General features: G+C 42.5%; 1 protein-coding gene across 1 annotated transcript; it reads left to right on the top strand.

Annotated features, from left to right (window-relative positions):
- The first annotated feature begins 41844 nt into the window (after positions 1-41844).
- On the top strand, positions 41845-71848 carry Rrp15 (ribosomal RNA processing 15 homolog). Its single transcript, XM_041635433.1, has 5 exons — positions 41845-42015; positions 48172-48443; positions 50690-50787; positions 51862-52060; positions 71404-71848. The coding sequence occupies exons 1-5, from the start codon at positions 41871-41873 to the stop codon at positions 71533-71535; spliced, it is 846 nt and encodes a 281-aa protein (XP_041491367.1). The 5' UTR covers positions 41845-41870; the 3' UTR covers positions 71536-71848.
- Positions 71849-72089: the final 241 nt, after the last annotated feature.

Below are 72089 nucleotides of genomic sequence, written 5' to 3'. Positions count from 1 at the left end.
GACATGTGTTTTCCTTTGCTGAGAGAGATGTTATATTTTCAGTTCAAAAGATGTTTTCCAGCTAAGTGTAGGAGTCCCCCGGTGTGATCCTTGCACTTGGGAGATAGGAGGTAGGTGGATCGGAGCTTAAGGCCGTACTGAGCTATGTAGGAAGTGTGGGTCTGCTCTAATTCTCTTTACTAATAGAGCTTCTGTTTGGGGACAAGTTGAATATTCACGCCATTGAGGAACTACAAAACAGTCTCATAGGTCAGCGTCACTTTTTTGTATGAATCAGTCAGTGCCAGTTTTAGTCAAGCTTGAGATTGCTGTCGTCCATGCTCAGTAAGCAGCTGCACAGCAGAGTTCACATATACAAGGTGTGTCCAAACTTTCGATGCTATAACACAACTCCTGTCAGACGTTCACATATACAAGGTGTGTCCAAACTTTCGATGCTATAACACAACTCCTGTCAGACATTCACATATACAAGGTGTGTCCAAACTTTCAATGCTATAACACAACTCCTGTCAGACGTTCACATATACAAGGTGGGTGTGTCCAAACTTTCGATGCTATAACACAACTCCTGTCAGACATTCACATATACAAGGTGTGTCCAAACTTTCGATGCTATAACACAACTCCTGTCAGACATTCACATATACAAGGTGTGTCCAAACTTTCAATGCTATAACACAACTCCTGTCAGACGTTCACATATACAAGGTGTGTCCAAACTTTCGATGCTATAACACAACTCCTGTCAGACATTCACATATACAAGGTGTGTCCAAACTTTCGATGCTATAACACAACTCCTGTCAGACATTCACATATACAAGGTGTGTCCAAACTTTCGATGCTATAACACAACTCCTGTCAGATGTTCACATATACAAGGTGTGTCCAAACTTTCGATGCTATAACACAACTCTTGTCAGACATTCACATATACAAGGTGTGTCCAAACTTTCGATGCTATAACACAACTCCTGTCAGACATTCACATATACAAGGTGGGTGTGTCCAAACTTTCGATGCTATAACACAACTCTTGTCAGACATTCACATATACAAGGTGTGTCCAAACTTTCGATGCTATAACACAACTCCTGTCAGACGTTCACATATACAAGGTGGGTCCAAACTTTCAATGCTATAACACAACTCCTGTCAGACGTTCACATATACAAGGTGGGTGTGTCCAAACTTTTGATGCTATAACACAACTCCTGTCAGATGTTCACATATACAAGGTGGGTGTGTCCAAACTTTCGATGCTATAACACAACTCATGTCATCTCCAAAGTATACATTAAAAAAAACATGTAAATGGTTTACAAAGTAACTGCAAAACACATCATAATACCTTATGTAGCTTATGAATTTTCTCCACTGAGAACATGCATAGATATCCTATGACACACGTGTATCATTTAATAGCCTTCTCAGCTTCTCATTTAAGGAGCAAAACATGATAGATAGCATTCTTAAATTAAGGAAAAATACTAGGTAAGCCACATTGAATCACAAAAATGAATAGAATTTCTTTGAGACCCATAAGTCATCTTATTTCATTAATTCAACACTTTCAAATTTTTGTAATAAACTATCCACTTGACTTTATTTTAAAAACTATATGCACCAGAGGACTTTAATTGTGTTTTAAAGCAATAATCCATAAACAGCTAAAATCATTACTTCACTTCCTTCTTAATAAGTTAAAAATACAAAATCTAACTGATAGATATATCCCACCCCAAAATGATAATATGAAAAAAATATTTATGTAAATCAGCATATTTAAAAGATTATAAAATTAGCTTTATAGAAGAACATATATCAAAAAAGTAAAAATTATTCTATTTGCATGTGCAACAGATGCATACAACAAAATTGAAATTAAATACAATACAAAAGACAAAATTAAATAAAACTTTTAGAAATTTAAGGATGCAAATCTCTGTGAAGGAAATTAAAAAGACCCCCCAGGGGGTATAGATGAGAGTGTGCAATCTCCAGGGGTTAAAATGAGGGTATGACATCCCCTGGGGTATAATGGGGGTGTGCAATAATAATAATGGGAGTTTATATAACAGCATTTCTACCTATCTATAAATTGATCTATAATTTATCTTATAATTGATCTATTATCTATCATCCATCTACCTATACACACACACACACACACACACACACACACACACACACCTATCTATTTACAAAAGTCAGCAGAGGAAAAGTAGAAAATGATGGAAGAATTTTTGTACATTAAAAATTATGTCTTTATGAAACTAAAATAATAAAAACATTGGATTAAGTGGTTAGTCCAGGACAATGGAGCAATGACTGTATTAGAATGCTCTCAATGATACCTGTTTCATGTAGGAATTTAACATATTACAGGTGTTTTTAAATCATGTTTATGTGCATGAGTCTCTTGACTGCTTGTATTTATATGCACTGCACACACGCCTGGTTCCCACGGAGACTAGAGAGGATGCTGTATCCCCTGGATCTGGAGTGGATTAGAAGTGTTATGTATTATTTCACCTAATCTTTGCAGTAACTCTTTATCCCAGCTAGTGACATCCCACTTTTTCAAGGTAAAGAAACAGATGAGGGGAGGAAAAGTGGGTTGTCCAGCTCTCACTGCTGGAAAGTAAGTTTAAAAGTAGGCAGATAAATATATTGGCTTATAACCCCAGCACCGGGGAAGCTGAGACACACAGATCCCTGGGGCTTACTAACCAGCCTGGCTAGCCTGCTTAGGAAGCTCTAGGCCAATGAGAGGAAAATACATGGTGGGTTGCTCCTGAGAAATAATAGCTGAGGGTGACATCCATATGCATGTGTACATATGTGCACTCAGAACTGCACAGAAGTGGGGGACACAAAGCAAAAAACTGGAATTCCACCTCAGAAGTGCCTGGTTAGTCTCTGCTGTCAGCTACTGTTCATATTTTTCTTATACAACAGTGTAGCTGTGTGTACTTCATTGTGCCCTAAGAAAGCTTGAAGACATAAATGCTAAATATATAAAGATTTAGAGGAAACATAAGCATAAAGATTTCTGTAGCAGTCCCACATCATTCAGTCCCAAATACACACATAGAGACATATATTAATTATAAACTGTTTGGCCTATTAGCACATGCTTATTATTAACTAGCTCTTACTACTTAAATTAACCCATAATTTTTGTCTATGTTTAGCCGCATGCTTTGGTATCTTTTCTCAGTAAGGCATTCTCATCTTGCTTCCTCTGCGTATGGCTGGTGGCTGCCTTTCCTCTTCCCAGAATTCTCCTAGTCTGTACACCCCGCCTTTACTTCCTGCCTAGCTACTGGCCAATCAACATTTTATTAAACCAATAACAGTGACAAATCTTTACACGGTACAAGACCATTGTTCCACAGCACTCCTAGATGACATCGGCTCCACAAAGCATTGTGAATGAAGCAAGCAAGTGATGGAAGAAAGGGATAAGGAGAGGCCAGTACTTCTGAGTTCTATCTTCTAATCTTTGCAAACAATATAGGAATAGTCCACCTGGGAATCTCAAGACTTCTCACAAGTAATAGGTACAACTTTAAATCCATAAATCCACCTTTCTTCTAAGGTGACTTTTCTTCTATTTCCTCTCTCTCTCTCTCTCTCTTTCTCTCTCTCTCTCTCTCTCTCTCTCTCTCTCTGTGTGTGTGTGTGTGTGTGTGCTACTAGTACATATAGACTACAATGCCACTCCCTCCCTACAGTCTAAGTCAAAAATCCTGAGCTGCTTCTGTTCTTTCTCCCTGCTACATTGTATTTCTAATGGTTTCTGGGGGCTGGGGAGGACAGTTTGGTGTGTAAGCATTGTACAATCACAAGGATCTGAGTTGGAACCCCCACTCCAGCACAAGAAAAGCTGGGCACTGAGGCATCTGAGACCCCAGTGATGGGGAGGCAGAAATCAGTAGGTTAGCCAATCAGAGAGGCCTAAATTCCATTGAGAGTCCTTGTCTCTGGAAAGGAGGAGAGTGTTAGAGGAAGACACATGGTGCCCGATATTGACCTCTGACCTACAAACACACTGGTATGTGCATCCCCCAATCCACAAATGCACGCATAAATATGTCACACATGCACACACACACTGATAAATTAAATACTCAGTCTATAGTACAGTAATACCTGTTTTATTGGTCATTCAGCATCTTCCTTTCAGATGGAAGTATTTTATAGGACACAAAATTACTTTATCCTAATCGATTGTAATATTGAAAAATAACATCTCCATGACTAGATGTCTGTACCACGTAGGTAAATTTTAATCAAACATGACAGAGTTGGGGGAGAAAGCAATGTCAGACTCATAAAAGCCAGCTGATTGGTGGAAGCAAATGGGAAAGCTGACTGAGTTCAATCATCTTAGCTGTTTGGGGTTTGCCGCGACGCTAATGTCACCGAGTTATTTTCAATGACTTCAAGGCGCACATTTATGGTTTTGTTACCGATTAGGAAAATCAGAGTTTACTGACCTCATCACCGACCTTCCCAGTACCTGAGTGGAAACCCCCCTTTGCACAGATCGTGTGAGTGTGAACGTGGATCACATTCTCGGCCCCTGATGGAGGAGAGATGAAAGGCACCTGTGCAGAAAACAATCCATCTGCGCCATTTGGTTGAAATGGCACTGCCTTTCATAAGCAGCTTGCACTGCTCCTCCACGGAGTTGAGCGCTGGAGTGTTTAACACATAAACCTCATCAAACCTCATCAGCAAGAAGCACCTTAGTCTTAAGGGGGACACCCCTCCTCCAAGGGCCTCTGGAGTCCATTTGCCTATCAATTTGTAGGTAAATACAGGACAACTGTGTGCTTCAGGCTCAGCCGCCCTTGGTAGGAGAAAATAACAGTCCAGGGTATGCAAACCGGGCGTGGAAACCTAAGAGATAAGAAAGTGCAGCCTTGGGAAGATGTGACTGTTAGATTCACTGGAAATGAGATTTCTGTCGTGTTCAAAAATCATGGTGGAATTATGTCCATTTCCCTTGTGGTTCCTAGAAAATCCACAAGGAGGAATTCTTGTTTGTACTATTGTTTCTAAATGCTAAAGATGTGTTCAATGACATATTTCATTCGATGTCAAAATGGGTTAAAATTCACTTTATGGGGAACCAAGGTACAAATGAGTACCCATTAAAGAACACAGGACATAGCAGGATATCCTCTTTTCCTCCTTGTCAATCATGTGACAGACAGCCGGGGAGGGAACCTTCAGCAGCTATTGCTGCCTGAGTTTTGTTTATTTCCTTTGATCCCACACTTAGAATTGTTCTGGGTAAGTGTGCTTTATTCCTTGACTTCTAAAAAGCAGATTCAACTTAACCATGATCTTATAGAAATTAAATTGCTAAATTAGAATTAAAAAGTTGGTTAACCATGCACCTACATGATTCATTTTCTAATAGAACATGGGTTTTTTTTGTTGTTGTTGTTCTTGTTGTTTGGTTGTTTTTTTTTTTTCTTGACAAGGAGTAGATGAATCTCACATGGGAGACCTGTCAGTTTCCAGGATCTTGCCATGGCTTCACTTGGGCCTGTTAGCATGGGTTCAGGGTTAACCTGAGTCCACACACACACACACACACACACACACACACACACACACAGCTCTCGTCCAGTGTCCTAAAGAATTGAGGAAGTCATTGAGGGGTCATAGATTGGTGTCCAGTGACAGCAAAGTGACCCTGGGTAGGCTTATAGAAGCCCTTGACAGTGAATACCGTCCTGATTTCCCCTACACCTTTCTCGGAGAACTTTCCATATGAACCTAAAGCTGAAAGTTAAGGCTCTTTTTCGGCTTTACAGGTTACCCTGCTTCTCTTTCTTAGATGTTGGCCAAATCCCTTCATGGTTTCCGAATCTGTTTTGATTGTAACGTTCCTACATTAAACTTACTTCAGTGTGTGATAAAAAATAGCCCACTCAACCCAACAGAGAGGTTAATCTGTGATTAATCCCAGAACTTTGGAGGCTGAAGTAAGAAGATTGTGTGTTTTAGATACTGTGATACATACCAAAACCCTGTATCAAACACACAAACAATAACATAATCAACTTGTGGATTTTTCATAAAAACAACAATATTCAATTATGGCAAGAATCATAGTAAAACTCATTTGTACCAGAAACAAATGACAGTGTTAAGTCATTTCATTCACAGAATCCCCAACACAGTTTTAATTTGAATCAAAATAAACAGCCAAGTGATTGAGTTATCTATAAAAACAGACCCCCACAAATAAGAACTATGACATATTATAAAATTCGTGGGACGCTACTCATGACCAAGGGAGCATTACAAAGGATGTGTCTGCTAAAAGACATATTCTAAATAAAAGCAAATCATAAAGCATATTTCTTTTGATTTTAATGACTATTACGTCTGTGTGTGTGTGTGTGTATGTGTGTGTGTATGTGTATGTGTGTAAATACATGAGAATAGTATATACTGCCTTTTCTGTTTCATTTGTTCCAATTGTCCAACCACTGGTAAGAGAAAACAATATTAAGAATCACTTTATTCCCAATCATCGTAACATACATAATATGGAAAGATGCAAATAATTTTCTGATCGTTTTCTTGAGGAGCTTTGTGCATGATAAACAAGACAACATCTATTAAATGAAATATTGAAGATAAGCAATTAAAGCTAAATTCTCTGCCTTGACCAGTAGTTTGAGTATTCCTATTTATAAATATACAAATAAATCATATCAATAAGGATGGAAAATTAATTTGATACTTACAAATGTTTCTATGTGTGTTTATATAAATATGTGTGTGTTTATCTATCTCTAGTCCATCCAGTCCAATCAATAACTAATGTTCAAGCAGAAAACTCATAAAAGCCCATTTCTCTATGATGGTTCTTAGTATCAGCAAAATAATGATGGGAATGCTCAGCCATGCCTGACTAGGTCTGCTCGGGAACTCACTTTTTCTTCTCATTTTTGCTTATGTGGAATATTGATCTAAAGTACTTCCTTCCCCCTGGCCTGTTAGTGCACATATATGCATTCATATATATTCTCAGCCACTCAGGAGGCTGAGGCAGACAGACTGTAAAGTAAATTCAAGGACTGTCTAGGCCTACATAACTGATTAAAAGTCAACCTAGGAAACTTAGTGGGACCCTGTCCTCAAAATACAAAATTAAAATATTTTTTCAAAAGTGTTCTGGCTGGTGAGATGACTGCATAAGTCAAGACGTTGGTATCACAAGTTTAAAGATCTGACCTTGGTCCCAGAGTGATACAAAGATACCAGGAGAGATTCAAATTTACAAAGCTTTCCTCTGGTCTCTACACACAGGCTGTGGCATGTATACCCTCCCTTCCATGTGAAAAGAAATGTACACAAACACACACAAACACACGTGTGTGAGTGCGTATAAATATAACACAGATTAAGTCTGGCGTAGTTCAGCGGTAGAGTGTCTGCTTAGTATATTTTAGTACTGGAAGAGAAAACTTCCCATTACATGTAATTTTTGTAAAATCCTTGTCATAAATCTTAACAATTAAGTATAAAATAATGCTTTCGTTCTCCATATTTCTTTGGAGAAACAAAACCACAATTTGAAAAATCACAAATGAAAATGGGGCGTTTGAAAATACGCTAAGAACTCGTTGGTGTGAAATTCCACAGTCTAGTCAGAGGAGGAAAGGGTTAAAAAGAAAACGCCCTAAAGCTTAGATGACTTTGGAAACACAGATCAAAAACAAAGAGATGGAAAGTATAATTAACTCCATTACTGCTCAGTCAAATGAAAACAGCCATGACATCCTTCCTTATTTATGACCCCGGCAAGTAGCTCAATTCCACTCCTGGCTATTGCTGGAGAAAACACGGAGTCCCCCAGCCGGAGACACGAAAACAAGCCTTGGAAATTCATGCTACTCGATCATGTTATAGGTGTAAGATTTATGTACAAGTCGCTTTTATGTCTTCTTATAATAATCCTGGTTCCCTAGAAAACCACAGTATCTGCATAGAAAGCCAGAGTGTCCCAACGTGCATTTAAAATAATAAAATGCAAATTTACTTAAATGCATATTTTGTCTCAGATATGGAATGGTATCAATAATGGTAAAAAAAAACTCCATACAATAAACCATTTATATCTATAAAATATGTGTTTCAGAGTTGTCTTCCCTAGTAATTGGAAAATTCATCCATGTGTATATATTTGCTACTGATAACAAAAAACGGAGAGACGGGATGGGGGGCGGGGAGCAAAGATCCACTCACAATCTTTCCTCTTTTTGCTGCTCGTTACCTCTTCCCTCTCCTTCCAGGTCACGCCTTGCCTTACCCCATCCCTCACCTAGGGAAGGTGGAGAATAACCTTCCCTTTCTCTGAGGACTGAGAGAGTTTCTTCACCTGGTCTGTCACTCACCTTACCATTCCTTCAGCCTGAGACAGTACCCAGATTGTATAAAATAGCAAAAGTAGGTGCCTGCAAAGAACGTCACTGTGCACCCAAATCCCATTACCCAGAGATATTAGAGACTTCCTTTTAGTTCTCTCTACCTATCTCCAAACCACAGCACAGTCCCTTTATTTAGGTTTGAGGCAGCTGTCTGCTTTCCCTAGTTCATTATTTTTTCCCACGGCTGGTGGGTGTGTCCGCTGGAGCCATCACAGGAATGGCAGTTTGTTTCGACACTTGTCATCAATACAGTTCATGACGCATTGTGAGCAGGAATGTAAACTGCTGTAGCCACTATAGAAATCAATGGAAGGTTCCCCAGAAATCCTATCACATGGTGGAAGCTATCTTCATTGTGGTAAGATCAAGTCGTCAGTCTCTGCAGCGAACAGAGGTGGTACTGATGAGGCTACATCCCTACCTGATTTGGGTCTGTAAGACTTAGTTCAACGCCAGCCTTGAAAATGCCACTCTCACATTCTTTTCTTTCTGTTTCATTTTCATTTTCTCCTCTCCTTGCCCTTTCCTTCCCTTCTCATCCCTTCTGTTACTTTTCATTCCTCCTTTCATTGTTCAGTTTTAAAGCAAAGAACTGTCCCCACTGAGTAATCAGTTCCACTATGTGTTTGCAGAGCAGAAGTATTTGCTTGCAGGACCTTGAGGAACCTTCTACTCCTTGTGACCCTGATAAGATTGAGAAGCATCAAATGGAGGAGACCATGAGGACATCACACTTTGCTTTTATTTTGCTTATGCTTGCTTTGCGCAGTGGTGGTTTGAGTGAGAAAGCCCCCATAGGCTCAAATGTCTGACTATTGGGTCAATAGTTGGTGGAACTGTTTGGGAAGGATTAGGAGGCGTGACCTTGCTAGATGAGATGTGTCACTGAGGGAAGGCTTTGAGGTTGACCTCTTCTCAGTGTTTTCTCTACCTCTTCTTATGGCTCAAGATGTGAGCTCTCAGCTGTTCCTGCTATCAAGCCTTCACTTGACCATCATGGACTCTAACCCTTTAGAGCCACAAACACAACTAAATGCTTTCTTTTATAAGTTGCCTTGGTAACTCTTTTATGATAGCAATAGAAAGGTATCTAATACAGGGGAGGTATCAGAAAATGGAGATTATAACTCTTAAAGCCTTAGTTCCTCTCATTCTTCTCAAGTAGAATACACTGACCTAGCTGCCACAGTCCACTGTCAGCCAATAAATATTTATCATAGAAAATGAATAAAGCAGTCTGTGAGACAGACAACTGCTCACTGATGTTGGGCACCAAAAGCCATAAGAGCCATATCTCAAAAAGTGTAAAATTTGATAAAAGAGTTCAGAGTATAAAAAAGGTATTTGCAAACTAATTTGTTTTCAGTATAAGACCTTGTATGTAAGGTTCCAACACAGTGAATTTTTACAGCAAAGCTATAAACACTAAAATGGAGATTATGAATGTGGACAATATAATTTATAACACTTGCATAGTTTTTAATTATTCAGGTGCTCAAAGTCCAACAAATTGAATAATGAACATGGAGTAATGAATTGAGCCCTATGAACTACATAGAAAACCCAGGAAAACCCCCAGCAAGGAATTTACATACAAGAGAATAGGCCTGCAATGAAAGATACATTTTCTCTTTTAAGCCAAAACATAGATAGAGCAGCCATGCAATTGAAATGCCTTCAAAGAAACTCCCACTAAGGCATAAAACTGATGCTCTGTAGTGTATCTCAAATGAACAAAACCAAGGATGAGACTCATCAATGGTCTGTTGCATTTTTCTGAGAGTGTGGGTTCTCTAGTTATTTTTAACAACATTGAAGGGGAAATTTGGGCATAAATTATTAAGGACCATTGATTTAGATGTAGCTTAGAGATTTGCTGGCATTTCACAGAAACGAAAGCAGAGTTCTCAACAGTGTTTCATACAAGGTTAAGGGTCAGGCGGTTAAGCAATGAAATGGCTTCTGTTTAGATCCCAGCCCAATAATGCCCACAACATATTTGTAGGGATGGTGTGCACCCAGCCTCACACCCACTTCTCTGCCTCAGTGATGTTGCTAACATGATGCACACCTCTCAAAGCTCCTAGTAAGACTTAAATCGAGTCCTGTGGCCATTCATCTGGCCTACTGGATGGAGTTTAGAATCTCTGTGGACACAAATCCCTCAGAGATTAGGCTAATAAGGTGGGAAGATCCACCTTAAACGTAGGCCACCCCATTCAATGGGCTTAGGCACTGGCCTGACTAAACAGGAGAAAGTAATCTGGGCACAGGGTTCATTAACTCTCTGCTTCCTGACTGTGGATGTGAGTGACAAGCTGACTCTTGCTCCCACCACTATGTCTTACCAACTCTCACCATGTCTTCCCCAGTATGACGAAAGGATTCCCTTGAACTGTAAGTCAGCCTTGACCCTTGCTCCCTTGACTTGTTTCTGTCAGGTTGTTTATGATAGCAACACAGCTAACATTATGAAAACTTTAGCAGTTCCCTCATCTCCAACCTCCACCCCATCCTCCTTCTCGCCTACCACAGGAAGTAATTTTATTCAAAGCAACTTGAAAAAAATCTGTTTTCTAGAAAGAAAACATGACATCGTGTGGTGGGAGTACACACGTGCCGAAGGGTGAATACTGGTTTACAGTTTCTGATTTATGGTCACAGGGCAGAGAACAAGCGCCAGCAGCGTGTCCAGCCTGTAATGGGCTGTCTACTTCACACTCCCTCCACATAGAGCTCAGGGCCTTGTGAGAAAGAGAAGCAGGAAGGAATGCAATCACTAGGTGTCAAGAACTAGAATGAAACAGTTTTTTGGGGGGCATGACAGGACAGCTGCACAGATGACCTCATGGCAGCTACATTGGCCTGCACAAAATCAGAACAAGATCAAGCCAAGGGACATTTGTCCATGGAATAGGCCCTGATCCCCCACTGAAGAGCTATGGACAGCTGATGGCTTCTGGGAGAGAGAGACTGAGTTTTCTTTAAGGGCATGCTCCTGTAGGTCAATCACACTCCAGCGGATGGGCCTAAACCAGGGAGTGTATGGGTCTTCCTGATTGGAGTCAATGAGCTATTTTCATACGGGTGCATATAGCTATGGGAGTAGGAAGATGGAGTAAATTAGAGGGAAGTTGGAAAGGAGTTGGAGATTAATATGACCAAAATATACTGTATGAAAATCTCAAAGAATTGATAAAATATTTTAGAAGATTGAAAAAAAATCTCAGCTTTACTATTTTCATGATGAAGCTTAGGCAAACGATTTAATCCTTTGATATCCATATTCTCTGTCTTGATATTGAGAATGACAATACTACTTGGCTTATAATGTTAAATGAAGTAGTCAGCACGCACAAACACACACACATACACACACAACTATAATAATAATTTTAAAAATTAAGTTTTATAATGTTCTGTCATGTAGACTTCTCTGTGCCAAGCTGCCATGCTGTAGCATAAGTCAAAATAAAACTCAATGGCTGATCTATTGAGAGCTCACCAAGGCCAGCTGGACTGTGACTGAAAAAGCACGGGATAAAACCGGACTCTCTGAATATGGCGGACAATGAGGGCTGCTGAGAAGCCAAAGACAATGGCACTGGGTTTTGATCCTACTTCATGTTCTGGCTTTGTGGGAGCCTAGCCAGTTTGGATGTTCACCTTCCTAGACCAGGATGGAGGGGAGAGGACTTTGGACTTTCCACAGGGCAGGGAACCCTGACTGCTCTTCAGACTGGAGAGGGAGGGGGAGAGGAGTGGGGGGAGAGGGAGAGGAGTGTGAGGAGGGGGAGGGAAATGGGAGGCTGGGAGGAGGCGGAAATTTTCTTTTTTTTTCAATAAAAAAAAGATAAAACACACACAAAAAAATAAAACTCAATGGTACTCTATTACTTAAAGTAAGATAAACAATAAAACCTCACAGGGCTAAAGAAATGGAGCAGTCTGTAAAATGCTTGCCATACAAGCACGGGAACCTGAGTTTAGATCCCTATCATCCACATGAATTAAAAAAAGAAAAAGACCAGGGGCAGTGTGGGTGCACTTGTCATCCCAGCTCTGGGGAGACAGAGGGAACAGAATTCCTGTGACTCTTTGGTAAGTCAGGCAAGACAAATTGGCTAGCTTCAGGTCAGTAAGATATCCTATTTCAAAAAATAAGGTGGGGTCAATTGCAGAAGACACCTGACATCAACCTCTGGCCTCCACATGCGTAGATGCACTTGTGCACACACGCACACACACACGCACACACACACACGCACGCACACGCGCACACACGTAAACATACACGCAGTGTTTCTTAATTTATTGAGGTGCACCAAGGCTTTGCGTAGACCTAACCATAAATCTTCTGGAACATTCGCTGTGTTTCATCATTTGCTTTTGACTGCCCGTTCACAAAGACTCATAAAAGGGAGAATGAGTAGGTACTGGAGGATCACGTGGCATGAGCACTATATGCCAGGGATGAGCCCACCAGAATCAGGAGAAGACGGCTGGGCTGCAAAGAGCCAGGACTCAAAGCGAAGCTCTCCTGGATAACAAGCACACACTCACAGAGCTGCAGAAAACCCCATACAAATGTGCTGCTAGTCATGCTATTCGTGTTAGAAAGGGCAACTTGGAATTTCTTCCCAGCGCCTTTGGATTACCATCTCTTACAAATGAAGGGTGGCACGCATGTCATTGCAAATCCGTGGCGAGTGGTCTCCTTGAAGGAAAGCTGGAAACAGTAAACTGTTTGACACAGTAGCACTTACATATGCACATCTAGTGTTTAATCTGTCTACTTGCTATTTAGAATTCTGAAATTCTCAGTTAAATCAAAAGCTATTTCAATGCTGAGACCTCTTTCCTTTTTGGATATTGCCCTGTAATGATTTAAAATGTCTCATTTAGTCTCCCAGAATCAGTGAGTTCTACACAGAAGCATTCAAACAATTGTAGATTTTTAATAGACTCTGAACTCTTGTTTTTAGATTTATTTCATTTATTTACTTTGTGTGTGTGTGTGTGTGTGTGTGTGTGTGTGTGTGTGAATGTACAAGCGTATGGGTGCCTGCCGAAGCCAGAAAAACAGGGCTGATTCTCTGGAGTCAGAGGTATAGGCAGCTGCTGCTTAACTTGGGTGCTGGGAACTAAACTCCAGCCCTCTACAAGAGCAGTAAGTGTTCTTAACTGCCTCACTGTCTCTCCATCTCCTGAACTATTTTAAATAAAAGCATTTTAAATGATCCGGCACTGTGTGTTCCTAATGCACAGTGGAGCCTTCCGTGGTGGGAAGAGATGAGCATTGATGTCTCTGGTGTAGCCACAGCTGGGAAGAGATGAGCAGCGATGTCTCTGGTGTAGCCACAGCTGGGAAGAGATGAGCAGCGATGTCTCTGGTGTAGCCACAGCTGGGAAGAGATGAGCAGCGATGTCTCTGGTGTAGCCACAGCTGGGAAGAGATCAGCAGCGATGTCTCTGGTGTAGCCACAGCTGGGAAGGAATTTCAGCCTTCCTATCTTGGAGGACTTTGCTCAGGTTTGAAGATACTTGAGATAACACCAAGGAAAGTGACGGCAGTTACCAGCTCAGTCTTCCATTTGGAGTGTCTTTCTCCAACACGCTATTTTCCTGTAGTATTTGGTCTAATAGCATGTGTATGTTGTCCTCTAAACACGGAGGGCTTTTTTTTCTGTTGGGAAAAACATAGATAGAAGGATCAAAGAGACATAGAAAATCTCATTTTTCCCCTCTATCCTTGGATTTCCATCTATGCCAAAGATATGGTCAAGATAATAAGATTTTGTGCTACCTCCTGGAGAACTGAGAATGTACATAGACTCAAAAGAACCAAAGTCGGTCTCCCAAATCATAAAATCGGGGTGAAGAGGATTCCACTGCAGGGGAGCAAAAAGGAAGAAAGAAGTCGGTTTATGTCAGAGTTGTGGGGATATTCCATGCCAATAGCTCTCATCGGTTAAGAATGAGAATCAGCCAGAGGCAAGAAAAAAGGATAACCCTGGGTGATGGTCAGTTTTCCCTGGGATAACAGAATAACCCTGGTGATGGTCAGTCTTCCCTAGGATAATAGAATGACCCTGGGTGATGGTCAGTCTTCCCTGGGATAATAGAATGACCCTGGGTGATGGTCAGTCTTCCCTGGGATAATAGAATAACCCCGGTGTGTAGGGATAAGTCCCGCCCCTTAGGGGGCGTGTTCGCCTCGGGCTAATGTTGGCCTATAAATTTGGCAAGCCTGCTCCCAGCCGTCCCTTTTCTGCTTTCCTGGTCTCCGCGGGAACGGTGGTTCTGTAAGTCTATTTCGCCATTAAAGCTATATATATTTTTACAATCTGTCTGCATTCGTTTACGCCATTACACCGGTGATGGTCAGTCTTCCCTAGGATAATAGAATGACCCTGGGTGATGGTCAGTCTTCTCTGAGATAATAGAATAACCCCAGTGATGGTCAGTCTTCCCTAAAATAATAGAATGACCCTGGGTAATGGTTAGTCTTCCCTGGGATAAAGGATGACCCTGGGTGATGGTTAGTCTTCCCTGGGATAAAGGATGACCCTGGGTGATGGTTAGTCTTCCCTGGGATAAAGGATGACCCTGGGTGATGGTTAGTCTTCCCTAGGATAATAGAATAACCCCAGTGATGGTCAGTCTTCCCTAGGATAATAGAATGACCCTGGGTGATGGTCAGTCTTCCCTGGGATAAAGGATGACCCTGGGTGATGGTTAGTCTTCCCTGGGATAAAGGATGACCCTGGGTGAAGGTTAGTCTTTCCTAGGATAAAGGATAACCCCATGTGATGGTTTGTCTTCCAAGCAACTTAACTCAATTTGGAATCACTTAGGATACACAACACTTAGTAGGGCTGTGGGAGTTTCCTGAGAGAGCCAGCTAAAGAGTGAAGACCCACCATGAGTGTACACTACACAGAATCATCAGATAGATATCCTGAGCTGAATAAAAAAGGAAAAAAAAAAGAGAAAGTCAAGTGAGTACTAATCTTTCTCTACTTCCTACAGACAGATGTGACCAGATGTGACCTTGCACACTGCTGTCGTGTCTGCTGTGCCGTGAAGGTCCGTACTCTAAAGCCATGAACCGAAACAAACTCTTTTTTCCTTAAATTCCGGTGTATGGTATTTTATCACAGTAACTAGAAAAGTAACAAACACAAACCTCAAAAGGTAAAAGGCAGAGACCTATGAGATGGCTTAATGTGTAAAGGCACTTGCTGTGAAAACCTGGAGACCTGAGTTCAATCCGTGGAACCCAGGTAAAGGTGGGAGGAGAGAACTGACCCTATGACCTGTCCTCTGACCTCTGCATGTATGCACTGTGGTAGCTATTTTCCCATCCATACCATGCACACACAAATAATACAACAACCAAATTAAAATGCTATATAAACTCTTCAGTTGAAAGTATACATTGGAAGTTTTCATTGACAAAGTGACAAAGTAGGGCCACACTCATTGCCTTATAATTTCCATAAATACATGAGGAGTTAATATTGATCATATTGTAGAATTCTTACTTTAAGTAGATCATCATATCAACAACTAACTCGATCTGTAGTAAACTAGAATCTGGTTTTTTTCCTATGTAGTCTCTGTGTCAGTAATAGGACTATCTAAGCCTCAGTAAGCTACAAATGACAGAGTATTCCAAAAGACTTTTAAGGAACAAAAATAAGATACCACACACATAGCTACTTGCAGTGATTGGACTATAGCAGAACTTCAATAAATAACAGTGAGAATTATTATTACCCTCATTCCGTTTTTCCTGGACAAACCCCGTGTACCATTATCTACCTTCCCCTTATAGAAATAGCTGTATTTTGATGAAGCTTTTCACCACAGGGGAATCTATTATATTTCCCTCATAATAAATTATATGGTTTATCTTGTCAGTTTCACAACTGTAAAATCATAAAGACAGAAATTGTTGTACTTACCCAACTTATGACCTCTCCACTCAAGTACAGCCACCAACATAGACACTAACAGCTACATTATCAAAAATGATCATTATTACTGCCAGTTGAGCCCTTACTCAATACAAGCCACATGCTAAGGATTCTGCATGGATTCTTCATTTAATCCCTCTAGAAGCTTTGTGATGTTAATGGTTTCAGCCCTCGTTTTCTACATGAACAATGGGGATGCGTTAACAATTTATCCATCTTAGTCATGTCTTTGTGCTTCTTATCAGGGAAAAAACTTCACATTTTTCTTCTACAATAATTGTCTCGTCTCCTTAATCATTTTTATTACTTTTTTCCTGAAACCATCACTAGATTGTGTTATGGACTAAACATCTGTGTCTTTTCAAAATGTGTATGTTGAAGACCTTGTCTCTAATCAGTTGGTATCAGAAGATAGAGTTTAGGAGTCAGTCAGAATGTGAAGACGAAGGAAGCCCTTGCCAGGGAGATTAGAAGCCTTATGAGAAGAACTAGGGTAGCTCTCTCCCCCTCCCCCTCCCTTCCTCATCTTCTATCTCCCCTCTCCCTCCTCTTCTTCCTCTCCCCCTCTCCCCTTTCCCCACCATCTTCTCCTTTTCTCCCTCTCCTCACTGCTAAGTAAGAATACTAAGAGAAGCTAGTGATCTACAGCCCAGAAAGAGTGCTTTTTACCAAGAACCTGACCATGCCAGCAGTTTGCTTCCAGATGTTCAGATTCTTAAGAAAACTGTCCTGATGGATAGAAGTGGGGGAGGGGTTTGAACAGAAGAATCAGTTGGGGTGGGAAAGGGAAGAGGAGGACAAGAGCAGGAACAGGAGGAAAGACAGCTAAAACTGAGGGCCACTTGAGGGGAGTATGGAAACCTGATACAGTAGAAGCTTCCTAAAATATATTCATATATGAAAGTGATATAAATGAAATTGCCAAATAATGGGGGAGACAGAGCTCCAATTGGCCATCTCTTGTCATCAAATGCTGTTTCCCGTACTGAGATTGGGTGAATTGTTGACCAAAGAGGTCCCATAAGAATCCCCAAACAACCTAGCCTGTTGCCAAGACTATAGGCTGTTCTCCACGAACCAACCGTTCCCCCATCCCTAACCCAGGAATAATCTCCAGTATAGAACCACTTGCAGATGAAAGTTTAGTTTCCTTCAAGAGAGTCTCACTGGGAAACCAAACTACTCTTAGTGGTAGACTGTGGCCCTGATGGGGGGCAGCTGTAGAGTGAGCATTTGGTCAGTTCTCCTTGAACTGATCATTCTGTATTAATCCACTTCCCATTAGCAGAGCAAGCACATGAGGAACTCCCTAAGAAATGAGTCTTCCTGCAGCTCTGGGAGTTCGAGTCCACGATCAGATGCTTGTGTTGCTTTCAGGTCTGTGGCAAAGCAGCACAGGATGGCAAGGTCACTCAGCTCCCACCAAGAAAGTGAAAAGAAAGAAAGAGGACAGGCTCCCATTATCTGCTTCAAGTGTGTGCTTCAGTGACAGTGATGTGCAGTCCAGTTCTAGGCTCCACCTCCTGAGGACTCCATTCCTCTTGAGCCAAGGACCGGGCCTTAACACAGGGGCCTTAACAAGCAAGCTGGAAAACCTGTATATGTTTAAGCGACAAGTTCAAAACTGAATAAAAACTAAATTTTTTAAAGGTAAAGGTAGAATGACCATTCATAGACACTCGGGCAGTATCTGCTCCTGGTTCTTAAGGAGAGAATCCGTTTCTTTAATCCCACTTTACAGCATTTTACTGACCCCCTCTCTGTCCCAAACTTACTAAGACTGAGCAACCAACAGTCTCTTGGTGGTCATTTTCACCAAGGAGTTCATGAGGGCCAAGGCTGCGGAGAGTCTTTGCCGGTTCACTGACGCCTCTCCCTCTGCTCTCTAGAGTCGGTTTAGGATTTTTTTTTTTTACTAGCGAGAAACAATTTTTCAAAGAGTAAACAATTAGTGTATGCGATTCAGTACATTACACAAACTTCATCGTCTCTTTATTAGTCTTGAATGTGGTCATTTCTGGAAAATTTGGACCAATGTGTTTCTAGTTATTTTCCGATGACATTTAACAGTGAGACTTAAAAATACAGAAGAAAGCATTATCAGTTTTATCCAAAATGATTATGGCCACCATTTGAATGAAATACACATTGTGCAAGCTATAAACCATATCATTACCACACACTGGCCTGAGTGAGGTTTGGTTCACAAACTACAGTGATCTAACCAAGCCATTAAATCTGTCTAAAGGGGGCTCATTTGAGAAGCAATAAAAATTTTAATCATTTTATTATTAAAAGAGTGTTTAATATGTAGCTAATTAAATGCCAAAGGCAGGTTATCTGAGTTTAACCTTCAAAAAGAAAATGATGTATCAAAGTCTGCCTCTGGCATCATGGGATAGAAATGTCATCCTCCTAATCATTGCATTGACAACTAGCTGGTGGCCTTTTCTAGAGCTATGGTTAAATTACCTGATTAAATTAATAGCCATTTAGATGTTTTAGGAACTGCACAGACCTGTACTAAATGAAAATTAGGTCTATTACATTCTCTGAGTGGGCTAGATAGGTCCTAAAATAAAACACGTATGCCATTGTCCACATTACTTAGATTAAGCAATTAAAAGCTCCTTCTGAAAAGCGACTAATTCCCTGTAATGTGAGGACAGCTGGCTCTCCACTCACGCCCACAGGTAGGGCCGCTTGGCTTTACTGCTTGTTTTTCTCTCTCTTCAAGTCTTATTTGTTGCAAAACAGAATATTAAAATTTAAATGTGCCACATAAATATGTAGCTACATGAAACTGCTTGCTGCACATTTACAAGATTTTGAAAAGTCATACTACAGAAGCAAACTAAGAGGCCCGAAGGTGGGCTGGAAATGACCTCAGGTGGAATCATCTAACTGTCACAGACCTGTGGGATGCAGGCTTCAAACTCGTCCATCCCAGTGATTCCAAAATAAAAAATAAAAGAAAAATTATACACATATCCTTCACTTCCCAAGTTAATTCTTTAACATGAATCATATTATTAACTGTATCAAAAATACAATATATTTAACAGTGTATAAAGGAAGCAAGCTGCCATTCCTTCTGAATTATTCCTGTTGAAAATTTGGAACTTATTTAAGTTTTAAGGACAGATTCTTGGCCACTGCTATGTCCCTATTACCTAGAATAGTGTCCAACACATCATAGCTTATCAACAAATACTTTTTGGCTTAAAAGCTAGTCTGGTCTTCTGGCTCAGATTTTATTTCTAGCACTCATTTAAAAGTTATCTTCAACACTCACATTTTGACAGCACACTATAAAATTCAATATTTGCCAAGGAATTTTTAGGCCAGTCTGTATGGTGTGAATCTATGCGAAGAATTAGCGGGGCCAATGCAATGATTTCCTTTATTTACAATGAAGGCTTTGCTTGAATTAATTTCATATCTACCAAAGATATAAGGCTATAGAGTATTAGTGGGCCGTAAGGAGCTCAAGACAGACAAAAACATTTAATAATATTTATTCCAAGATCCTCCCAATGGCTAAGAAACTTAGATTTCCTAGAAGATACAGTGTTAATTATAGATAAATTCTAAACTGCAGTGTGTTCATAGTCAGGCTTAACGCTCTCAGCTAAGAAGGCATTGATAAGAATGTGCAAACAAACAGGGTTTGGGAATCAACAAAGCAGGTATGCGATTGGGTTGAATGTGTGCCAGTTTTTATTCTTTGAATCAACTTTTATCTGGAAGGTTATAGAATATCTGTGCTACACTTTAAAAATAACCTCTGTGTGTGTAACTGTGTACGCATGTGTGCATAATGGTACACGTGAGTATGGATGTCTGTACACATGCTGTCGTGCACGGGGGCGGGAGGAGGCAGACGGAGGCGGACCAACCTCATCTGCTTTATTTCATACAGGTCTCCTTGTTGTTTAATGCTGGGCACCCCAGGTTAGCTGGGGGATTCTCCTGTCTACATTTCCTTCCAGCTTATCATAGGAGAGTTGGGGTTACAGACATGCCATACTCCATCTAGGTCTATGTGGGTTCTGGGGACCTGAACTCGGGTTTTCACACTTGCTTGACCAGTTCATCTACTGAGCCATCTCCCCAGTCCCTCGGGTGACACTCTTAGAATAAATCCAGAGATTAATAGAACACCCACCGCTGTTAGTCGAGTGTGGACAATTCATCGAGTGTGTGTAAAGAGATAAACGCGAGAGGGTGCAGAAGGAGCAGCAGTTCGGCAAGCAAGGTCATGCTTGGTAGCACTGAAAAGGGGTGGAAGCCCAACAGGGTGCTGGGGGAACGCAATGCCGAGAAAGGACTTCTAAATAAGACAGGGTCCGAACCTGTTCATGACACAGCAAAGGAGGAGGCTGCTGCAGAAGAATGTTAAGTGAAAGCAGCTCCGTAAGGATGACCTGCAGGGAGATCTTTCATTTACAGCAGCCCTTCCTAGGAAATATTCAAGTTTAATGTGATTTCATTTGGTTTTATATGAAAAGAAAAAGACATTGTCCTATTGATAAGTCAAAGATAGTCCGATTGTCATGACTTTCCAGTTCTCTGGTTTTCTGAATTTGGCATGGAGAGAATCCCACAGGAGAATGTCTTGAAATGATTCATTGGCAGGGAAGATGGGTCAGTAGGTAATCGCTTTTAATCTTAAACATTCCTTCTGGAAGGTTCTCCATCTGCTGACCTTCCATTGATTGTCTAGGAGATGAACAACACATAAGTGTCTGATGGCAATTCCTTTTTTTTCCTTACAGAAGTAAAGAGGAATACAAACAGGGGTGCTTCCCAAGTTTTTGTGCTCAGGTTGGTCTATTTTCATTTCTTGACTTGGCCCGGCTGCCGGCTGCCGTCTGCCATCTGAATGGGACCATGAAGCTCCATGGCCCGTTTTTATCCAGCCATTATGCAGAGTCAGCTGTGCACCATTTAAAATTTAGTGTTTCTTTAGTGAGGCCTGACAGGTGCTCGGAGGGTCAGCAGAGGGAGGCTGGAGGGACTTAAGAGCACTATGAGTACAGCCATGTAATTTACAAGGCTTGTGTTCATAAAAGCACAGCAAGCAGGTAAGGTCAGATACGCTGTCATGGGGATGTCAGCCAGGCCTCCAGATGCTAGACAACCTGTCCACTATCACGTGACCTGCATACAGCACAAAGCACCGGCATGCCTCTCCGGCACTATCGTTAATCTGCCATGAGCGTAGAGGAGAACATGACAGCAGCAATACTGGTGTCAGGCATGCATTTAGAAAGCAGAAACTGTGTGTGCACATATCTAGAACTCTGGGCCTGTTGCTGACTCTGTGACTTCATAGCTGTGACCCGTGTGGCCAAGAAGGTGATGTACACAAGTTGTGGGCGTGGGTACTGCTCTTACCTTTTGTCAGTTGACTCATCTTGAATTGAGTTTCAGCTTTCTTCAGCTAGAAAAATTATTGATCAAGATAAAGCCAAATCTTAGACTTCTTGAGAGACATCAAAAGGAAAAATGATTCATGTAACATATGCCAGACAGAGGTTGACAGATATTAGACACATGTGAAATATTGGCTCTTGTGATGATGGTAGATCACCAGAAACTCATCTATGATGTCAGAATAATTAATTAATTTTATTTTCATTTTTGGATGTATTTATTTTTATTTTATGTGTATTAGCCTTCTGTCTACGTGTATGTATGTACAAACTATGTATATAGTGCCTACAGACAGCACAAGAGGGTACCAGATACGTGGGTTGCAGATGCTTATGAGCTGCCATGTGGATACTGGGAACTGAATTCAGGTCGTCTGCAAGAGCAGCAAGTGCTCTTAACCACTGAACCATCTCAACAGCTCCTAAGAATAAGTTTTCTAAAATTTATTTTTTTTAATTTTGTGTATGGGCTGCTATTTATACATGGAGTGTGGGTGCTTAAAGAAGCCCCAGTAGGGGGCTAAAGAGATGGTTAAGAGCACTGACTACTCTTTCAGAGGACCCAGGTTCAATTCCTAGCATCCATGTGGCAACTCACAACTTTCTGTAACCCATGCATGGGATGCACAGACACAGGCAGGCAAAACTCCAATCCATATAAAATAAAGCTTTAAAAAGAAGCTGGAAGAGAGTTGGAATAACAGGCAGCTGTGAGCCACTTGATGCAGGTGATGGAGTAGAACTCAGGTCCTCTATAAGAGCAGCGAGTACTCTTCACCACTTGGGCCGATAATTATTTTTTTTAAGATTTAGCTATATCCTTCTTGGCTGATTTGCTAATATAAATATCACTCCATTTTCTTACTGGGCTGATCAGCTTGGAAATCATGAAGATGTCAAAACTCATACTTTGACAACATCATCATAATCATCTGATTGAACAGGGAGACAGTTGCACACACGTTCTAGAAATTAGAGGTAGGAAGCCGCAATGTCTCTACTCAACAGTGTGCCGAAGTTCTCCTCCTTTCCTGACTCGGCTCTCCTGCAAATCCCGTGGCTAGCCCAGCAAGGGCACAGCTATTAGGAGAGAATCTCACGTGCTAGTTTTGCCATTGACAAAGTGCAGCGCTACCTAAGGCCGTTCACAAATTCCCTACAACAAAGAGTTCCCACGACATTTGAGACACTGAACTTCTTTGTCAGATTGGTTTTGTACCAACGAGGCATTTTTTCTTTTCTTTTTTTCTTGTAAATGGAGGAAGAGGAAAAGGAAGCAAGTACTTGGCACCCCCGCACCCCACTCCTTTCAACCTTAGAATGGAGAAGAAAATGATCCACAGGGATGTGTTGGATCTGCACTGAAATGAAATGTTCTGTTCAGGAGCTGACATAAGTACTCTGAGGGAGGCGCAGGTGGCGACAGACAGGCCCCTGCATTTTTTGCGTCTTTCCTTTCTCGTCAGCTGGCGCTGTGACAGTGTTAGTAGCAAACCCTCTGTCCGCTATATAAAAACCAGGCACTTGGGCGTTTTTTGAGTGATAATTTAATAGGATTAAATTGCACTGCTACGACAGCTGTACCTCACTAATGAGGTACATTTCAGTAAACTGTTGACTGAACTGTCGAGAAGGTTCCTTTAATTTACCAACATGTAACGGCACAGTAACAGCATTAGTCAACTCGATGAAGAGGATACACCGGGAGGGCTGTGGGTATTTTACATCAATCCCTGTCACCTGCTCTATTTAGCCCAAGGCAGACGTAGAATAACTGGTACCTGTTAACGTGATTGACTCACCAAAGCAATGAAAAGAAGCCTCATGAAGAGGGCTGGATGGAAAACATGTCAGAGAAATCTCTACTCTTTTCAGGTAGAGGAAGGGTGCTCCTGGCAAAGTGGGTGAGGGTCGGCAACAAACTTCAAAGGATTTTCCTTTGAAAAAAAGCCTCAGTTTTCATATTCCTTGAGTTTTCCCTGTTAGATGAAACATGAAAACTCTGTATATACTTCCCACCAAGTGGTGATTCGAGCCCTAGGAAGGCTAACCCTTGCCCACTAAAGTAATGTATTCCAATCAAAGGGAAGAACGGGAATAGAGGGAAAGAAAAAGTCACAGCTAAAGACAAGGAGAGCTGAATCACTGAGACACGGCATGCCTGTCAAAAAACATCTCTAGCTATGATTATAATGGGCAAAAGGAAAGGGGGAGGGAGGGAGAGAGAGAGAGAGAGAGAGAGAGAGAGAGAGAGGAGGGCTGCAAGAGCATTTGCAATCCTTTCAAAAAACTGCTTTAAAAGTTGTGCTCCTACGCTTTCTGAGAAGTTGTGTGGGAAAAGTGCATCAACTCCAAGCTAATGAATTAGGGAGTACTGTGGGTACTGATGGGCCCTGGGCACCAACGTCTGTTTTACAATGTCTGTTGTTCTTTAAAGCCAATCAGTCACAAAATGTTAGCTTAGAGATGTGTTCTGGCCTGTATCTTAGCCAGGTGCGGTGGCACAGGCCTGTAACCCCAGCGCTCAGGAGGCAGAGGCAGGAGGGTCAAGAGTCTGAAGCCATATTAGACTCTGTCTCAAAATCAAAGTCTGGGTATTTAACACACAGAGAGAGACAGTGCTTGCTTAGCCTGTGCAAGACCCTGGGCATATCCCCAGTGCCACCAAAAAAGGAAAGAAATGTGCACCGCCATGAAGTAAAGGTAAAAAGAGCATCTTGTGGCATCTGCACACCCAGGTCCGTTGTAAAACACTATTACAAAGACCAAGTTCAGGGGACTATGCAAAGGAACCAGGTGCATACACACAATGGGATTTAATTTAGGCACAAAGGATGGCATTATCTCATCTGAACAGAAAGGATGGAAATAGAGACCACAGTCTTAAGTGCAATAGCAGACTCAGAAAGGCAAAAGTATGCCTTTCCCCTTACATTAAATGTAGTTTTGAGAGTAAGGGTAGGTGGTTGGAGAGATGGCTCAGTGATTACAGGTCTTACAGAGGACCTGGGTTCGGTTCCCAGCACCCACATGACAGCTCACAACTATCTCTAACCCAGTTCCAGGGGACCCAACACCCACCTCTGACATCCGTGGGCCCTGCATACATCTTGTGCACTTGCATGCAGGAAAGCAAAATATTTACACACATAAACTAAAAGTAAATAAAAATTTAATCTATTTTTTAAAAAAAAACGTTGGGGAAATGAAAGAAAAATGGAATGATTTGAGAAAAGGTAGGGACCAGTCGGACAGGTGGGAGGACAAATGACAGGACGGCAGGTGGTTAAGAATGAAGTACATTATCTTCCTGGACGAGAAAGAAGGTCAGAATGAAAGCTAGTACTTTGTATAAATAATGGATGCAAATAAAAAAAACAGGAGGGAAGGGGAAAATACTACCTTGCTCTAAGTAGCTAGGAATTTTATAAGAATTAAACATTTTTTATCTTGAGACAGAATCTTATTGTAGTCTGAGGTAGCCTTAGATGCATGATTCTGCATCAGCCTCCTAAGAGCTGGACTGATGAGTGTGCACCTCCATATTCAGCTAAGAATTAGCTCTGGAGTGTCAAGCACGCCAGAGACAAATGCAGGTTTGACCAATCCAAAGCACCAGCACCATAAGCCTCATCTACCGGCTTCAAAAGCACAAGGCTCCTACAGATGCTGGTTCAAGTCATCTTTTTTTTTATTTATTTATTACTGTTTTGTTTGTTTGAGAGAGGGCCTTGTAGCCTGGCTAGCCTGCAATTCCTTATCCTTCTGCCTCCATCTCTGAAGGACTAGGACGGAGGTGTGTGTCACCAGTACCCCCTGCAGCCCTTTCTCATTTTGATCTGACTGTTGCTCCCATGAGCTAGTTGCTTGTCTGGTGACCCACTGGAGGCTCCAGAGAAAGGGCTTAAGGGGAGAGCATGGTAAACCTGAATGAGAAAAAGAAACTTCACAGTTTGGGCTGAAGTGCTTGAAGCACAGGGAAAAAACTGAGAAAAGCACCTAGTCATACTGCCCACACATGTATATGTACAATTACACACCTTGGAGCAAGAGAAGAAGCTATCATAGTGGCCAAGAACAATGACTGGGAGTTGGCATAGTAGAGTGGAAATACTAGACCTGACCATTATGAGGACAAAAGGCTTTTCCTACAGTGCCAACAAAGGCTCCTTTTGCTGGCCCTGATTCTATCTTGGACTCTGAACGATGGTAGTTATTACTATTGCTTGATTATACAATAATCATAGACTTCTTATTTGAATACTTGATCCCTATATTATTTGAATACTTGGCACCTAACCCAGCCCTAAGCCTGAGCCTCTTCAGTGCCCAGATGGCAGTACTGTTTGGGGATGGTCCTAGATGCTTAGGATCTGGGGTTAGACTGGAGGAAAGGGGTCACTGTTTGTGGTCCTTGGAGACATATTATCCTATGTTGATTCTGGTCGCAACCCCTCCTTCTTGGTCTGCTCCACTGTCTGTGATGTCCTGACCTCTCTGAAACCCTGAGCTGGAATAAATAAGCTTTTTCTTTTCACTAGGCATCTGTTCATGGTCACAAAACACTATTTACTACAGTTACAAAGTGACAAAAATCATGAAAATCTCCCCTCCCCCCATGTTCTCTTACTCAAAAGGTGCCACCCTCAATCCAGCTGTTTCTGGGCATTAGGAGAGCTCAGCACTTCAACAGCTGACTTCACCTCCGCCATTCACAAGGCACAAAACACTCAGTTTTCCTGACCCCCAACTGAAGTGCTCTCTAAGCCCTGTTAAGTTGCTCATCGGTGTTACTTGTTGGAATATTTAGAGGCAAAGACCCTGAGGAGACCTGGGCTAGTCCACATGGGAACCAAATATCCCAGGAGGCAATTCACTAGAGCAGCCCCTAGGAGAAATTCCTGACAGACAGTTCCAACCTCCTACACTCAGTCTGGACCTCAAGGAGGCAAACAGCTCAATCCTGTTTTTTCTTTCCTTTCTCCCAACTACACACACACACACACACACACACACACACAATATGACAGGCGTGGTCTCAACATATCAAAGGCCAAATATTCTTTTTAAATACCTTTACAATGAAATATTAATAATGAAACAGAGATTGAGAAAGAAAACAATAAAAATTAACACTCTTAAAATATTGTTTTAAGATCCCAGAGTTGGAGAAATGACTCAACAGGTAAGAGCACCGGCAGGTCTTCTGTAGGACCTGAGTTGGTTCCCAGCACCCACATGGTGGACTATACCTGGCTGTAACTCCAGTTTCAGGGGATGGGATACCCCTTCTGGCCTCCTAGACATCAGGCACACACATGATGCCCATACATGCCCCCAGGCAAATACTCATTATTAATACACATTAAATAAATACATAAATATTTGAAGATCTTACCTGAAAATCCTTGTCTGAATAGCCAAATGTTATTGCTCAATAATTTATATGCCATAATACTAACCTTTGGGGACATAGTTATTTACAAAAGTCATCCGAAAGTACTGTGATCAATTGATAACTGCCATTTAATAACTCAGTGTCAATAAGTTAAAAATTAAAAATAAACAACCAAGTTTTATCCATGGTTAATTTAGCTATCCAATCAATTATTTAGGGATGTTTTTAAAAATGCCACTTAGTTGGGCCTGGTGTTCTGGCATGTGCTCATAATCTCAGCAACCGAGAGAAAGAGAAAGATAGATCAGAGTTCAAGGCCATCCTGGGTTACACACAGAGTTTGAAACCAGCCAGAACTGCATGTCTCAAGAAAGAAAGAAAAAAACAGCTAGTAAATAAGTAAATAAAATAATGCTAGTAGTTGATGGTGACTATTATTGTTATTAATTTAGCACATAAAATAGTGTTTTTCTAATTATGATATTTTAATGTTTATGTATCTTACATGGAGGTGGACAATAAATAAGTATTTGAAGGAGGTGAAGGTAGTCCAAGATACACCATAATTCGGCTTTGGGTCTACAGTATCCCAGTCTCTCCGTGATCACTGAAGCTATAATCAGCCAGTCAGTCTTATAAGGCTAAGCTTCTTCCTGACCAGGTTAGTTCTCATCAGCTTACTGGGTACCACATTTCTGTCGTGAATCCCAAGAGAGATGGTGAGCCAGTAGCCGGGACAGCGAGCTCCAAGTTCAGGAAGAGACCCTGTCTCAAAAACAAAGGTGGAAGACACCAGATGGTGACCCTGGCTTCCACAGGTACTAGTTTGGATAAAGGCGCGCGCGCATACACACACACACACACACACACACACACGACCATAGTGAAATGTGTAGACTTCCTGCACAAGGAGCCATTAAAAGGCTAAACACAAAAGGAGACAGGAGTGTTCCAGTGAAACTGAGAGGAGCAAAAACAAGAACCAGGACTTTAGAAAACACGGAAAAGGATCCGAAAGGAAGCGCTAGGGAACGTGGCTAACACGGTACAATCTGGTCTGGTTTACTCTACAAATCCAAGGCCCAGAGGTCCCATCCGGCTTCCTAACAACACACTATTTCACCAACTAGGTTCATAAGCACTGGAGCTCCATAGGCCTCAATATTAGGCAGAGTTTGCAGAATGCAACTCCGAGGCAGGCAGCCAGGAGAGAACCGATGGTCCCAGGCAGCAGGAGCATTCCCAGGCGCCCAGCAAATTGCTGTCCCTGGTGCTTGACCCCTCCAAACCATAATGATAATGGCTGCAGCGTCGCCAGCTGGGCTTCTGAACAACTCAGGGGTTAGTGCCCTCCCCTCACGAAGGCTGCCTTGCTAGTGGGAACTCCACACATCTGATTGTGATAAATTACTAGGGGACTGGTAATCAGCGCACAGTAGTAGGTATTTTGTAATATCACCAAAGCAGAAAACGTAGCTTCTTTTTTTCCTCAAAAAAAAAAAAAATAATACAAAGCCTGCTGCTTCAATATATTTTTGTGAAGAGGAGACATCTGTCCCCCTTTGATCACGTGCACAGTAAATCAAGTATCAGATTTAAAACAATGAACTACGATGAGCCTCCTCGAAGTCACTTAGCATTGATAAATTAGTAATGTATTATTAAATTATTCATATCTTTTTTTCCTTTGGACTGTAATGATATACTGTACACCGCACTGATAATTTACTTAGGCTGAGTCCATTCATTTGATTATGCTGCTAAACTTGGTAGGCCAATTGGTCATCCTGCGCGTTTCCAGGCAAGCTAATCACAAATATATAGAACATGCCCCTTATTGTCCCCAGCGGCTGAGTGCTAAAACGCTATTCAATGCTCAGAAGGTTAATGCCCTGCTTATGTAAATTGTCCAATTTAACATTCAGTGGCAATATCATAAATTCTGGCTCTAGGATTTCATTAAACGTATGTTCAAACTAGTTGACCTTAAAGGTTAACAAGCAGAAGTTAAACAGGACAATTACTTAACTCACTTCTTATCAAGAGACGGAGGTGCACCGGCTATTTAATAGCCCGGCATACTTCACAATTAGAATTCTTATAAGGCCTCTGATAAAACGGCAGGTCATGAATTTTCATAAGGATGTCAGATAATAACTATTTATCTGCGCTTGTTTTTCTTTCTTATAAACTTAAACTTTGATCTTAACATTCAATTAGACGTGACTCCGCAGAGAAGGGCTAGGTAATGGGAGGGGGCAGAGGTCCTTTGGGTCTGCAGAAAGAGCTAAAGAATAGCATCTGCATTGTCAGGAGGGGGAAACATGGCAGAGGCTCACCAGGAAGTGGGGCCCTAAGCACCACTCACTGTTTTCAGACGTTGAGCTAAACAGTGGTTATTTTCTTTCAAGACGCTCTTCCACCACCACCATCACCGTATGGCTGTTAGCCTACTGGGCAGAAGACGTTCTCCTTTGTGCTTATATAGCAATGGGGTTATATAACATAGACAGCAAAGTCTAGATATCTACGGAGCAGAAGCACCTGTCCTGCTTTCTGTCTCCCTTCTCTGCGAGTACTGAGAAATGAGGAGCACAGCTCTGGGTGTGATTACCTACAGCTCAGGCAAGGCAGTAAGAGTAGCCCCTACATTGACATTTTCACACACACTGCTCTGAGAGGCTCAAACATTGGCTTTGCGGAGACATTAAATTAGTAACTACACATCAGCAATTTTTTTCTTTTTTAATTTTTTTCTTTTTTATTGATTTTTATTAACCTCTACATTTTTTTCTCTGCTCCCCTCCCTGCCTCTCCCATCCTCCCTTTAGCCCTCCCCCAAAGTCCCCATGCTCCCAATTTACTCAGGAGATCTTGTCTTTTCTACTTCCCATGTAGGTTAGATCTATTTAAGTCTCTCTTAGGGTCCTCATTGTTGTCTAAGTTCTTTGGGATTGTGATTTGTAGGCTGGTTTTCTTTGCTTTATGTTTTAAAACCACTTATGAGTGAGTACATGTGATAATTGTCTTTCTGTGTCTGGGTTGCCTCACTCAAAATAATGTTTTCTGGCTCCATCCATTTGCCTACAAATTTCAAGATGTTTTTTTTTCTGCTGTGTAGTACTCCACTGTGTAAACGTACCATATTTTCCTTATCCATTCTTCGGTCAAGAGACATTTAGGTTGTTTCCAGGTTCTGGCTATGACAAACAATGCTGCTATGAACATAGTTGAGCACATGTCCTTGTGGCACAGTTGAACATTCTTTGGATATATACCCCAAAAGTGGTATTACTGGGTCTCGAAGTAGGTTGTTTCCTAATTTTCTGAGAAATCACCACACTGACATCCAAAGGGGTTGTACCAGCTTGCATTCCCACCAGCAATGCAGAAGTGTTCCTAACAGAGGAATCTATAATGGCTGAAAGACACTTAAGGAAATGTTCAACATTCTTAGTCATCAGAGACATGCAAGTTAAAACAACTCTGAGATTCCATCTTACACCTGTACCGCATGCAATGTGGCCACTCCAGTTCTTCCTCCTTCAGATCCTCAACAAAGGCTCAGAAGTTCAGGTCATATAAGAAATATCCACGGATGTTATTCTCTTTAAAAAAAATATATATATATTGCTGGGTGTAGTGTCAAATGACTTTTATCCCAGCACTCAGGAGGCAGAAGCAACCAAATCTTTGTGGGTTTGCATAGTGAGTTCCAGGTCAGCCAGGGCTACATAATGAGACCCTATATCAAAAACTTATTTATGTATGTATTTATTTATTAAAATAAAAAACTTTAAGCTAAGCATGGTAGTGCACACACACCTGCACGCCCAGCATGGGGGGAGTAGCAGTAAGAAGACTGTTGTAACTTCCAGGCCAGCCAGGAGTTCACTGCAAGAGCCAGTGTCAAAAAGACAAAAACGCCAAACGCAATAAAAATGTCAGCTGTCATTGCAATAGGATGACGGTGATGAACTGGAGGCTTTTTACCTGCTTTCTACTATCTGTAAACAGTGTATGGTGAATAATTTTATTTTAGTTGCATGTTTCATATACCAGTACCGAAAACTTCTCTTCAAAATCGAGACTTTAAAAAAAAATCATTCAGTAAGAACATTTACATACAGAGCACAGCTGTATTATACAAATCACAGTATAATTCAAAAGGATACAGAATGTGTAAGTTTGCTACTGTGAATGGACCTTACCGGAAAGAAGCTGTGATTGCAAAGGTATGGAGAGGTCAGAATATCTCAAGTGCAGAGCCACAGTATGGGCTAACTTAACAGTTGCTTAATGCCCACTGCCCTAGCTTTGTTTCCTATGGTTGCCATAAAATACATTGACAAAAGCAACCTTGGTTGTGTGTGTGTGAAGGCTCTATTTGGTTCACAATTCCAGGTTATTACCCCTCATTGTGGGGAGATCAAGGCAGGAACTTTAGCAGTTACTCAGAGAGAATCAATGAATCCATACATACCTAGTACTCTGCTCACTTTCTCCATTCACATAAAGTCCAGCATCCAAACGTAAGGAATAGTGCTGCCCACAGTGGGCGGGGTCTTCCAACATCAATTAACAGGATAATCCTGAATTGTGTCAAGTTGTCAATGCAATCAAACCTCCGTGCCCACCTCTGTGTGTGACCTAATTTCCTTATGATGATTGGGTAAATCTTAGGGGTTCTATGAACAGGCCTCTATAGTCTACCAACCCCAAGGCTGAGAATGTTTGCAGAGGGCATTTGGGGCCTAAAGCAGAACTTTTCCCCCGATTTGCAGTAACCTGCCCATCTGACGTTTCTACCAATGTATTTGAAGAATCTATTGATGAAGATTTTCTTTGTTCATAAAATGGCTGCCACATTTGAACATGGCCATTGAGGTGACCTGAATTTGTGTTCCCAGGCCATGTTCACTCATATTTGTCTCTAGAGTAAACAATCCCCATTGAGGAGACCGTTGTGTTTCTTGTGTTGATGATACATACCATTGGTGTTCTAAATGATAGGGTCCCCTCCCTCAGTACAATACAATAATACAATAATAATAGAATGCAAAACACTAGAACCCCAAAGCCCACTTTCTTTGTCCTAGGCATTTTGCAAACTCACCAAGTTCCTCTAAGTCCCTAATGTGCATTCAGGGTGACAACTGGGAGTTATCCAGAAGTCTTCTGGATGGTTCTAGAGGTGTGGCCTGAGGCAGTAGTGCAAGTGGAGGAAGGTTGTTAGCTTTGGATCTGATCACCATTTCAGCTGTGCCTCATCTGCTAGTTCCTCGCTGGACTTTGAGCTTGGCTCCTGTTTGTTATCAACTACTGAAGTATAACTACTGGTTATACTTCTACCCCAGCTTCTGAAACCTCTTCTGCTTTCTATGTAGAAGGGGTAATTTCTGTATCTGAATTGCTTTTTATTTAGCCTGGCCTTGGACTTCTGTGATCTGAAGGGCGTTGTATGCATTGCCTTCCTTAGTGGACCCTGGGCTGCATATGCCCTTTAGATTTATTTTTTTCCCCGGTGTAGTTTGTTAAAAATTAAATAAAAACAGCACCTATCTCTCCACTAATCTCTACTTGAAAAGCAAAACTCAGGAATAAATGACATGTTTATAGGAGACGATCCTATGGAATCTGCCCCACCTGGAGCATCTGCTGAAGTCAACAGAATCATCTCACGGTTGCCCCATGGAAAAATCAACAACTGTCAGAATATATTTATGAAGTTATTCAGCACCTTTCAGCCCAGCCTCATTATGCCCACCCTCACATGGCACAAGGCCTTTTCCATTAGTAGGAGGAGGAACAAAAGGTCAGAGCTTCCCTGCAAGCTCCAACCACTAATTAGAGAGACCCTTTGGTAGAGAATGTAATTGGGCCATTACCGAATCCTACAAAAAGAAAAATATGGTTTTACTCCTATTGGTTTTCTTGTGAGTGATGCCCAGACCATTAATAGATGTTCAAAGAGTAACATGGGTATTACCAGTGGCTTTTCTAAGCATGAGCTTCCATTCCCGGAGATTCAGTTAATATTCCTCATATTTAAAAGGACCTTCTTGGCCAAATAGCTGTTTAGGATGGCCTCTGAATCAAAAGTCAACCTTAGTAGCTATTAATAGCCTTGGGATGATCGCCATTGTTTGAATATAGTTTCATTCTTTCTAAAATTCAGACTGAAATGGAATCTCTATTGTGAGATGTCAGAGGATAGAAATGTAATCGATGCTATTTAGAGGTTGGGACTTTGGGAGGAGGTCAGAGCGGAAACCTTGTGATTGGATCCTGGTGCCTTCACAAGAACGAGATGGGGCTGAGCATATGGTTATACTTAGCATGCCTGGAATTCTGGAGTCAGTGCCCAACATAATAAATAAAAAGCAAAAAGGAGAGGCGAGACTGAAATGCATGGGTACTCCATCTTTTGTCTCCCACTTGCCTTTGGAGAAATCCACGTAACAGCTTGGGACCCTACCAGCAAGCAGTCCACCACAGGATGGTGCCCCTTACCTTAAGACAGGGCTCTAAGCCAAAATTACACTTCTTTCTTTTATATCCCAGCCTACGGGGTTGAGCTATTAGCAAAAGAAAATTAGCTAACAGTGAATTCCATGCCATGACAAACTCAGGAATTACTGACATTGAGGTGAAAAGTCCGGCAGCAGGGACATTAAGTTTTCTTTAAAGCTAACAACGTTCTGACAATGTTAAAATTCCTCTCCCCCCCACCCCCACTTGGAAATAAAAGCACTAGGGGTTCAGAGCTGCAAACATGAGGCAGTTTATTTTACAAGTTTTCAAAGCTGGGTGCCAGTCCAGAAAGCAGGTGAGCTGATGAGTGCAAGGATCAGTCTTCCTGCCCTGAAGTCAGGTCCCTCCCTCCCTCTCCTCACTGGCTGAGCCATCAGGATACCTGAAACAGTCTTCTCTTTCCTTCTGCACTTTCTTAACAAGCCCCTGTGTGGGTTTGCTTCTGTGTTTTACTTCCAGCTGATGTTAAAGCCTCTGTGGTGGTTTAAATAAGAATGAACTCCATAGGCTCATGGAGGTTGATGAACAATTTAAGATTAGGAGGTGTGGTCTTATTGGAGGAAGTGTGTCACTAGATCTCTCTCTCTCTCTCTCTCTCTCTCTCTCTGTCTCTCTCTCTCTCTCGTGTGTGTGTGTGTGTGTGTGTGTGTGTGTGTGTGTGTGTGTTTCGTCCTGCCTGCCTGTCTGTTCGTCTCCATCTTGTGGATAAGATGTCAGCTCTCAGCTACTGCTCCAGCTCCATGCCTGCTTGCTGCCACCATGCTCCCTGCCATGATGATCATGGACTAACCTTCTGAAACTGCAAGGCGGCCCCTTAGTCAATGTCTTCCTTTATAACTTGTCTTAGTCACATCACAAGCAGGAGCGTCATACAAGAAGACAGGGATGTGATGGAGGAAGGTCATTGGCTAATAAAGGAACTGCCTTGGCCCATTTTATTGGTTAGAGGATAGGTGGGAGGAGTAAACAGAACAGAACACTGGGAGGAAGAGGAAGTGAGCTCAGACTCAACAGCTCTCCTCTCAGGAGCAGATGCCTCAGAGAGACGCCATGCTTCTGGCTCCTGGGCAGAAGCACGCTATGAAGCTCCGACCCAGGATGGACATAGGCTAGAATCTTCCTGGTAAGACCGGTGCTACAGATGATTAGAAATGGGCTAAATTAATAGATGAGAATTAGCCAGTAAGGGCTAAAGGGCCAAGCAATGTTTAAATGAATACAGTTTGTGTGTTGTTATTTTGGGGCATAAGCTAGCCGAGCAGGCAGCCAGGGTGCTGGGGATGCAGCCCCGCCACCCTTATTACTACAAATGGCACCCACGTGGACAACTGCTTCCACATGAAGCCTGAGACAGCTTGGGAAGTAATTCTAGAACAAAATGAAAGCATTGTGCCTGGTTTCTTGGTAGCAGCAATTTCTCAGTTCTACTCTCATCTAAGAGAGGCTTCCTGACTCAGCTTCAGCTGCAAAACCCTGCAGCTCATTAAGAGGCCCTGCCACGAAACACTTAAATGGTGTTGACGAAAAGCTGAACGCATGCTTTTCGGTTTTCAGCCGTAGCAGGAAAAAAGCTGCGCCGTTTAAAAATGCCGGTTTTCTGGGCTGTCCTGCCAGGACAAACTCTGACTCTTTTACGCAGGCGGTTTGTGCGGTTTGCAAGCACAGGCTGCTGAAGCTCGCTTGCTGGCTACAGCCAGTACCTCAGCCATGAGGCTGGAAAGCTAAGGAATGGGCTGGATCCAGCCGGCAAAGCCACGCCTTTAATCCTACTGATATTGCTTGGTAAATTAAAGATTCATGTGGTCAGAAAAAGAGAGATATACAGTAAAGACAGATTCAAAGACAGAGAAAATTTCTGAATGGTTTAAAGTGTGTTAAAAATATATGCAGACTAAAAGTTGAAGTTCTTAAAGTAAAAAACAAAAAAAGGAAGAGAGTTGTTGTGTGTGGTAGCACACGCCTTTAATCCCAGTGCCTAGAAGGCAGAGACAAACAGATCTCTGTGAGTTCAAGGTGTAGTAGTGTACACCTTTAATCCCGAATGCCTGGGAGGCAGAGACAGGCCGATCTCTGAGAGTTCAAAGACAGCCTGGTCTACAGAGTTACTTCAGGTCAAAGATACAGAGAACCTGTCTCAAAAAGCAAAAAGTTAAAAGTAAAAGTAAACGAAATAGAGGTTAAAACAAAGCTGTACAAAGATGGAAAATACACAGAGAATCTTGATACTGTATGCTATTATGCTCTCTTTGAATTATTTGAATGCTGAGGAAGGAGCAACAGATGCTAAAAGATATTTATTTATAAATGCTGCTGAACTAATCCAACATAGATATTTTGATGCCTTGACTTTGAAATTTGGATCTAAGGACATGATGCTTTGGAAAGGAGTTTCTTATTTTGTTTTCACAGAGGATGAGACGCTGTTCATTTCTTCTATTCCGATTTGGTATGATAGACCACGCCCTCCTGAAGGGTTGGTGTGAACGCCTTCAAAAAATTGCTTCGCTCAACTGCCAACTGAGATGAAACTAGCATACAGGTTATACCATGAAAGACCTAATTAACGACGCCCCCATTCAGCAGGAAGCAGTTTGGAGAGAAAAAACTGCGCCCATGTTCCCAAATATGGTTTATAAATGTCCTTTTACATTTAAAGGGGGATATGACATAGGTATGAATAATTTACATTAGTATAGATTTTGCTTTATTAATAGAGATTTAAGGTCAATTTTGTTATATGTATAAGTGTTTCTGATTTTGATTAAGGTATTGTGATTGTGTAGTTCATTTAAATATGTACTGTATAATTAAGAAATATAGGTTGTTAATGGATAATCATCGATAATAGTAAAGCTTGTAGTCATGTTAATTAGATTTTCTAGATATATAGAGATATATTTTAGATAGATATTCTTCATGTCTTTCAAAAGATTACAGAATAGGACATTTAATGTTTTAATAACTGAGGACTTTTCATGACAATGAGACACTCTGCTCCTGGCAGCACCAATGTACTTCAAGATGAAGATGGGCATCGAAGAGGCACTTTATGGAGTTTGATAGCCATTTGGGCAAGAAACTGCTCTTGCCTGGACTATTGCATAAACTGGACATAGAGAACCCGCAGAGAGAGGACTACTTGCCTAAGGTGAGATGATCTTTTGGGGTTCCTGATTCATGAAAGAGTCTGCGAGACATTCTGCAGGACACAACCGATAGTGACTGAACTGACTTTGAATTTTCCTGCTTCATGGAAATGTCTGCTGGGTACCATGGGCCTGTAGGCTGAAGATGGATGCCCCAATGGTTCAAAAGAACTGTCCAGGCAGCGAGATGTCTCTGTCATTTCTAGAGTTTTAAAAGTTGCTTTTTTCTTGTTTGCTTAGGTAGTATTGTATCTTTCTGGAGTCTTTGATGGAGTTAAGAATAGTTAGTTATAGTTATAGTTTTCCTTAGTTATGATAAAGATTATTGTAACTTTTACTTGATAACTGTTTTGTTATATGTAATTTTGCTATGTTAAAGTTAAAGCCTTTTTTTTTTTTGTTTAAACCGAAAAAGGGGAAATGATGGAGGAAGGTCATTGGCTAATAAAGGAACTGCCTTGGCCCATTTTATTGGTTAGAGGATAGGTGGGAGGAGTAAACAGAACAGAACGCTGGGAGGAAGAGGAAGTCAGCTCAGACTCGACATCTCTCCTCTCGGGAGCAGATGCCTCAGAGAGAGAGACGCCATGCTCCTGGTTCCTGGGCAGACACACGCTATGAAGCTCTGACCCAGGATGGACATAGGCTAGAATCTTCCCGGTAAGCGCACCTAGGGGTGCAACACAGATGATTAGAAATGGGCTAAATTAATATGTGAGAATTAGCCTAGAAGAGAATGGGCCAAGCAGTGTTTAAATGAATACAGTTTGTGTGTTGTTATTTCGGGGCAAAAGCTAGCCGAGCAGGCAGCCAGGGTGCTGGGGACGCAGCCCCGCCGCCCTTATTACTACAGGGATGTAAGCAGAGACGGCTCACGGTCAACAACAAATACTGTTCCTGACTTCAGTTCCCAGTACCTATGTGGGTGGCTCACTGCTGCCTATAAATCCAGCTACAGGGATCCCAACACCATCCTCTGGCCTCTGAGGGCACCATACTCATGTGTACAAACACATGCATACAATAAAACTTAAATGAATCTTTAAAAAACAACCAAAGCAACAAAAAGAGACTAATGATGATAGGAAGTAATCCTTGGTAAAGATTCAAAGGATTTGGAACCTGGTTTCTTGTAAAAAGAAATTTGTCTGGCTCAGTTGGTAGAGCACCCCCACCTAGCGTGGATGAAGCCTTGGGTTCCACTCCCAGCACTGTATACACTGGGCATAGTGTCGCACAGAGGCCTGTGATCTCACCTCTTGGGAGGTAGAGGCAGGAAAATCAGAGTTCTAAATCTGACATTCAAGATCATCTTTGGCTACTCAGAAAGCTTGAGGTTGGTCGGTCTGGGGTGCAGAGACCTTGTTTCCCGAAAGAAAACAAAATAAAGTTTGAGAACTCGGAAGGAGATTTACAAACAGGATTTGAAATACAGACTTTAGAAATAGCTCGCTCTTTTTTCTTTTTTTTTTTTTTTTTTTTTTTTTTTTTGGTTTTTCGAGGCAGGTTTTCTCTGTGGCTTTGGAGCCTGTCCTGGAACTAGCTCTGTAGACCAGGCTGGTCTCGAACTCACAGAGATCCACCTGCCTCTGCCTCCCGAGTTCTGGGATTAAAGGCGTGCGCCACCATCGCCCAGCAAAAATGTGTAGCCCAGGCTGGCCTCGAACTTGTGGCCTCTGCCTCCTTCAGCAAATCCTACCGGCGTGCGCCACCACAACCGGCTCACTTTTCCTTAAAAAAATAAAATCACCTGACTTATGAAGGTGGAGTTCTAGTTACTCCTTAGTGGATCTCAGAACCTTAAAGGAAGCACCATATTAGTTTCTCATTATCTGTTGCTGTAATACAACACCATGACCGAGATCTTAGGTTCCTGAGGGAGAGTCCACACTGGCAGGGGAGGCATGCTCAGAGCCAATCACTGATGACCGGAACACATTTGTTTATCTCAGTCTTCAGATGATGCCAGCTGTTTCTGGAACAGAATATATTTTTAAAATAGACTTTTTCATACAATATATTCTGATTACAGTTTCTCCTCCCCTGTCTCCTCCCTGCCTCTCCTCCTACCCGAATCTACACTCTTTCTTTCTCTCATTAGAAAACAGTCATCTAAAAAATAATGAGAAAATGAGAGAAAATGAAAACAAATTCTTCGAAATAGGACAAAACAAACAAACAGAAGAAAAAGAGCCAAAGAAAAAGCACAAGAAACACATGCAGATGAAGAGACACCCACCTTCACACACACATGTAGATGAAGAGACACCCACTTTCACACACACATGCAGATGAAGAGACACCCATCTCCACACACACATAGATGAAGAGACACTTACCTCCACATCCACTGAAATCTCATGAAAGCACAAAATTAGAAACCACAATATATACACAAAGGAGCTGTAAAGAAAAACAAAGCTCCAAAAATGTCGTTGAGTTGGTTATGTGTTGGTCATCTACTAAAGGGGTCCACCCTTAGTGGTTTGTAGTCCCAGTGACAGGGGATTTCTACTTGAGTCTTTTCATTATAAGAGAATTTTTTTTTCTAATTTGTGAATTCCAGTGCTACCTGAAATTTTCATTGCTTTCTTTTTTTTTTAAATTTCATGTTTTCTAAGTCTTGAGACGCAACAATGTAAGTAGGCTGTGCAGGTCAATGGCCAAGCTGACTCCGGGACAGAGTGATTTTGAACAATTACTTCTTTTCAGCTTTGGTTTCCTCATCTATGAAACAGAAATAGTAATAGCAACTAGCTCATTGGTTTATTATGAAAATTAAAGGAAGTAATACAGCTACTTCCCACTATATCCAATTCTGATAATCAGATTTCCACACACAAAACCTGGATTCCACTTTATATTGCCTTAATGAAGAAAAATTTGAATGTGTAACCAATTATTTTTTCTCTTCCAAGTAATTTAAACTGTAACCAAGCCCATAACAATATAATATATATTATAAACAATCTTTAATAGAAACTATTATATTTATGTAAAAGCTGGGTTGAATGGCACAGGCTTGAAACCCCAACTACTGTAAAGGCTGAACATAGTAAAAATCAAGACCCGCCTGAGCTAAAGAGTTAATTCAAGGCCAGTCTGGGAAACTTGTGAGACACTGCGTAAAGACTAAAATAAAAAAAGAAGTGGGTTCAGTTCATGGATGGGGGAGGAACTAATGAGGCCCTGCCTTCAGATGACTGGGTGGGGAGGCATTTTTCCTCAAGGTTATGGCCGAAGGTAGGTTGTCCATTGTAGGTAGGTTGTCCATTATAGGTAGGTTGTCCATTATTAAAATACAAATACATTTCATTTGTATTTTAATAAATAAAGCCTGCCTGAAGATCAAAGAGTAAAACAGCCCCACTGGTCAGTATTACAGACCAGGCAGTGGTAACACACACCTTTAATTCCAGAAGCCACCCTAGTTTGTCAGAAACCGGGCAGTAATAGTGAACGCCTTTAATCCCAGTCCTAGAGAGGATTATAAAACAGGAGGAGACAGCTCTCATTCAGTCTCATTCTGAGATTCCTGGAGGCAAGATCGCCATTTCAGACTGAGGTAGAGGTAAGAGCCAATGGCTGGTTGTTTTGCTTTTCTGACCCCAATATCTGTCTCTGGGTTTTTTATTAATCATGCTACAGTCCATGAGCAGAGTCAGTACCAACTGGATTCAGTAAGTTAAAATATGTATTTTTTTCCTGCATAGGCACCAAACAAAATACATCAAAATGAAGATTCATAATTTCTGTTGCTTTTCTTTTTTGTTTTTTGATTTTTTTGGTTGTTGTTGTCATTTTGAGACAAGGTCTCTTTGTGTTACAGTCCTAGCTGTCCTGGAACTAGCCCTTGTAAGAGACCAGGTTGGCCTCGAATTTACAGAGATTCGCCTGCCTCTGCCTCCCAAGTTCTGGGATTAAAGGCATGCACCACCACCACCCAGCCTGCTTTTCTTTTTTTAAAAAGAAAATTTGGGTGCAAAAAAAACATAAGCTGAGGAAGGAAAACCTGGATGGAGTACTAGTTCACTATAGGCAGGGGCTGGGATGTATTTTAGGTGATGAGTCCTTTAATAACACTGGTGAGTTTTGGGGTAGGGATTGGAATATGGTAGAGATCCAACAACTCACAAAACAAATTCCTTACAGTTTAGACTTTGGAAGAAAGGGTGGAGACTGAGTTTAGTTTAATGGATGTATTAAGATGGGATTTAAGAGATCCTACAAGAATGGCCTGTAAGAATGGCCAAGATCAAAAACACTGATGACAGTTTATGCTGGAGAGGATGTGGGGTAAAAGGAACACTCCTGCATCGCTGGTGGGAATACAAACTGATATAGCCACTTTGGAAATCAGCATGGCGAGTTCTCAGAAAATTAGAAAACAACCTACATCAAGAGCCAGCACTGAGCTTTGGAACACTTATTAGAACATGCTTGGTCCATAAAAAAAACAAAACAAAACAAAAAAACAAAACAAAACAAAAAAACCTAAACGCGTGAAAGTCAAATTTGCCTTCTGATTCTGATTCTGTAATTGCATTGTTACTCATTCATTCACGGCTGGTCTCAAGACTGGGAATGAGGTTTCTAACTCAGGGAGCCCAGTGGGAGAGAAATCGGAGCGGGCTGGAGGAGCCGCCAGGAAGGGGGGCGGGCAGGATAGTGTCCGACTTCAGCAGACCGCCGGTGGGGCAGGGGTGAGAGCTGGAACCGACTTCGCCTTTGCCTGAGAACACCTGTGGATTGTGACGTTTCTCCGTTTACACCCGAGGTCCCAACCCCGGAACTTCAGGCTGGACATCGGTGTTCCGGAACTTTCTAAAACCGGGACTAGGGGAGGAAGTTCCGTTCGTTGCAACCCGTACTGAATTATCAGACGGCACTTCCGGCGGGTCAAGATGGCTGCGACCATTCAAGACTCACGTGTGAGCGCGGGGAAAAAGCTGAAGCGTTCCTTGAAGAAGAAGCGAAAGATGAAGCTGGTAGCCAAGGCTGAAATCTCGAATCTGGAAGATGAGCTCAAAGACTCTTCTGACGGGGAAGGTAACACGGTCGGGCGGAGCTTTGGCGGCTGAGAAGGTCGGGCTGAACTCCCCAAGGCAAGGGCTGCATTTCTTCGCGTTGCGTGTGTGGGACGAGTGAAGTTGGGTGAGGAGCCCTGCTGTCATGTTTAGTTTTATGTTTCCACTCAGGCAGCTCTTGCTAAGATGGAAGGAACTGCTTGTGCCAACGAGAAACTTAACAGGAGGAAAGCGGGAAAGGCAGGCTCACAGTTGAAGCAACGGAGGTGGGATAGGCTCAGAGAGCGAGGAGCACAAAGCCCCAAGACGGAAGAAATACTATTACAGTGTAGCGGGGGCATGGAAGGAAGCCTTTGGGAGTTGGAGACAAGATAGTATTCAGTGAAGAAGAGTAAATGGTAAGGAGAGAAACAGAAGTACCAGTTTGAGAGTGAAAGGAAGCTGTGCTTTGGGAGGTCTTTCACCATTATGTGTCTGCCCTAGCTGTTGCGTTTAACCTTCCGGCGTTGTCACCAGCTTCTGAGTTTAGAAGGAAGAGCAGACATTTGCTTCCTACGCCCTAGTTACTGCTCCTGTGTAGTAACTGATAACTCACAATCCCACGTGTGTCTGTTCATGTCAGTCATCGGGAATGGCTTCATATCCGAAAGTAACTTCCCGCATTTTCAACTTTTACGACGTGGCTGGTCTCTTCTCATCTGCCTCTCTGCTGCTTGGTAGTTACTGTTTTCTGTTCATACTGGTTGCTTGACACATGGGACGTACCCGCATGCTGGAGTTTCTCCGCCTTTTGTTTGTCCTGCCTACAGTACTCTTCAAACGCTTGCATGTCCACCTGCTTTATCGTTGGCTTGAGTCTCGGAGCCACTGGATATTTCTCCTTATGTTTCTAATACATCACTGTGTTCCTTGTCACGTTCGCTTGATGGCTTAATGCTCCGCTTTCTTTAGATTTGTCGTTCTCATTTTTAAATTACATGCTTTTTCAATATTTTTATTTATGTGTGTGTATGCCAACATGTGGTTATGTGTACAAACATGGAGGCCAGAGGCATTAGATTCCTTGGAGCTGGAGTTACAGGGAACCGAACTCAGGTCCTCTGAAGAGCAGAAAATGTACTTAACCCTCTACCCTCCCCCCCCAAAAAAAACCAACTTTTCTGTGTCTTTTCTGTGTGTGATGTTTGGTATCAAACCTCATGAGTGCTAGCTAAGAGCTCTCCCTCTGAGTTTACTGCTCTCCATCGAGTTCTCTTTTGGCATTTAAGCCATCTCTGTGACAGTGGTAAAGAATAATAAAGGGCCCTCATCTTATAAATTTGGTAATAAGTAGTTATTGGTTAATGCACCTTCTTTGGTGTGACTCGGAATTTGGTATTTAACCTAAGAAATGGTTGTTTTCCTCCTGTGAATTCAGTCTTTCTGGGAAGATTTTTATAGAACTCTCGCCAAGATTTCAGATGACAATAACTGAAAAGCTATAAAGGCTGAGGCCTCAGGAGTGGTGAGCAGGTTACAGGCACATGGTTAAGTTGAACCGGCCCATCTGTCAGGAACCTGGATCAGACATATTTGACTTTTCAGCTGAGCATGACAGTGGTGAAGGGTGGACCTTACTGGGAGGATCTGAAGCAACCTCTTTTAATTGTGTGGCATTGCCTCACAGATAGCACGGGTGTGGCTTGCGTGTCTTGAGCTGTACATTTTTATCTTCTGGTTGTGATTTCTTTTGACATGCTGTACAAGAAAGGTAGAAAGCTGTACTTTTAGGAAATACGGTGTGTTGCAAAAACTTCCTGATCTCTTGAGACGGAGACATTGTTGACTTTGATAGCAGCAGTATCTGAGGATTTAGCGTAGACCTGATGCATGTGTGGTGCTCAGGAGACTTTTTTTCATTCACTACATTGGAAAGATCTCTGTTCTTCCACCAATGGACACCTCGGCTGATACCAGAACTTGGCTGAGTGGCACTGTGGTAAACACGTGTGTGCATTCCTCTCTGATGTTGATTCCTCTGGGGAGTGCTGGAAGTCATGTAACTAAATCACAGTTTAATTTTTGTTATTAAAATACATGCTTTTATTTAGGATGTAACATCTCTAGCAGTAGAGAATTAATAATCATCCTTTTATGGTCATGGCTTTAAAAATTTTTAAGCAAAATTTTTAATTTTTTGAAGGACCCTCATATTAATTTTTATAGGTGTTATTAATTTTATTTCTACTGATAGTTTTAGATTGGATCTCATGAGCCTAGACTTGCAGCATGTCACAGAGGCTTCTAACTGAAGGTCCTCCTGTGTCAGACCATGTCTTCTCCCACCTCTGGCCTCTCCAGTGCCAGCGTCTTTTGATGATATTCCGATTGGAGTGACATGGAATCTTATTGTAGTTTTGATTCGTGTTCCCTTCATGGCTAAAGACGGTAAGCATATTTTCTGTGTTTTGGGTTATTTGTACTTTTTCACTTGAAGAGTGACGACGTAGTCCATTTGAGGGCCTGTTTGCTCCTTTAGCACCGTGGCTTTGACTTGACATTCGTCCTGCCTCAGCCTTATGCAGCTTGACTCAGGTACAGTATGCATCTTAAACAATATATGAATGTCAGCTGCTGTAAGAGGGAGAGAGGATGACATCCCTATACAGTTTTCCTTGAGCTGCCTAGATTAAGTGGATAGTTTATTGCTTCAAATACAATATATACTTGGTTCTTCAACAAAACCTAAAAAATCAGTTCTGTTAAACTTTGGTCAAAACATTAAAACAGATACTATTAGCTGAGGAAGGTGGGACTAACTGACTTATTACTCAAATTGTCGAGTCAATACAGGAGGTTCAGGCACAATGCTATTTGTACTCTTAGGGAAAAGCTCTTCTACTCCAGTCAACCCAGGTGACCAAGTCCTTGGCCTCCCTCCATAGCCAGGATGAGAAGAGACACTTCCTCAGAGAAAGTGTCCTTTGACTGTGTCATAAGGTGGGTGGTAATGTCATTCTAGGGCTGGAGAGATGGCTCAGCCGTTAAAGGCTAGGCTCACAACCAAAAATATAATGTCTCTCTAGACAGTGAAACCCCCTAAATTGTCTTGCTTACATGTGTAAAAAATATCTGTCCGCTTCTCACACCGGAGTTCATAACAATCTAGCACTTCATTTTTGATGAACTACAAAGCTGCATTTAAGACCTAATAACCTAGCAGAACGTGTGCTTTCATCAAACTACAGCCGTCTTTTTCGTTAAAATTACTTAAAATAGCAAAACAGCACACCTAAGAAACGAAGTGTCTAGCAGCCCTGTGTGAGTGGTGAACGGTTTACAGCAGTGTTGTCTGTGTGGGACTTTCCCCACAACCACCAGTCACCAGCATTCATTCTTTTCTCTTAAACACTCACAGCTTTTATCAAACATTTCTTTATCTGCTGAACTTGAGTTCTTTGGTGAGAGAAAGGTAGCGGTGGGTGTCATTATTTCCTTGTTCTTCATTCAGAAGTGCCTAGCAATATCTGAGGGATGTGCGTGCTCTTAACGGTTTGTCTTGGTCCTGAGGAAAACTCTTACTTGGCTGCCAGCCTCTAGTCCTCTGGGCTGAAGAACTGGTAGGTAGACAAGTTTGTGTGGCTGCTGAGGGTCTGGAAGAAGCAGGAGGTGAGAAGCGCCCGAGTCTTCTTCAGTCTGCAATTATATTGCATTAAGGTGGTGAGAGCGGAAGAATTGAGTTCCTCGGTCCTGCTGGACATATTTGAAGTATGCGATATCTTGTGGTGACCGGTGGAGCATTGCCGTTTTTGGAATTTTTGTCATTATTTGCAGTAAGCATCCTCTGCAGGTCTTTCTTGTTTTCATAATTTTAAAGTAAAACTCAGTAGTCACTTTTAAAAGTAATATAGGACGTGGAGAGAATTTTATACATGTCTAGTGATTTCTAGTCATGCGTTAAACAGCTGTGTTTACTTTCTGCTGCCAAAGATTGGTTAGTGAAAAATTAGCAGAATCTGTGTCAGGATACAGTTGAAAATGAAGAGTTTGTTGGTTTATTCATTTAGTTCTAGTTCTCATAATAATTGCTCTTAAGTATCCTATAAGGAAATTATGTCGTGTGTGTGTGTTGGCAGATCTTACTACATTGCTATATTTTTTATTTATTTATACAGAATGTTATTTCCGTTAGTACCAAATGCTGGACTCACTTGCTGAATCTGAGCTTAAAAAAACTAAAATAAAATAAAATAGGGATTTCTTGGCTTCCTGTGTTCCCTGTCTTTTTCTGTGTGTCTGCTGCATGTGATTTTCCTCATCCCCAATAAAGGCTTTCAAGTGCTGAAAAACAAAAATACCACTTTTCCAAAATTCTTCTGGAATTCTTTTCATTGGTAGGGTGAGTTCAGGTTGTATAAAATATTGCTATAGACTTTTTACAGGTTTGTGTGTGTGTGTGTGTGTGTGTGTGTGTGTATGTGTGTGTTCGTCCGTCCGTCCTGTATTACTCTGAGCAAGTAGTGAGCTGCAATGGCTTGCATCATGGAAAGACTTCTTTCTGCCTTTCACAGTGTGGCTCATTGCTGCCTTTGCACAGATTCATCAGAAGGAACACTAGATGTCAGTGTTGTACTTTGGTTATTTTGGATATTTTCTAGGAGTTGGGAAAGCCTTTTTTTTTTTTTAAATTCTAATGTCCCAGATAGTGTTGGTTAAAGCTGGAGGGGGGGGGGGAGGGAGAGAGAGAGAGAACGCACACGAGATGCTTCTGGGGAGAAGTTGTCTGGCGCTTGACTGTGTAGTTTTCACTGTGCTGATTTTACTGCCCTATGTAGACTTTGCTAGCGGCTCGTCCTCGTCTGTAATTGGGCAATCCAAGGAAATGCTCCCAAATCCAATTCAGTTCATCAATATGGCACTTCAAAATTTCATATTGCAGTGTTTAGGATTTTGGATTTTTGGATGCCTAACCTGTATTATTTAAAATTAGTACCTAAAGGCCGTGTATTATAGTCAGTCCCTGGGTAAAAGATCTAGTCAGCTGTTTGGCTGATTTGTAGCTTACACTCTGAGGTTGGAAGGCTCTGCCTCCATGAGGGGTGTCAGATGGTATTAAGGAGAGCAGTGGGAAGCTCATGTTTCTCTAAGGCAGCTGCTGTCACTGAGTTTCCTCTCTGAGAATTCTCAGCTGCCTTTATTAGCTCTTATTAGAAAACGTCGCAGGTCCCTTTGAAGTGTTTTCCAGTGGATTCCATGGGATTCTGGAAGAAGACACTGGAACTCTGTGAAGTGCTCTGGGCCTTGTAGCTGCCTGCACACCATGCTGCCTACTAAGCTTCCAGTACCCCAGCTGCTCAGCAAGCTTTCCCAGCCAAACCCTTCTGTGCTGCTGTTGCTGCTAGTCCTCTGACCCTCTGACCCCTGCTGCCTGGGCTCTCTGAGGAGCTAGTTTGCCCGCACTCTGTGTTCTGGTGAATTCTGCTACACTCCTAGGAATGTGGTCGGTCTCCTCGGAGGCTGATGTGTCCACTGTTGCTCAGCACTGCTGGTCTCCCCAGCCACCAAAATGTAAGAGTCAAAGTTTTATTGCTATATCCTCCTTTTAAAAAATAAGGTGTTTTTAGTATTTTTCTGGACAAAAGTTCAGAATTTTAATGTGTGTGGCAAATTTTTTAGAAAAATGGAATCTGCACTAAAATGTTTTTCTTAACGAATTAATATTTTAGTTGTTTTCTCTTTTTTTCTTAATCTTGCCCCCTTTTTTTGAGACAGGATGTGTGCTGTCCTGGAACTTGTTCTGTAGACCAGACTGGCCTTGAAACTCAGAGATCCACCTGCAACTGGGATTAGAGGCATGCACCACCACTGCCCAACTAATATTTCAGTTCTTAAAAATAACTTTTGTTAGTCTCTTCAATAGTGTAGAGCTCAGCTGGGTTCTGTCTTGAGAGCACTCGGCATTGGACCTCCTGGTCTCCCACCTTCCCCACTGGTGCGAAGTGAGCAACTGTTGAATTTGTCTCCGCCACCTGCTCCTGAAGGCACTCTGACCTCCCTGTCAGTGCTGTGGGCTGCTGTCTGCTGCTGTTAGCAGCCTGGGGGATCCTGGTGCTCCTCATAGAGCTGCAGACACGGACCTTCAGAGGACCTGCCAGTGCTCCGCCCAGGGCACTAAAGCTCAACTTCCTTTTACTCTTAGGTTCAGTAGAAAGCTGTGACGCAGAAATGGGCCAGTCCTCAGATGATGGCGCTGCAGAAGCCGACAGCGAGGACAATGTGGAGTCCTGTGAGGAGGAAAATGAAGATGCTGCAGAGCCAAGTGCTGGGACTAATTCTGGCTGGGCAGATGCCATGGCCAAAATCCTTAACAAAAAGACTCCTAAAAGTAAACCCACCATCCTCACCAAAAACAAAGAGCTGGAGAAGGAGAAGGAGAAGCTAAAGCAGGAGAGGTTGGAGAAAAGGAAGCAGGTCTGTCCACCTGCTTGTCTGTGCTGGCTTTGGAGTCTGTCCCAGAAGCATTCAGCTTTAAGGGCTTCTTGAGTGGGGTGGGTAAACAGGGTTAGGGCAGAAACACAGTCTTGTGTGGGCCATGGAGCAAGCTCTACTGTGTAAATCTGAGTACTTAGTTCTGTGTACTTCCGAAATGGTTTTCTGCTGACAAACTGAATTCTTGCTCTAGTCAATCACTGCTAATAAAGTTAGTCTAAGCTTGACTAAAAACCTAAATTTGTGTATAAGTTAGCTGTTATACAGTATAAAAGAAGCTATGGTGAGGTTTTCGTGTTCTTTGTACTAGAAGTATCAGTATGTCAAAAATATTTGGTTATAAAAATAAGTAGTTTTGAATGAAGAAAAACCTTTCCATATTTGTACTGAAGTATGGGAGTACTTTTCAAGAGTAGTTTCCATACAGATGAAAGAAGGAGGCATGAGTTAACGTTTTTTTGTCTGGCACTCCCTTGTTCCTGTAGGTTACTCCACTTAAAAGCTGGACTCTTGTGGCCTTGCTCTCGACAGACAACTGTGCTCTTACTGAGAATCCTTTGTACTGAAGAGAAGCTTTGTCTCTAAACCTTAAGAAAGCTTCTCCATTGAAATTTGGATATTTGTTTATTAACTGGCAAAGGTTGGAAGTGGTTTTACAAATGTAATTACCTCTAGTCTCCAGATTCCAGGGAGGGCAAGAATTTCAAGCCAAGGGGAGCGCATAGGTCAGCTCTGAGTGCTGGGGATGTGCTGGGCACGGAGTGCATGGAAACACACTTGCTGTGGCAGCAGTGGTGGGACTGTCCCCCTGGAGAAGTCAGGTAGCAATGTCCTGTGACTTGCTAAGGTTTTGCCTCTCACTTAGTGTGGTAATGAGCCTGCTAACTTTGAAATGCACCACGGGAAGAATGCCTTTTCTAATGTGTTGTCAGATCTGGAGTGTCAGCCGTGTTCTGAAGGAGCTGGGCTAGTCTGTGCTGTCAGATCTGGAGTGTTAGCCGTGTTCTAAAGGAGCTGGGCTAGTCTGTGCTGTCAGATCTGGAGTGTTAGCCATGTTCTAAAGAAGCTGGGCTAGTCTGTGCTGTCAGATCTGGAGTGTTAGCCGTGTTCTAAAGGAGCTGGGCTAGTCTGTGCTGTCAGATCTGGAGTGTTAGCCGTGTTCTAAAGGAGCTGGGCTAGTCTGTGCTGTCAGATCTGGAGTGTTAGCCGTGTTCTGAAGGAGCTGGGCTAGTCTGTGCTGTCAGATCTGGAGTGTTAGCCGTGTTCTAAAGGAGCTGGGCCAGTCTGTGTTGTCAGATCTGGAGTGTTAGCAGCCAAGTTCTGTTATTGTTTTTTTGTGTTGTTTTTCTGAGGCTCACCTTGTAGATAGGCTATCCTTGAACTCATAGAGATCTGCCTGTCCCTGCCTCCTGAGTACTGGGATTAAAAAATATGTGTCACCATCACCTGGCCTTAGCCATGTGCTTACTTCAGAAGAAGAGGGGGGGGGGTAGAAAAAAGCCAGAATTTTCCACTGTTCTCAGTGTAGATGCTTAGTGGTCCCCAGGCGAGTAGTTCATCTGGTCAGTATATATCATCTTGGGAAACAGACCTGAACAGTCAGTCTGTCAAATCAGGCATGCGGGACCAGGACGTTGCTCAGAGGCCATTTTACCCTAGCCTGAGGGCTGTCTGTGGAGCTTCCTTTCTCCAGCTCCCCTCTGTATTTGCATGGTGGTAGGAAATGAGCTCCTTTGAGTTTGGGACTAAATGACTGTATGTGATGAGAGCATTGTTGGATGTGCCTGGCGAGGAGAAAAAGATTTAAGTGCTTTTTATACAAAGAGAAAGAGACAATCGTGAGACAACATGTGAATATCTAGTTGGTGAGTCCACTCTAAAGGGAACAGGAAGCTTCTTGTCCTTACCGGAGTGGGCAGTGTGGTTTTGTGCATCCCACTGATGATGGGCTGTGGCATCAGGGTGGCTGGCTCACCCTGCCTTGCACTGCCTGGCTGTATGTGTTGGCAGTTCTCCAGAGCCTGACTCCAGGGGTCCTCTTAAAGACTGCTTCTCACATGACATGCTGAGTGCTGACCACAGGTTGTCGGAGCTGAGCCCCTAAAACTGGTGAAAAACACAACACACAGAGTTGGGTGGTCGATTACCTTTCTCCTTTCACAGAACGGCACATCAAAGTTGCCTGCTCTTTCAAAAATGCCTAATAGCCTTTCACATTTATAACACAGCTTGATAAGAAGCGGGAGTGGGAGATGCTGTGCAGAGTGAAGCCAGATGTTGTCCAAGACAAAGAGACAGAGAGGAACCTTCAGAGGATTGCAACGAGGTAAGACAGTGCTTCTGCCTTTAAAACAGCTCCACGAAAGCAAAAGCTCTGCTAGTGATCCACCTTTTAGACTGATCCCCAAGCTCTGCCTTCCCTGAGCCAAGTGACGCTCATCCAAGGCTGCTCTTGGACACTAAATTTCACCAAAGACATTGGAGGTGTCATGAGGCAGAACTGTAGTATGCTAAGTGTGTATTTGGTCTGCATCTGCGCAGGTCATCATTGTTATAGTTGTGGGGATTGTGTTTTCAGGCCACTGGTTGTGTCTTTCTCTAGTGCTTGTCTGAATGCATCGTGCTGGGTTTGTTTTCTTACATTGTATGAGCAGGATGATGTGCCACACACGCCAGTTTTACCTTTGCCTTTCCCCTCTAATCCCTCATCCCAGCATGAGCACCAAGCATTTGCCACTTTGCATATCTAGAGCTGAAGAGGAGATGTTGTCGTAGGTGTGATCACGTGTCTTTGGAGAATGGGATGTTTTCTGCTATAGTGGCAACCGTGGGAGTTGGAGAATTGGGGACGGCTTCACAGGAGGCAGCACTGAATTGCTCCTTAGAAAACATAGCGGTTCTGTTTAGTGGAGTGATAGTCAACTTCTAGTTGATGGGTTACTCTGGTCATTTTCTGGTCTGTGGGGTTACACAGTGAGGTGCAGAGTCTGCCTTGACTTATCTGTTATTCCCAGCCTGTGAGGATCCCTGGAAATTGGGACACTGCTCTTTTGGTTTGAAAAAAAAAAAAAAAAAAAAAAAACCTCAGTTTTCAATAGCTTCTTAACCATTGTTATTTTAAAATAACTATGTGAAAATTCAGCTTATTGACATATTAAGACCATTCACTTGTGGATTCAATGTGCTTTAAAGTAGAAGTAAAGCCAGCTTCCTACATGAAAGACTGCGTTGTTGACCAAGCAGACCAATGAGTCAGTTCAGCTCAGCTCAGCGTTAGCTTTCGAGAGTAAATTAGAATATTTGCTTCCTGAGAGCGCTTGCCTTTTCCTAGACTGTCATAGTAAGACGGTATTCTGCTATGCTTGTCTGTGTTACATTGCTCTGATATTTTGCATTCCAGGGGTGTGGTGCAGTTATTCAATGCTGTTCAGAAACACCAAAAGAATGTTGGTGAAAAGGTTAAGGAAGCAGGAGGCTCCATCAGGAAGCAAGCTAAGTTGATGTCAACTGTTTCCAAGAAGGATTTCATCAGTGTTCTTCGAGGAATGGATGGTACAAATGAGAACAGTTCTGCTGGGAAGAACCCCAAAGCCAGACAGGTAAGACTCTGCATGGCAGGGAATCACTGCATCAGACACTTGATTAAAATGCGACAGACAGGTAGGACTGCATGGGGATAGTCACTACATCGGACACTTAAAATCTAACAGGCTGTTAAAATACTGAGATGGAGAAAGAACACCCTGTAGAATTAAAAATTCTTTCAGATCCTGTTACAACTCCTGTTTTCCCACAACCTAACTAAAGGTTTGAATTCTTTAGTTTCATAATGATATTCTATATGGAAGTTACCTGTTATTGCTATCATAACCCTGTTGATAGAACTCAGGGGCCAAGTGGAGTCATAAAAGTAGTGTGGAAGGGGGTTTGAATCATTCCTATCTTAAACCTATCATTTCTGCATCTTGGAAAGTGGAAATCCAGATGATGATGACAGTTCAAAATTTGGTCCACAGAAATGACTGTGATGGGATGTAGTTTGTAACGTGTGGTGTCAGGACCTTGAGGAGCAATGGTGGATAGCCTGAAACTTGATTAATAAAAACTCAGAGACAGAAATTGGGGTTCATCCTGAAGGTTAGTAAAACAAAGTGATGGCAGAAATTACAAAATAAGAATAATCTCACACTCGTTCAGATGAATAATAAAGAGTTATTTATTTAGGGGAGACTTACAGATCACTGTCCTAGATAAGAGTTCTCTGCAGGAGTGGAAAATAGGAACAGAGTCTAGCAGCTGGAAGTGAGAGCCTGAAGCAAGAGCCGACCACAGGCTTTACAGCTGTATTGATAGTATAAGACCATGCCCAAGTGGGCTGGTATCTTAAAGGCTATTGGCTGAAGGAGCAGAAGGAGCTCCTACAGCACTGTATCTTAAATGCTGAAGGAGTGGAGTGTTCCTATAGCAACGAAGCAGCCAGCCACTAACTCTTCTTACCGTTACCTCAATTCAAAAATGGCAATCCTGCCTCCAGGAATCTCCGAATGAGACTGTATGTGAGCTGTTTCCTCCTGTATTATATTCCTCTCTAGGGCTGGAATTAAAGGCATGCACCGCCTGGTTTCTATGGCAACTAGTGTGGCTACTGGGATTAAAGATGTGTGTCACCACTGCCTGGTCTGTGAGGCTGACCAGTAGGGCTGTTTTACTCTCTGATCTTCAGGCCAGCTTTATTTATTAAAATACAATAGCGTCTACACTGAGGCAGCTTTGGTGAGTTAAGATTCTAAGCACCAGCTTAGCAAGGTATGGAGGTGTACACTTTAATTGCAGCATTCAGGAGGCAGAGGTAGCTGGATCTGTGAGTTCTAGGCCAGCCAGGGCTGCATAGTACTACCCTGTCTTAGGGAAAAGAGAGGTTGTAAGCACCTCTGTGGTCTTTGGAGCGATGACTTTGCTGCTCCAGTCCTACGTATGGTGGACCTCAGTGGATTTCCGAATGTCTAGGGAAAGTTCTGAAATGTGCTTTCATCTCATAACGGCTGGACGAGGAGGGAGGAGAGGTAAGTGAGTGGGGAAAGCAATGGGACGTGAGGAGCTTCCCATTGCTCAGGCTTGTAGTCCGTTTCAGTGTCCTTGACTAAGTTGCTATTTTGTCTAGTTTCTATCTGTAGCTTTGATAGACACATAGTAGTCATACATATTATGAACTACAGTGTGATGTGGGTTTTTTGGTTTGTGTATAAATGGTAATGGTCAGGTCATAGCCACTGCCTTAAACCAAAACTTTGTCCTCCTGCCATTGTAGCTGTTAGCCAGCCTTCCCCATAGTCTCCTCAGTCTCCAATAATTACTACTTTACTCTCAACTTCTGTGAGATACTTAACAATTCCACAAGCGATTGTGTGCTGTGTCTTCTGTGCCTGGCTTGTTTATATCATAGAACAGTGTCCTCTAGCTGCCTTTATCCTGTCACAAATGTTGGTACTCATCCTTTGCTGTGTTTGAATAGTACTCCATTGCAATAGAAGTTAAGTCAAAATACTGATGTAACACATGTTTATAAAATGCATCATGTTGTCTTTATCCATTGTCTGTTGATGGTATTTAGGTTTACTGTATATCCTAGTTCTGTAATGTTGCAATACATGTGGTGAGATAAGATGTAATTTCCTGTCTCCCTCCAACCACTCTTCTTGCCTTCCTTACTCTTCTGCTAAGGGTTAAACCTAGGACTTCTGCATGCACACTGGGCAAGCACTCTACCACTACCTGCACTCCCAGCCCCTGATCTCATTCTCTTTGAGTGAATGTTGAAGACTGAGATTGATGGAGTGCTGTGGTTGGTGATTAACCTCTATCCCATTAGGATGGCCATATCACAAAGAGTAAAGCTGGTTCTGAAATGAGCATGGTCTTGGGATAGCACATTGTTGTCATTAGCATAACGATTGTGGGAAAGTTTGTCTCTCTAGTAGTAAAGAACCCAAATAGTGCATGTATGGAAGATGGTTCTTACTTGGGCTCTTATTTTGTAGTGTCTATCAGAAGTAGGTCTAGTGACATGGACCCCATATTGGCGAGTTGTACTTATTTTAAGTCTTAGGCTATAGTCACCCTGGGAACTTTGTCCTCTAAGTGCCCAAGATAGATTTAGCATTAGTGGGTTGAACCTGGGTAGTGGAAAGTAAATACTTGCTTTTTCTTTTTTTCTGTTAGTTTCAAAGTAATTTTCTATAGATGGTTGTCTGTGAATTGAGACATGCAGGCTCCATTTCCACCATTTGAACTTGCTTTTGACCTTTTTTCCTCCGGCAGGCACAGTGTAATCTGGAGTAGGAGGGAACCCAGAGACCGTGCTCTAGAAGCAGTTTGCTCTGAAGTGGCTGCATGCCACCAGTATCCCCGCACATTTTCTTCTCACTGTTTTGTTATTCTGTTTGGTTTCTTACTGTGGACACAGAATCCTGTTTCTGAATGTTGTACTTGAGCTGTGCTGCTTGTGATAGCAAACATTCATGGATGCCGAGTTGGTACTGCGTTATTCTTTTCAAGTCTTACACTAAGTAAATGTTTTTCTCTGCCTACTTAATAACTATTCAGTTCTTTCAACGTTTATAGTCCCCATCCCCTTTCTGAACAGACTGCTATGAGAGGAGGATGCTGCTCTTTGAACAAGACTTCTGGCAGCCACCGGGAAGCATGTGCCATAGCGGACATCCGTTTTGGGTGTTTTCTCTTGGAAAGCTGACGTGAATTGCTCCATTTCCTGCTATCTTGTTTCTGCTGCTGAGATGGCAGGTGTTGTTCTGACTTCTGGTTCTTTATTCTTCTGAGCTTTAAGGATCTTCTCTTTCTCTCTCTCATTCTGAGTTTGGCAATGGATGCCCTGGTGTGGCTTCTTTGTTCCATAGGCTATATTGTTCATCTCCATTGCCTTTTAGTTGTTGTTCTTTCTTTCCATCTGCTTTATCCTGTGGACTTTTGTAACTTTTCTGTTTATTTCCTGTCACTCTCTTTTCTGGGCAAGGTCTTTGACTTCTAGCCCTTATGCCTGAGTGGGAAAATAAACCTGCTGTCATAGCTGTAGTTTGGGGAGCTTTTGATGTTCCTAGTGTTTCTTTCTGAGAGTGCTAATTTTATTTCACAGGTATGGTACACATTTCTCTCTTTAAAAGACAAATTAGTTTTAATTTGCTTTAAATTAAAGGGGGGCTTTATATTGTCTTATTTTATGGGCTCAGTTCTGCTGTTTGCTTTGGTCCGTGTTTTTCCTGTTACAGGTTTTCAAATGAATGGTGATGATTTTCACTGCTCCTGTCTCAGAATAGCGCACTGAGGAGTGGCAAGAGCTTATATGTGAGCTCAGAACTTGGTGGTAGTGGGCCAGGCTGTAGGCTAAAGGGAAAGCTGGTTTTTTAAAAGGATGCCCACATGACACTTTGTATAGGTTCCTCTTTGTGCCCTCTATCTCTCGGGAACCAGGTCTGCTGTCTACTGCATTTGGGGCAGGAGTCTTTGTTCCGGTGTCCCTGGAGCCTGAGTGATGACCTGTTTGTATAGACTGGCAGCCACTGCTCCTGCTGGTAGGCCTGTCACCCCAGTCTCTCCTTACCCCATTCACCTCCAGAATTTGACTTGAGTCTTGATTCTCACTTCGACATCACCTTTACCCACTGGCTTCGTTGCCACACTTTTGCCCAGTGCATTTTAAAGTTATGATTATTAATGTACATTAGCTGTACACATTCTTAGGCTTCTGGTACTTTTCATATGTATGTGTTTTGTGCATTGCCCACGACTGTTCTCCCTTCACACTCTCTTTCCCTTCCCCTCCCGTCTTTCGAATTCTTTTGCCTTCAGGTCATTGTCACTTTTGTTTTGGTTTTGGTTTTTTGTTTGTTTGTTTGTGTTTTGTTTTCTGCATGTGAGAGAAAACCTATGTAATGCCTATGCCTCTGACTCTGATTGATTTCATTCACCGTGACGGTTGTTAGGTTTGCCTGCTACCTACAGCTGGCATCATTTTATTTAAGGCTAAATAATGCTGCAAAGCATACATATACTGTGTTTTATTCATGCATTTATTTCTTGATAAGACTGAGGGATTTGGCACTCTGTTGGGAGCAGCATTTCAGTAATTGCTGTGTGGCCCACCCGTCTACTACCTTTTGGGGTGTGTGTGTGTGTGTGTGTGTGTGTGTGTGTGTGTGTTTTCGGCTGATTGATTTCTTTTTCTTTGGGTAAATGACCACAAACTGGGTTATCTGACAGTTGTCTTTTTAGGAACCTCATACTTCAACAGTAGCTATACCAATGTCAATCCCCCAAATGCCCAGAAAGACTCCTTTTCTCCATGTTGTCACCAGGATTTGTTATTTTTTGTCTTTTGGGTAATAGCCACTCTGACTTGGGTGAGTTACAATTTCAGGGCAGGTTTATTTTAACTTTATCAACTAGGGTTTTACTGTGTAGCCCTGACTTGACTGGAGCTTGCTATGTACAACAGGCTGGCTTCAAAATCACAACGTTCTTCCTGTCCCTGCCTTCTGAGCACTGGAATTGGAGGTCCCACCAGACCCATGTCCTTAATGTAGTTTTAACTTGTACTTCCTTAATGGCTCACAATGTTGGACATTTTTCACATAATTACTAGATGTTTGTATTTGTTTCAGAGAGTTTCTGTTTAAGTCAATTGCTCATTTTTCAAGAATGCAAACTACTTGTTCTCTTGCTATTAAGTTTCTGTGTTAATCTTCTGTCGGGTGGCTGGTGGGCAGACAGCCCCCTCCCCAGCTGTGGGTTGCTGTGCCACCTGTTGATGGTCTAGGTCACTGCAGCAAAACTCTTTCAGAACGCCATTTGGCTTTAGACAAAACTGGTTTCTGTTTTCATAATTGCCACTCTTCAGTGTGTTGGAGTCAGGGACTGATGCTTTGGCTTTTGGATCTTTGTGGTGAAAGCATGTCCTTGTTTGTTTGCTGTTGTTGTCTTGATAAATATCACACTGTATAAACTGCCGGGTTGTGTGGACATGTTAGCATTCCAGGCCATATGTGGGACTGTTTCTTAGTTTTATTTTACAGTCATGTGTTATTATCTGTGAATTAGTTAGAAGCTTTCTCAGGCAAAACAGATCAGCCGTTCCCAAAGGTCACTTTAGGGAAAGATTTTTCAGAAGATTGTTAACGGTGCTAAGCAATAAGTCATTTGAGTCACTAGTTACAGTTCGGTCCTTGGAGCTAGAGTCCTGAAAGGGAAACCTGAAGGCGCTTTATGGACTCATCTCGGGAGGGACAGCAGCTTCAGTTTAGGAAACTTACTTGTCATGTGTAAAATTAGCTGTTTACTGTTATATATGTTTAGTTTAACATTGATAATGTCTGTCTTCACTCCATGGGGGAGGGGCACAGAGGCTGACCTCAAGTGGGAAGGGCACAGAGGCTGACCTCAAGTGGGAAGGGCACAGAGGCTGACCTCAAGTGTCTTCCTGTATCGCCTCCCTTCCCTTCTGAGGCAAAGTCTCTCACCGAATCTCGAGCTTGCTGGTTTGGCTAAACAGCTCCCCACAGTTTTCAGGGACCCTCCTGTGTCTGCTTCCTTATCCCTGGGATTTACAGGCGCGTCCTCTCTGTGGCTGGGGACCAAGTACAGATCCTCACACTTGTGTGGCTGCTGCTTCACTGACTGTTTTTTGCTTCTTCCCAAACCAGCTGAAGCTCTGTCAGTCGGCAGAGGATGCACGCGATGGGATTCCATTGCAGCACAGTACACCTTTGGCCTTCACCGATTTCACAGTCTTTGCTTTCCCTTTTAGAAATTTCCATGCTTATGTGTGGGAGTAAGTCATTAATTGTTGAATGAACCACCCAGCATCTGCTCCTCAGTAATGGTGTCTCCTCCATTGTTGGAATAATCTTGGTAGGTGATATTAAGGACTTCCTCTACCAAGTTCACTTTTTGTTGGTTTGTTTTAGATAGGCTTATGGAAAAACATAGATTAGTTGAAGTGAGAAGATGTAAGCAAAGAATGTTCCTAACTCCCGAAGAGAAGTTCTGAGTAAAGTATTGAAGGTCAGATTTGGTGGTTTGCTACCCAGTACTTCATTTACAAACAGGAAGAGGAGCCTTTGCACCATTGTTCAGCAAGCTGGGTGTGTTCATGAAGATGGAAAGACTCAGCTGGGAAAATGTGAGGATGTCAGCACAGCAGGAATAGTGACTGTCGTGAGCGCTGTGCTCAGAGTATCAGGACCCAGCCTGGGTTTAAAGCTGTTGTGAAGCAGATGTCCCATAGAGAGCAGTGCCTGCCAGTTTGCCAGTTCGCTGGTGTTCCATACCCAGTGTATGTCAGTGTGCAGGCAGCGCTCCTGCAGGCACCCACATTGTGGTGTCAGGCTGTGTAGTATATACACCGTGTAGCATTGTGTTGGTGTGTGGGCAGGGCTCCTGCAGGCCCCCACATTGGTGGTGTCAGACTCTGAAATATGTACATTTTAAATACCCCTTGGGTATTTACTTGGGGTGCTCTTAGGCCTGCTGTGCTTGGCTGTGCTTTTCAGGGACAGTGGTGTGTAGCTGCTGGACATTTTCTCTCCACCTGTGGTGTTTTTGACTGATGGTTGTTGAACCCACAGGCAAATAGGACCAACACCAAGTTCTTTCCTTTTTGTTTTCTTCTCTGTAGAAGTTGGCATGGAAGGTGCTTGCTGATGGGTCATAAGGGATTTTTGAGGACATGGGTAGGATCAGATTGTCAATCTCATCCTTCTGTTTAGGGATTTGGACTTGAGTTCTTAGGGTCTGATTTCTCCAAGTATGTACTCTGGCCAGATTTGATTGTTTTCAAGGAAAACAAAGGAGGTAGAGGTGGAAAGGTAGTTTCAGAAGGTCAGCTTGTGGGAGGCGACTGCCAAAATCAGCAAGAGGGGAGAAGCTCAACGAAGACCATGTGGGTTGGAAGGGGTATATTGGTACCCAGAGAAGAACCAGATTGCAGAGGCAGATTGGAGGTTGGACCAGTTTACCTTCAGTACATCAGAAGGATTGTAAATGACTGATTCACAGCAGGGAGACTCAAAACTGATAGTTTTTTTTGTTTTTAACTATAATTGAGAAGATAAAAAGTGAACCATGTGTGGGAGGTGGTATTTGCTCCCAGTTGTAATCAGAAAGGAGATAGGGCGGTAATGACACATTGAAGCAGGCGTGGAGAGAAACGTTTTCTGGTTGTAGGCACCAGCATGGCTGCAACTGGGGAGGAGAGTGTGTGTGGTAAGGCTGCTTGTGGCAGGAGCTGATGGACTCCGGGTGTCTCAGTGGGGCCCCTGAATGGTCAGACAAGATGCATAGCATCTTAGGAAGTGTTTCTGGTGTGTAAATTGAAAAGTTCCTAGGTTCAGTGAACTGTTTTTCCCTAGACCATGGGCCTTCTCTGGACTAGGTAAGTCATGCCTCACATGGGCACATGTGGTTGGGCACTTTGTGTAGGGTGCTGTATGAGGAAGCAGGGAGTGCAGTGTTTACAAAGTTAACTTGTGGAGAGTCATATGACGATGGTTTTTCCAGTCCAGATATGCACCTTCCGGAAGGCTTTGTTTTCTCTCAAATGATAAAATAGTCGATTTTTTTTAAGACTGTATGAAGATTGCTTATTTTATTTTACTTATCTGTAAACATTGTCATTATTTCTTCAAAAGCCCGATAAACTGTGCTTAGGTCTTGTGGATTGTAGTTCTTCTCCCAAAGCCAGGAGCGCATATGCCGAACATTAAATCTGAGTTTCCAGGTTCTGGCTATTAGGCTTCCCACAGGTCAGGGAACCCTGATTGCTCTTCGAGCAGATGAGGGAGGGGGAATTGATCGGGGGAGGGGGAGGGAAATGGGAAGCGGTTGTGGGGACGAGGCAGAAATCCTTAATAAATAAATAAATTTAAAAAAAAAAAAAAAATCTGAGTTTCCGAGGAGACTGTCGGCTGCCATTAAAAAGGCATTGCTCTGTTGACTTCTGCCCTTAGTTATAGACTTCTACAGGATTTTCATCCCCCAGAAATTGACATTCCGTCAGTTTCAGATGATTTTGCAGAGGGGAAAAGTGAGAGCTGGCCGCTTTCTGTGGGAGAGTTCCAGGATCTGTACCGGACAAGTCCCGGTGCACGTTCATGCAGAAAGCAGTCATTTGCCGAGGCACGGCTGCTGATCTTCCTATGTGAGGTCTTTAACTGTTGAACAGAGATGGGGGTTGCTGCTGCTTATCCCTTCTCTCTTAAATGGCAGCCCCGGAATATAACCAGGCGTTCAGTGTTGAGAATGCCTTTGAAGAAACAGGCATACTTGCTGTCTTTACAGCCCAGACCTTGCCCGGGTAGATACTTTTAAAGCTGTGTGCTTCTCTGATGCTTAGACCTGCTGAATCCTTGCCCCTGAGAAGAGCGCCTAGAAGGGAGGTCACAGGGGTCTCCAGGTGGCCTCAGCGTTCTCAGGGCGGTTCCAGTTGGTCTGGAGGCATAGAAGCCTGGGAATGGGTAGCGGAGGTACTGTCCTTAGATTGCCTCTTGCTCGGCAGTCATCAGGGCTCTACTCCCCCTTAGGATCTGCAGATGGAATGTGTGGAATGCCAACTTTGTAAATAATCCAGCTTAATGTTTGTTTACCGAAAATGCCTAAACAGTAGAGTTTAGACCAAGCAAGACTCAAGCTTAAAATGAAAGAGCAGCGTCCTCTACATTACTGTGAATGGGGATAGCTTAAAGTCGGTTTCTCCTTGTAGTCACTCACAGAAACACTGTAGTTATGGTGTAGGATACTATCTGACATGAACAGCAGCTTTAACTGGAAGGAGTTGTGTTTGGGATGGGAATATGGGCTACATGTAGAGGAAGAACTAGTCATCGTAGGGCTCTTGTGAAGATTCTGTCTTTAACTTGAAATGAATGATGCTTTGTCTGAGGCTGAGCCCTGTCCGTTCTGTGAAGTCTGCATCCGTCTTTGTGCCTGTAGCACATACTGTAAAATGTGCTAAGTATTTTCTTGTTTTTTCCTAAAAATCATCATTTTGAGCACCAGATGGTTAAGAGTCTTATGGGGATGTTATATACTGTATATAGTGACCAAGGCCACAGATCCTGGAATCTAATGAGATTCAAAATTTGTGTTCTGTGCACAGCCTGCATCCTGAGGATGAGGAGAGTCACAGCGGCAAGTGTGCAGGAAGGTGATTGTGTGCCCTCACTGCTCTGTTATGGCTGTTGCTACTTTGACCTGTCAGTAGCGAGGGCTCTTTCCATTGTGCGTATTGTCTTCCTAGAAATAACAGACAAAATGAACTGACACCTGCAGCCAGCATTAAAGGGGCTATTATAACTTCTTATCTGGGTATTGTAAATTCAGAGGTTTCTAAAATACTTCAGCAAAAAATAGATTTGGAACATTCTTACTCATTTTACATGTGGAGTCTTTAACAGTAATTCTAAATAAATAAAAATAAAGAGTTTGAAGAAGCTAGAAGTTTGCCTGCTTTGTCTTGCTATTATGTAACTACTGCTTAGAAGGGTTCCTTAACAAGAAACACAGTGGGGGGGGGGGTCAGTAGGGGCAGGGAGGGGACTGTTGCAAGACAGGGTTTAGGACTCACAGAGCTCTGACTGCCTCTGCCTCCTGAGTGCTGGGATAAAGGTGTGTGGAGACTGTCATACTGTTTAAATCAGGGTCTCACTTTAAGAATGTGACCAGATCTCATGAGAGGATCACACATGGGTATATGACTCGGAACCTCAGTAAGAGCAGTGTCTCTGTGTGCTAGATGGTGTGCAGGGTCCTTTCTTGCAGCTGCTGTTAAATGTAGAGACTTCTCTTAGAGTTGAAAAGCCTAAATCAGAACCAGTTGAGACAGTTGAGTTGGTTCACCCTGATAGCGCTCAGTGGAGTCTGGACTCAGATGCAACATGACTCCGTCCCTGCTGCAGTCATTGTGCAGACAGCTGTTGGTGCCGCTGTCTGCACAGACCTGATTGAAGCCGTGGACCACAGACTAGAAAGAGGGATGGGGAGGCAGCTGTTGGTGCCGCTGCCTGCACAGACCTGATTGAAGCCGTGGACCACAGACTAGAAAGAGGGATGGGGAGGCAGCTGTTGGTGCCGCTGCCTGCACAGACCTGATTGAAGCCGTGGACCACAGACTAGAAAGAGGGATGGGGAGGCAGCTGTTGGTGCTGCTGCCTGCACAGACCTGATTGAAGCCGTGGACCACAGACTAGAAAGAGGGATGGGGAGGCAGCTGTTGGTGCTGCTGCCTGCACAGACCTGATTGAAGCGATAGGACCAGAGACAGACTATAAAGCAGACAGGCAAGACAGCTGTTGGTGCTGCTGCCTGCACAGACCTGATTGAAGCTGTAGGACCAGAGACAGACTATAAAGACAGGCAGGCAGGCAGCTGTTGGTGCCGCGGCCTGCACAGACCTGATAGAAGCCGTGGACCACAGACAGACTAGAAAGATGGACAGGCAGGCAGCTGCAGCCTGGATTTTTCCCTAGGTCTCTCATCCCTGCTTTTGATGTAGAAGATAATAGAATGCCTGTAGAAAAGTCTTTGTAAACTTACCTGTTAAAATCTACTTTTTAGTTGTTTTTTACAAGAGATTAGGATTTTTCTAGAAGGCACATATATTTTTTATTTATGTGTTGTGCACTGAATACAAAATGTAGACTACCTCCTTACACGGTTTATGAAAACTCTGAAGTAGGAAGGGAATCTAACTAATAGTGTGAGGGGTGCCAGATTCTCTTATTGGGTCTGTAAGCCATTGACCCTTCTTTGTTTTATGTTTTGCTTGCCCATATTTCTTCTCATTTAAATTCTGATTACTGATTAATTGAAGATTGTAGCTATGTGTGCACCAAAGATTCTTATTATTATTACTTGGGTTTTTTTTCTTTCTTTTTTTTTTTTTTTTTTTTGAGACAGGGTTTCTCTGTATCTTTGGAGCCTATCCTGGAATTCTGATGTAGGATTCCCCTTTGTATGCTATGGATATGTTTTACTACCATTGGCTAATAAAGAAAGTTTGGCCTATGGCAGGGCAGAATATAGGTAGGCAGGAAAACTAAACTGAATGCAGGGAGAAAGAAGGTGGAGTCAGGCAGATGCCAAGTAGCTACCCAAGAAACAAGATGTGAGGTGACAAACCACAAGCCTCGTGGTAAACTATAAAATAATAAAATGGGTTCATTTAAGATGTAAGAGTTAGCTAGGAATCGGCCTGAGCCATTGACAAATAGTGTTGTAAAGGTTTGTGTGATTTACTGATGACAACTTAGGCTGGAGGGGCTGTGGGGAAAAGGGAACACTCCTGCATTGCTGGTGGAGTGCAAGCTGGTACAGCCCCTTTGGATATCAGTGTGGCGATTTCTCAGAAAATCAAGAAACAACCTTTATCAAAACCCAGCAATACCACTTTTGGGTATATATTCAAAGGATACTCAACTGTGCCACAAGGACATGTGTTCAACTATGTTCATAGCTGCATTGTTTTTCATAGCCAGAATCACCTGGAAACAACCTAAATACCCCTTGACTGAAGAATGGATAAGGAAAATGTGGTCCGTTTACACAGTGGAGTACTACACAGCAGAAAAACATGACATCTTGAGATTTGCAGGCAAAATGGATGGAGCTAGAAAACATTGAGTGAGGTAACCGAGACCCAGAAATACAAATGTCACATGTGCTCACTCATAAGTGGCCTTTAGATAGAAAGCAAAGAAAACCAGCCTACAACTCACAATTCCAGAGAACATAGACAATAGTGAGGACCCTAAGAGAGACTTACGTGGATCAAATCTACATGGGAAGTAGAAAAAGACAAGATCTCCTGAGTAAATTGGGAGCATGGGGACCATGGGAGAGGATTGAAGGGTAGGGGAGAGGAAGGAAATGTATAACTCAATAAAATCAATTTAAAAATGTTAAGAAGAAAGAAAAAAAATTTAACCAAGAAATGCAATCCTAGATTGACATTTAAATTAAAGGAACCATAATCTTATTTTAAGTTCTCTTACCTGTCTTACAATTGTTAATTATAAGTATAAATATCTTTCTCCCTTTTCACAGAAATGAGTATAATTAAGTAGAAATATTACAATTGATGTTTTAATTAAAAATAACTGAAAAAAAAAAAAGGTTTGTGTGATTATTCAGGTCTGGGTGACCAGGAAAGGAAAGCACATTCTCCATTTACAGAACTCACTCTGCAGACCAGGCTGGCCTTGAACTCAAAGATATTCCCCTGCCTCTGCCTCCCAAGTGCTGGGATTAAATATCTGTGCCACACCACTGCCCAGCACCAAAGATTATCTTTTAAAAATAGGATTTTGAGATATTTCACGTACCATAAAATCCAGAAGATTCCTTTATAACTTTGAGTACCAAAATCCAGTCATGGTTAACATAATAGATTTGTTGGTTTTATCTTGTCATTTCTTCTAGCCCAGTAAAAAAACTGAAAAAAACAAAAGCAGACAAAAATATCACTGAGTTTAAAAGAAACAAGGTGGTTGTTTTGAAGAAGAAATAATAATGAATGCATGGGTTTCATTTATCCATGTTTGTTTATCATTGTGCCTTTTCAGTTGTAAGCCAGAAAACAGGAGCTAAGATGCTGATGGGATGTATGTCAGACTTTTTGGCACAGTTAATTCTCCGGTGTGCCTCTTTGCTGCTGTGCTGAAGCACATTGGGTATGTGGCCAGATGGTTCCATGGAGTGATGTAGCTTCCCAGGTTAAAGGGGAAATTAATTGCTTAGTTTCTTTTGATAGAGGTATGTGCCCTGAGCAGGTCGGGAGGGCATGGTTTGGGGGATGCAAACTTGGGGAGGAGATAGTTAGGTCCACTGCCTCTTGTACTGTGTTGGTTACTGACACTGCATGAAACACGAGTGGCATTGGAGGTTAATCACCTCCTTCCAGTCCAGCTTACTAGCAAGCATTTTGAGATGTGCTGAAGTTTCTAAAGATGGGAGTCTATATCTCTCCATTTGGTCACCTCCGTCCATAGTAAGAGAGCCTCCCTTCCTTTTGACTTTTGTCCATCTTTTCAAATGTCACAGATGTGGGACTTATGAGTCATTTATTATTTTCAGTCAGTTACCTTCATATTTTAATGCTGAACTTTGCAAATGTGGCAGTAGGAATGCCAGTAACCGGGTCCCTGTACCCTTTAGGGATGGCCTAGTTTTTTATTGTGGTATAGAATATACATTGCTTTTGTTTATGCTGCATTTGTTTAACTTTGTAAAGATGTGTTGCTGTTTCACCTTGCCTGCCTAAAGCACCTGATTGGTCTAATAAAAATCTGGCCAATAGCTAGGCAGAATATGGATAGTAGGGCTGGCAGGAGAGAGAAAAGTAAAGCTGGCCAGCCAGCTGGGGGCCAGATACACAGACAGGCACAGAGGAAGCAGGAAAGTAGGATATACAGAATGAAGGAAAGTAAAAACGCCTGAGACAAAACATAAAGGAATAGAAACAGGTTAAATTAAAAGAGCTAGTGTAACAAGCTAAGCTAAGGCTAAGCATTCATAATTAATAATAAGTCTCTGTGTCTATTGGGGAGCTGGTTGGTGGCCCAAAGAAAAATCCATCTACAGCTTTTATTTCAGGGCTTCATGTTCTGGGACAAGGTATCCAGCTCAAATATTTGCTTTCATTGTCTTGTCCCCTAAAATCTTAATCTTCTCCAAGGAGTTCTGATAGGACCGTCTGTGTATTGTTAAGTCTTTTGTTGAGTTTGATGTATAGATACATTCATATTCCTTATTTGGACTCAGCATTGGAAAAGAGCTGTTTCCCAAAGATTTTCTTAGCAAACTTGTCCCCTTAGACATTGGACCAGTTTATTCCCTGTGTGGTTTCACAGTTGTAAACCCGGATTTTTCGTTTCTGTTGTGTAACTATAAATAGGGATGTGCTTGAATACTTTATGATCAGTTGGCAGAGACTGTTAGGTATTTCAGCCTCCTAGTTTGGTGTGAAGGTATCCAGGGCACACTTGATGCTTCGTTTGGTCTTTGGTTATGCTGGTGAACTTGAACTTAGCCATCACTCTAAGACACTGAGTGGTGAGGGATATTAGTAGTGTGTATTACCTGAGACGCAGTGCTATGGAACTAGACATGCTAGCAGTGGTTTGGGATAGAAGTCACCAAACAGACCTGAGGAAGGAGACAGGTGAGGGGACAGAAAGGGGCCCCAGTAGCTGCAGTGCAGTGGGCTCGAGCTTGGAGCAGAGCCTGTGCTTCAGGAGGAACAGTTCTGAAAGCGGAATTGGATTTTCTTTGAGAGCTCTGTACATTTGACTTGGACTGGAGTTAAAGGTTGCTTTAACTCACTCTCCCATCTCTAGTTCTTTATCATATCTGTCTAGTTTCTTGGGCTTATCCATTACTTGAGTGTGGAAACTGCACACATTTGTTTGTTTGCTTGTTTGAGATGGACTTTCCCTTTACAGCTCAGGCTGGCTTTGAATTTGTGATCTCGCTGTTTTAGCTTTCCAGCGTTTAGAAACATGGCATGTGTCACCATGCCATCACAATTGGCCGTTTGAGGTCTAAACTACAGCACTGTATCCCACCTTCTGTCCCCAAAGGTCCAAAGTCAAAGCTTTGAACTGCACCCTGTAGAGCTCTTAGAAAGTGGTGGAGCCTCTAAGAGTTGAGCTTACTTGAGGAGAACTGGGTTGCTGGTGGCGTGACCTTCATGAGCTGTTGAGACCCCCATACTTGGGTTGCTGGTGGCGTGACCTTCATGAGCTGTTGAGACCCCCATACCTGGGTTGCTGGTGCTGTGACCTTAATGAGCTGTTGAGACCCCCATACCCTTTTCTTTTTCTTCATCCTGTACTCCCATCCTGCTCTTCAGCCTCACTGTGGAGATCTACCTCACCATCCAATGGAAGCTACCAACTGTGGATGCAGGCTCAAACCATGAGCTTAGTTAACCTTCCCTTCCTTGGCATTGCTTGTCCACAGCAATACAAAGTGTGTGCAGCTCCTGCTAAGGTTAAATCAGCTGGACGTCTGTAATGTGACTGACTCTAGAGTCCGTTATTTTTACCTTGGTGTCAGCCATGATGAGCTGAGGCCATCGTTGAGTAAATCCTTCCCTTTAAGGTGTTTGTTGGTTTCTAACAGCAGCAAAACCCCATCTTACTACAGTTGCCTCTAAACCCAGTTAAAGAATTGATCATTTCTTTAAGGAAGTACAGAAGTCTCTTTGATTTTTGTTCTTGTCTTAAAAATAATAGATCAAATTTTTGCTACTTCTTTATTACAAAGAAACCAAGCTCTTTGTTGAATCTTTCACATGGATTTATTTACTAGTTGTATATACATGCCCTGCACATGTGTAGAGGTCAGAAGACAATTTGCAGGGTCAGTTAGTTCTCCTACCATGTGGAGCCTGGGATTGAGCTCAGGTCATCAGGCTTGGCAGCCATCATCTTATTTCCCCTTACCTGCTAAGCCATCTTGCCAGCCTCTGATAGCTTCACACCTCAGCCTTTCTCCTGTGGCTATTTTGTTTGTTTATTTGAGATAAGAGTCTCACTGTAGCCTACCCTGACCTCATTCATACTCCCAGGGATTATAGACAGGCATGTCCTACCCTGTGCCTGGTCCTGTTCTTGTGTTAACTTGTGATCATCCGGGGTTTATCTTTTCATTGTGGATACTCCAAGTAGTGTGCTCAGTGCTAAGATTGTTTATGGAACATCCATAAGAGCAAATGTAATTTGCTCAGATTGGAATTTGTATAGAGGTTAATATAAACAGGGGCTGGGGCTGTAGCTTAGCTGGCAGAGTACTTGACCAGTATACACAAAGGTCTGGATTTTAGTCCCAGAATGTCAGAAGCCATGTGTGGTGGCACATGCCTGTAATTGCAGCAGTCCTATGTTCAGGGGCATCCCTGCCTTACATAGTCAAGTTTGAGCTCAGCCATATACACGAGCCATGTGGATCCCCCTGCAACACCCCACCTCAAGAACTTAAACCTAGTCAGGCATTTCCTGTGTATTTTAGCATTGATTCTGCTGTGCAGCTGCTGTGGTCACGGGTGGTAGAACAGAGCGTCTTAGATAGAGATGGCACTATTATAGTGCATTCCTGTGAATTGTGCAGAGATGGGGACTTGGGAGCGTCTTTCCTGTGCTCCAGGGCTGACTTATCCATCAACTCCAGGACTTGACTAAACTGCTTCGTGTCCTGGAGCCTCAGTTTCCTTGCATAAGATGAGAGTGGTGATTGCTCCCTGGCGAGGGAGTTGGAAGTGTGCTATGAAGCATCCAGCCACACGTGCTGACTTGACAGTGCGGCGAATAAAGTTAAAGTGAGGTGGAATCGTGGTTAAAAGATCCCATCATCCTTGGCAGGATGAGCCTAGAGGAGACCTGGAAGCTGGAGAAGTGGTGCAGGTGTGTTTTCACTTGGTTTAGCTTTTAAGGTTTCTTTGTGTGTATGTAGTTTTGGAAGTCACGTTCCCCCGCCCAAGCTCATTTATTTTAATATAAAGCTGGGTTAGGGTGCCCTTTGCCCACTCTGCAGCCTCTAAGCCAGGGGCCTCCATACTTCCCTGTGTTCCTACTGGGATGTCCTCTCTGGAAGCCCTCATTCTCCTTCGGGATCTCTCAGGTAGTTCTCTGGTTTCCTTTCTACTATTTAAATCATTTCCTGTGCCATCTGGAGTTGCTCCCATGTTGGGTCCTGCATCTTCTGGTTCTTGCCTCTTGACTCCATTCCCTTTTACTAGTGAAGACTCCTCCAGGCTTTGTCCAGTGCTGACAGAAAGGCTGGTGGCTGAATGATAGGATCTTTGCCATGCTTCTGTCCCTTGAAGTTACTGCTGCAGGCATCCCTTAGGCCTGATGTCAAGTTATTCTAGAACTTTCCTTCACTTGGAGCCTGGAGACTTTCTTCTTCCTTGGCTGCACTGATGACATCCTGTTTTGGTTTCTGTCCTTTGGAGTTCCTTCTGACAAGGACTGCAGGGAAGTACCTTTGTGCCCCGTTCCCTCCTTACACTTGAGGAATGATGTGTTGGAGCATTGGACTCTAAAGCACGGATTGTAGCCTCCGTTCTGATCTTCTCTTTGCACTGCTGTTCTGCAGCCTCCTGGACTGGTTTCTGCCTTTCTTTTTCTTTTATTTGACTCCTTTTGTATGTGATTTTTGAGTTATCTTCTCACACTTCCCCATATCGTGTGTTTTAGCTTCAAGCCAGCCTTGGTTACCCTTCATATCTCTAATGGGCACTTTAAAACCAAGTGAATCTGAATTTAAGTTTTTGTTGCCTGTTCCTGTAGCTTGCTGTATTTTATTCTTTAAACTTGAATTTTAGTTATTCAAATTACAGACTATGAAGTCTGTTTAAAATAACACAATTTCGAAACCCCCAAGACTATCTGGGTTACCAGTCTATTGTTATTGACTCTCATAGGGTAACACACCAGGAACTCGAAATCAGCAAGCACTTTGTTTTTTCACTGCGTTTTATAATTCTAAGTTGTTGATAAATTTAAAAAATTGAATTGAAACTAGAGAGTGGTGGCTTGTGCTTGTAATCCTAGCACTAAGGCAGGAGAATTGCTATGAGTTGGAGGCCAGCTTGGGCTACAGTATAACTTGGGTTGTAGTATGAGACCCTAGTTCAAATCCCTTTTTTCTCTTTAATTGAAAGCTTTGAGTAATTAACTTGGTTGTGGCTATTGGTCCCAGGTGCCTCTCAGGAGCAGCTATTTCTTAAGGAGACCAGCAAGGAGAATGTGGGCTAGAGAAAGCCTGGGGTAAGAGGGCCTGGCTGCACACCAGAGAGGTCTGCCTCCTGCTGCAGCATGGTGTCCCCAAGCAGCACAGGGTTTCTGCTTCTCTGCACTGGGATCACTGCAGCTGGGTGTCTGATACTTGCCAGTCTGATACCTGTCCAGTCCGAAGTCAGTTCCCGTCTGCCAAGTCTGAATGATGCCTTGCCTCTTGGTTCAAGTCATGTTTTAGTTTTCATCACACAAATCTAGAAGTGATGCAGTAGGACATTTTTCCCCTTGATACGTCATGGGGAGCTTCAGCAGAGTTAGGTAATTAGCTTGTGAAACCTTGCGAACATTCTGGGGTCTTTTTTTCTTTTAAAATGCTACATGGATATGGCCCCAAATGTGACAGATTTGCACAGACTGGCTGCCACAGTGGTGCTGGACAAGGGACGTTTATCAGAGAAGTGTGTTGCATTACTTACTTAGTGCCACAAGGTGGTGCTGTTTTACCGTGAAAGGAAGGCTTGTGTCCTTAGCTCCAAGTAGTCAATCCTGTGTCAGGATGAAGTGAATCGCCTACTTAGTTTGTTGCCTGCTTCAGTTATTCATAATCTTGGCATGTTATTTAGTCTCTGATTCCATGCTTGCGTCAGGTAGTGAGACCGTGACCAGAATAAGGGGTATTTTGTTCACATTTTTACAAAATCTGGACGTGGCACCACCTTGAACACCCTGCAACCCTCTTCTCTGTTACAGTGCAGTTGGGGTTAAACACCTTTGTTAGACTTCTGTTAAAATAATTGCCAAGGATTTTCTAATAAATTATCTCTGGAGGTTAATTAATGTTGTCCAAGTGGTTAAGAATTGTTCCCAAGTCTGTATTTTACTTCATTTTTCCCAACTCTACATTATTTTGCTTTCATGTTTCACTGGTAAAATAAAATTTTTTCACTTTACTCTGTATTTGTATATACACGAGCATATTATATAAAATCAGTTATATAAAATCAGTTTTATGTTACCTTGGTTTACTCTCATTTAAAACTACACATTGGAAAGCTTGTTTTGAAGTATATAAGTTTCAATTTTTTCCTTATGTTTAAATGGATATATGAAAATCTTGATTCTGTACATTTTCTCAGACTGAAGCGAAATCAGAAGAGGGCCCAGGGTGGAAGATTCTGCGAGATGATTTCATGATGGGAGCCAGTATGAAGGACTGGGACAAAGAGAGCGATGAACCTGCTGGCGGCAGGGCAGGAACCCTTGACTGAGCAGACTGGGAGCCTCCAACTCTACTCCAAAGACGCGGCCTCTGACTGTTGGGAGCCAGGAGGCCGTTATGAAGTACCCAGATTCCTGAGAACCCCTGCTTCAGTGCCTCCTGAGGTGCAAACTACTAAAATTGTGTTGGTACTACTTACGTAACTTTGAGGATTTTCCAAAGTATTTGTACAAAGTCATCTTCTGCTTTTCTGAGCAGTGATGTGCGCTTCTCCAGGACCCTCCACGTGAACACGCACTGATCACGCACCAGGGTTTCCAAAGTACAGTCCTACCTGTGATTAAAGTGAGGTTGATGTCAGAGTCTTTGTGTCTGTGCTCAGCTGTGGGAGGTGATGTCCTGTATCTGTTGTGATTGGTGGCATTTGTGTTAGAAAATATATGTCGTAAAATTTCAAATTATAACATTTTTTATTTGATGTTAGAAACACTGATAAAGTAGTCTAATATCCACCCCAGATTTCCATGGAACTTGACTTAAGTTACAAAATTTGAAGGGAAATGGGCACTGGATGTGACATGTTCTCTTTGAGAACTTCTTTCC

The sequence above is a fragment of the Microtus oregoni genome, unplaced genomic scaffold (genome assembly GCF_018167655.1).
Source record: "Microtus oregoni isolate MIOR12 unplaced genomic scaffold, Mior012 000047F_ref0000412, whole genome shotgun sequence".
In the NCBI taxonomy this organism is placed as follows: domain Eukaryota; kingdom Metazoa; phylum Chordata; class Mammalia; order Rodentia; family Cricetidae; genus Microtus; species Microtus oregoni.
Note: the sequence above shows the minus strand (reverse complement) of the source record. Positions and strands in the feature narration are given on the sequence as shown.

What these genes read in the sequence shown, in the direction of transcription:
- Rrp15 (XM_041635433.1), top strand. Translation starts at nt 41,871, where the DNA reads ATGGCTGCGACCATTCAAGACTCACGTGTGAGCGCGGGGAAAAAGCTG. An exon ending in AGACTCTTCTGACGGGGAAG is followed by an intron (nt 42,016 to 48,171) that starts GTAACACGGTCG and finishes TTTTACTCTTAG; the next exon opens with GTTCAGTAGAAAGCTGTGAC. An exon ending in CTTCAGAGGATTGCAACGAG is followed by an intron (nt 50,788 to 51,861) that starts GTAAGACAGTGC and finishes TTTGCATTCCAG; the next exon opens with GGGTGTGGTGCAGTTATTCA.